This window comes from Ictalurus punctatus, chromosome 11, assembly GCF_001660625.3.
Source record: "Ictalurus punctatus breed USDA103 chromosome 11, Coco_2.0, whole genome shotgun sequence".
Lineage (NCBI taxonomy): Eukaryota > Metazoa > Chordata > Actinopteri > Siluriformes > Ictaluridae > Ictalurus > Ictalurus punctatus.
The window spans coordinates 10,343,229-10,406,198 of NC_030426.2; the positions used below are offsets into that span (position 1 = coordinate 10,343,229).

Below are 62,970 nucleotides of genomic sequence, written 5' to 3' on the forward strand. Positions count from 1 at the left end.
CTTTAGCTCACCTTCAGATGTTTCAAAATGCAGCCGCTAGAGTTTTAACGGGGGCCAGAAAGCGTGAGCATATTTCCCCTGTTCTACGGTCTTTACATTCTCTGCTGTTTGCTGTAGAATTGATTTTAAAGTGCTCTTATTGGTTTTTAAATCTCAAAACGGATTAGCACCCTCATACCTCTCTGACCTACTGATAGATCACTACCCAGTGATAGCTCTTAGGTCTGCCAATCAAAGCCTTTTAGTTGTTCCAAAGTCTAGGTTAAAGTTTAGGGTTGTTCGGGTATTCGCCATAGCCGCTCCTAAACTTTGGAACAGCCTGCCAATTCAAATTAGACCTGCCCCACACTAACCATTTTTAAATCTAAGCTAAACATTTCTATTTGATCTGGCCTACAATTTTTGATGTGATGCTTTACTGTATGTGCTCTGTTATTGTTTCATGTGTGACTTTGTGCATGTCTGATTGTATTTGGTGGTAATTTAGGTTTTATTGTACAGCACATTGGTCTACAGTAGTTGTTTTTAATAGTGCTTTATAAATAACAAATTGATTGATTAAATTTATGACAAGCACTTTTATAAGAAATTATATGTCAAATGGCACTTCCACAGAAGTCAGTGGATATTTAACACCTATTTTTGAGTTATGAAACATACATCAAGTGTTATGAAATATGTATTAAAAGCATAATCTGTCATGACATTACATATTATTCCAAGTAGCATGACACATCACTGCACAACTGTAGTGACAAATTATGACAATGTACAATATCTGCCATGTTTATAACATAGATAAAGTCAGTCTTATAAAACAAAGTTTAAGTATAAAGGATACAGGCTATGATTATTGTTCCTATTCCATCTTCAGATGTTTCATAAAGCATTAATAACAGATATGCATCTGATACATTCTGCTATGTCTAACATACCATCTCACCCACCCATTGCTAATCAATATTTGGGTAACTTTCAGGTTCTGTTTGCTTTATGAGAGATTTACTGTGCACAACTCAGCATTTCTGTGACAATACACAAACACATTCAGTAAACACAAACAGTAAACAAACACATTCACAAAACATTTACCATGTGAAGATTTTGACTATTTTAAATGAGTGCTGGTTGGCAATATCTGAAAATACATTTTTCTTTAGGTTTGCAGACTTCTGGGCAAGAAGCTGAGAGAAGCATTAGCTAATGATTCCTTCTGGTCTTAACTCACATAAAATGAATGGCACTGCACAAACTAAGCAATTTAAAGCCCTGGGCACTGCTGCAGAAGTGTGCGTGTGTGTGTCTGACAGTGATGTTGGGTGCAGAGTCAGATCCCATGGGTTGAGAATGGAGGTGGGGTTTGAAGCAAATATGGGGTGGTGTGGCTTAGATGAATGTGTGTGTGTGTGTGTGTGTGTGTGTGTGTGTGTGTGTGTGTGTGTGTGTGTGTGTGTGTGTGTGTGTGTGTGTGTGTGTGTGTGTGCGCGCAACCTGGAGATGTTACACTGCTTGCTTACTCTGCAGGAGCTCAGGTCTCTCAGTCCTCTCTGTCCTCCCACTGAGTCTCAGCTGACTCCTGTAACAAGGGCTTCTCCTCTTGTTCATCAGTAGCCTTTTGGCATGGCCGAAACAGAGACGAAGACACGGGGGTCACCAAGTAACCTCCTCACATACCAACTTTCAGACAAAGTATGATTAAGAAGGTAAGACTATGCAATCTCTGTGTCTGTGTGCGTGTGCGTGTGTGTGTTTGTGTGTTGCTATGGGTGGGCAATGAGTGTGTCTGGTTGATGACTGATGGAAGCCCTGAATCTCAGGTTACTCAGGAGATATAAGATTACTGCAGGAGAGGTTTAACTGATCCTGGGGCTGCTGGGATCTGATTGTAAGGCAGACCGAAAGGAAGAATAGGAGAGAGAGAGAGAGAGAGAGAGAGAGAGAGAGAGAGAGAGAGACCCATGTTGCCTGGAGCTACAAGCTCATATAGAGACTCTAAGATCAGAGGACAGCCTGGTGAGTATCTCTCCAACTCCATCCTAGTGGAGAGTGTGAAAGTGTGTCTGTGTGTTGGCAAAGTTTTGCAGCCGTTTAGACTGATGACTTGAGTGTTTACTGTAGTTAGCTAGGTCTTGGTGGATTCTCTTTGTGTGTCTGTGCATATTAACATAGTTTGCATAGGTAATAAGTAAGCTTATGAGAGGCTAATTGTATATCATTGTCTATTTAGAGCACTAACAATTTAGCTTGAGAGGTCCATTTTTTTTGGCACTATTACCATAGAAAACATGTCAAATAAAAAACTTATAATGTAATAAATCATGTTTAATATTCTAAAAATATAAGAAAAAGTGATATATTGTGCTGCATGGAAACTTTCAATTAGTGTGCAAAGCTGAATTCGAATGTCTTGGACTCATTGACTTCTCAGACTCTCTGATACCATCAGATTTATAAGATAAAATTTGACGATGTTTAGATTAAAACAAGATAAATATTAAGTATATCCATTCATCAAGAACTGGACAACTATAAGAAACAGAAGCTGATACAGAAACAGAATCCGTTCTTCTTAAAATGTAAATCAAAATTTTTCAAGTTTCATTTTTTCTGGACGAAGAAGCAATCCTTCTGTGTTGATTCTAGAAATTTTATTTAAAAAAGGTATTTCAGGATAGAATGATTTCAAGAGATGACCTAACACCATACAAAGCACTTTCTGTCCTCTACTGTGCTGCAGTGAGTGTGGAGTCAGCAAATAATCCAGATGTGCCCAGTGTAAAACAATGGGTTTATCCTTGTGGTGTATCCAGGGAAACTTTCCTATCCTGTTATGATTGATGTTCTCTAAACTGCACACACACACACATCCTCTGCAGTGGGCTTATATATCATCCCTCAATGCTTTTTTCTAGACAAAGTGCTGCAGAGTAAGGATAGATGCTCATGTCACCTTCCTCTCTGTCTTATCCATGTTAAACCAGGACTTAATAGAAAATTCCAAGTGTCTAAATCACACCTTAAAATTGACTTTGTGTATAATGTACTTATTGTGTCTAATGTATTATATTGAAAACTATGCATATAGAGCTTTCTACTAGAGTATTTTCTTGACCTTGAAATGAGATTTTATACCATTACATTGTAACAACTATACAAATATTTTTTAATGCATTAAAACTGCAGTTGTTCAGCTCAGTGATGAAAGGTACAGAATCCAAGGCTTTTCAGTATGTATATATATATAAAAAAAAATTAAAACATTAAAAAAAAGTACATTCCCAAAAATTTGTAAATTATGACATGTCCATGGAGACATTTGTAACCTCTGGCTTTCAGTAGAAGTTTCTGTTACCACTACATTGCTATTTCAAACTTTTTTAAATTGTAACATATAAATTTGAGTTTAAATGTTACATGGTAGGATTTAACATCCTGTAAGTCTTTGATCATTGCAATGCACACAGATATTGGCAGTCTAAGACAGAAAATCCGCAGTTTGGCAAACAAAAATGTTCACTGGTCAGAGAAGCTGATTGTGCGTAATTTAACACACTCTGACCATACAAGAAAGGTGAAAAACAATCAGTGTCAAAAAGACCAAACATTCAGTAAACATACACTTAGTGGTGGGAATTTTAGTGCACATAAAATGTACTTTTTCATTGTTTTTTATAATAATTACTTATTCTTGATAATTGCAGTTAATATAAAAGGCAACACTTAATTCCAAATGTCAGCAGTAGCACTGGTTAAGGTTTGTGTTTTTAGCTTTCTGATTTCACTCTACTGGTCTGAGTGCTGATCATGCAAATAAGCTAAATCATTCTTGTATCTTTTCTTTAAGAACGAACTGTTTTGGAGCATGTACAATAAACTGGATTTCAACCATCATCTGACTTTGTCATAAATTTTGCCACACAATAGAGGTCACTTTTCTATCATCATTTGCACGTATTCGCTGCTGTCTGTTGTCTTTGGCAAATGTTTAGCATTTGCAAAATTGACTCTGTGCAAGTAAATTTGTTACAAGTTAATAATTAAATAATTAAGTAATAATTAACTTCCCCAGTTTCCCATTTTTCATTGGCGGCCACTACCTGTAATATAACCAGTGAAAAACAGAATGATCATTTTGAAAAAGTAATTTTAAAAGTTTAACTCATTTTTAACAGTACTTAATGATTCTGGAAGTAAAAGGCTAATTGTTTACTTTCTACCACATTTATCTCATTGAAATTCTTCTCTTTTTTGCAGGTATCACTATTTACAATAAGACTCATTAGAGCTATTACCTACGTAAAGTTCTTGTTTTTTTATTATTTACAACATCTGTAATACACCAGGATCTTAAATGTATTTTCCTGATTGCCAAGAGAAGAAATATATAAATGCATGAGCGCTGGAGTCATAACTTATATAACTTTATTTTATTATTATACATGTTTGTTGTCCTGAATGTTGTATCTGTGAAATATTACACCAGCAATCAATGGCCATGCTTTATGCTAACAGCAAAACTATTGTATATTTTGCTGATTTTAAAAGAAAATGCATTGCCACACAAAGCTCCAGTGTCAGTGTAACTCAGTCCTCTGACTACTATAGTGGAAAGGACAGTCCCTGCAGTACACTAATAGGGTCAGTGGAATATCACACAGAGCGAAGGTGAGAGGTGTCAGATGTATTACTGTCCAGTGTTGCCACTTGAGTTGTCATGGTGCCAATTGCTTTTCTCTTTAGCTGCTGTTGGTTTCACGGTGTCAAGTTTAAGAAGGCTAGCTGTTTAAATCCTTTGTTTAGGCTTTGGTTACCTGTCTCCAGTAATCTCCCTGGAAAATAGTTTACTGATAGTTGACTGGAACCTGACATGGTTCTCCACCACATATGTCTTCATATGTCCACTATACTCCAAATGCTCAGTGCCCACTCCTGGAAAAATTTCAACTTACACTAGACATAACTGTGAAGCCTGATTTATTTCACATGTCTTTGACTGTTCTCTCTCTTTTTGCTTTTCTTACTCTGTGTATACTCATGAGGCTTATTTGAATGCATTATTTATGAATGTTGAAGAGTTTTCAAGGAGAGGGCAAACCGAATAAGCTAAGCTGTACAGAATAAAGTCCAACAAAAATCAATTTGAAGCCTGGAAAAGGAACTGTACAAAAGATGAAAGGAACTTGAGCATTGGAAGCTCAGTGATTAAAACGTTGGACTACTGATGGGAAGGTTGTGAGTTCAAATCCCAGCACTGGCAAGCTGCCACTGCTAGGACCTCGAGAAAGGCCCTGAACCCTCAACTGCTCAGTTGTATTAAAAAAAAAGAGAGAGATGAATGTAAGTCGATCTGGATAAAGGTGTCTTTAAATTCTATCCTATAGGAATTCCTATATTTTCTCAGTATACAGAGTCTGGTTAATCTCACTAAGGATGCACAGCTGAATTCAACTATGAAGTCCAATTATGGGCAATGACATCTGTTCTGTATTCTTTGTCTGTGTCTACAGATCAGGTGATGGTGTCTTGGGATTTGTCTCCCTGCTGCAGAACGAGTTAGGACAAGTCTGGATCCTCCTCTAGCTTGCTGCACTCTGCAGTGTACATAGAGCAGGGTGGCCTGTGACCGTGGTTTCCACTCAGCAGTTCATCCTGGGTTAAGCAGCTCAGGTGTGCCCCAGGGAGGGCAGAGAGGCCATGGAGGTTCCTCTGGTAAACTTTGAGAACCTGGAAGATATCGGAATTAACCTGGGAGACCCAAGTGACTCAGGATATCCAGCTTCACCCACTTCAGAGACACCAGAGCAGAACCTGCTGACCCATGGTCTGGATTCACCGACGCATTCACCGCAAAGACATAGGAGGCCAGGAAACACAACAACCTCTCCCACAACACTCACTAAGAAAGGGACCTCAAGTTGCAACAGTCTCATCTCTAACTGGAAGGTACTTATGAACAGTGAAGGCAGTCCCTGTGAGGCTCTCCTAGGCAAGGTGGCTAAAGACTACTGTGATGACTTGTTTGCAGAAAAGCAGAACCTTGAAGAAGGTGACCAAAGAGTAGTCATCAATGTCTCAGGAATGATGTATGAGACAACACTTAAAACTCTGAACCAGTTCCCTGATACTCTCCTTGGGGATCCTAAGAAGAGGATTGACTATTTTGACCCCATGAAGAACGAGTATTTTTTTGACCGCAATCGTCCAAGCTTTGATGGAATCCTGTACTTCTATCAGTCCGGTGGTAAGATCCGCAGACCAGCAAATGTACCATTGGATGTTTTTGCTGATGAGATTGTCTTCTACAGGCTGGGCCATGAAGTGATGGAGCAGTTTAGGCAGGATGAAGGTTTCATCAAAGATCCTGAACCTCAGTTGCCGAAAAGCGAGCTTCACCGTCAGTTCTGGCTCTTATTTGAGTACCCAGAGAGTTCTAGTGCTGCCAGATCTGTGGCTGTAGTGTCTGTTCTTGTCATTACTATCTCCATTTGTATCTTTTGTCTAGAGACTCTTCCAGAATTCCGTGATGACCATGAATTCCCCCATAAAGTTGTTAACTTAACCCATGATGCTAACAGAACACTTCTGTCCCCAAGCCCTCCTCCCAAAAGCCTGGAATCTACCTTTACAGATCCCTTCTTTATGGTAGAAACTATATGTATAATTTGGTTCTGCTTTGAGCTAGGAGTGCGCTTTGTTGTGTGCCCTAGCAAGAGTGAGTTTTTCGGCAACATCATGAATGTGATTGATATTGTTTCCATCATGCCGTACTTCATCACTGTAATCACAGAGCTCATGGCCACTCATGACTCAGCGGCTAATCAGAACATGTCTCTGGCCACTTTACGTGTCATCAGACTTGTGAGAGTATTCAGGATCTTCAAACTCTCCCGTCATTCCAAGGGGCTGCAGATTCTGGGACAAACCCTAAAGGCCAGTATGAGGGAGCTTGGATTGCTCATCTTTTTCCTCTTCATTGGAGTCATCCTTTTCTCCAGTGCCATTTATTTTGCTGAGGTCGATGAACCTGAAACACAATTTGTGAGCATCCCAGAGGGGTTCTGGTGGGCTGTGGTCACCATGACAACAGTTGGCTATGGTGACATGTGCCCAATAACCTTGGGGGGTAAGATGGTGGGAATCCTCTGTGCCATCGCTGGAGTGCTGACAATTGCTCTGCCTGTTCCTGTCATTGTTTCTAACTTCAACTATTTCTACCATCGTGAAACAGAGCAGGCAGAGAAGCGTGTGATGGATGCAGCTGCAGAGGCTGCTGCAAATCAGAATACTGATGAGAAATATGATAGTAACTATTCTCTGGACAAAAGCAATGGGAACTGGCAGACTGAAAAAAATGGCATTCCTTGAAAAATGTTGTGCTGCTAAAACGAGCATTAATAGCGATAAAATGACTGAAAAACAATGTACTTAGAAAATATAATTTTGGATTAACTATTATGTACTTAATGCAACGCATAAATGAACAGTACTTTTGTTGTAAGTGCAGTCATATCAAGAAACTTAGGAAATGATGCAGAGCAGGCTAACGGCTGCTGAAAACACCTCAGAACCATAGCTGTGCTTTTCCCTACAACCTCTTCAGTCAATCTGCCTAGTAAAGTGCCAGTGGGGCAATTACAAAGGCTGATTAAGGACATTTACCCTTTAATGCATTCAAAGCAGCTTATCAGCAGTAGAGAGTAATTAGCACTGAACAAAAAAAGAGTCAAAAATGTAAAGCTGCTTACTAAAATTGCTTCTAAGGAATCTGACTGCACTGAGGACAAAACAGGCTACTAAATTATTAGAAATCGGTGGCCTGTTTTTTTTTTTCTTCCAGAGCCCTTAAAGTGATGATTTTTGCACTCTTCGCCTGCTCTCACAGCTGCACTTTGCTGAACACATTCATGCTGACATAACCTTTGGTACTGCTGCTTGTAGAAAAGGCTTACACCAAACTATCATCCATCTTTCAATGTCTTGATTTGGTTTCTTACTATAGATTGTTATACTGTACTATTTTTGGATGACCCACACTGTCATGGGAGCAGCTGCTATTTGTCCCACATTTATCCAGGAGTTGCTATTCATAACAAGACACATCTAAAATTAGGAGTCTGGTCTTTAGCCTGGAACGAAAAAATTCACATTACAGCAAAGTATCACATCATTTTGATTACATAGTTTTAATTGGGCATGCATCTAGCTAAAGGATGTCTCTAGTTTTTGAGATGTCTCTACTTCTTACAGTAGAGTTACTGCTGGCTTGTGTAAGCCATATAACAATATGTAGTATTTAGTGTAGACTGAAGCGCTATCATTTCATCTACTGTATACACGTAGGGTTTGATATCTATTGAAAATCTCTGCCATTGCAGTACACAGCAATTAGTTGATGGCTTCATTAGTTCCCAAATATGCACTCAGAAAAGTACGGGCCATATGGTGCACACCATGCATGAGGTGATCTCTGTTACAGGCTTATAGAACTACCTCCTGGTTAGAACATGGAAAAACTCTATCTAAAAGATGTTTCTTTAGAAGGCTTTTAGGTGAAAGTGTAGCATCCGTTAACTGTAACCTTACCTTAACTGAGTTGATTAGTCAGTGTTGAGACAGAGAGCATGACAATACTGTGCATGATGTAAAACATACTGTTAAAAAAACAACAACAACAACCAAAGCAACAGAAGCAGAACTGTACTTTTTATCATGTGTTAACCTAAATGATTACTTCTAAGCATTTTAGCATTTCATAGTGCATTACTACACTCAATAATTAAATTATTATTTATATCTAACACATAAGCACACCAGTCAATACCTCTCATGCATATTGGTTCCCAAACTTGTCTTTTTTACAATCTCACATAAATTATCCTCATAATTTGTGGTCCAACATATTAGGCTGTCTATTTACTCACTTTCATTAACCACTTCATCCTGGTTAGAGTCAGGAGCTTATCCTGGGAACACTGGGTGCAAGGCAGGAATACAACCTGGATGGGACACCAGTCCATCTCTGGAGACCATACACATACACATACACACACACATACACATATACATACACACACATGCACACACATACACACACACATACACACACACATACACATACACACACACTCTCACACACACACATACACACACACTCACACACACATACATACACACGCATATACACATACACATACACACACATACACACACACACTTCATGTTCAATAAAACATAAAACATTTGACTGCAGTTAAAGAGTAATTTTAAAACCAACTTTCTGACATACTTTGCAGTAACTAAATGTTTTAAATGTTTTTTTGTCATTACACTCATTTTTGATTAATGAGAGATATTTTATAAATATCTCACAGCTGTTCATTTTAAATAGCATTTTTGAAACCATATTGTAGCATTTATATACGTACATTACAGCAATACTATGCTGCACTTACATGGGAAGTAAATTTCCACAAATAATTGGTAACTAGCCCGAAACACCAATAGCAGATAAAAATAAGTACACTTCATAAAATCTAAATTGAAAAAAAAAAAAGTTAGGCTTTTTTTTAAATGGTTTTCAGTACCATTATATAAAATGCAAAGCCAATCACATGTTTATTTAGTATTATCTCGATATTCGGTGTAAAGTTTGCACGCTGACTTGGTGTCTTGTTTAACAATTTATACTCCATTGCGTCAATGGTAAATGCTATGGCCAAACGTACTGCATGCATAGCATATGTTAGAATATTACATATTCATAAATGCCCTAAGACCATAAGAAGGCTCTTGGAATGCTTACAATCCATTGACAGAGGTGATGCTAGCAACAGTTTATGGCCTTGAATTAATAATAGATTTTAGCATTTCATTAATGGCTGCATGTTTAAAATTGATCATAGAAACATTATATTTTAATCATGATATGAGTGCCTTTTATTAAACACAAATGGAATCAAATGAAAAATATATTATTTTCTTCTATCCTTTTACAAATGATCTATACATTGTCTGCCTGGTGCACAGTTTATGCAGTAATAATGTTATAAAAGTGTAGATGACACTTACTTCATATCAAAACTCATGTACAATTATTGATTGTTTAGAGGTTTCCCTTCAACTATGGCCTCATCACTTCCTTTTCAAGCATTCTGGAGAAAATACATTAGTGTTTGTTGAAAGCATTCACTAGTCTTCCATCCCCAAACATACAATATTAACCACAAACACTGAAATTATAAGTTGGGGTCTGTTAGGAGAAAGACTGTTATTTTGACCAGGCGTGTGAATTTTGAGAAAGCATTAATCTTTAAGTACACATAGTATCTCTGCTGTGTATGTAAAGTAATCTCAAAGAGTTAAGTGTCAGAGTTGGCCATAGCTGCTCTGGGGTAATAGTAAAAAAGAAAGGCTCCTCTGTGGACAGAATACCTGAACCAACATCAGTGGGAAAAAACACATTTTTAAAAAAAATCTTTACACAAAAGACATTTCCTAGCTTGTAAAATTTAAGTCATACTTTTCTTATTTCTGAGTGACATTCTTACTGAGTTCAGCTAAATTCTCCCTTCTCTCACTGGCTTAAATTATCACAGCGAGAGTGAAAAAGAAAACCTTCGTCCGAACTTAGCCAGCAGCTGACATTGCAGTTTTTCCTTCCTGAACCCAGTTTTAATTCGGGTGAAGTGTTTGCCTCCCATACCTCCAGCCACTGAGACTGAGTGACTTTGCTGAGTCAGAACATTTGATCCACGTTTTGCATTACATTTATGACAGCCCTAATGACCTTCAGATGTGACTTTGAAACAATAGGAAAATTCTATAATACTATAAATAGCATAATTCACCATTGTGGTTTGCCTTGAGCACAGAATTAATGCAGCCATCACTGTTCTAAGACAACGAACCATTTTATTACATTACATTAAGTTAGAGTTGCTCATTATAAGGAGCATGAGTCAGTTTGACATTTAGTCATGAGGAATGTGTTACCTGGAGGTGAAAGTGCAGCACAGGTAATAAAATATTGAGCATTGTGACAGCAATGCAACCTAATAGTATGCATATGTTTTGTAAGAGAATGCTGTTGGAGTATTATGGTTATGTAAGATGACTGGTAAGGATTGAGTGGCAGACATTGGAGTAGTGTTATTTCTGCAGAACAGTATATTTGGTGGTTGTATGATTGTTATAGATCATTAGAAAAACCAGTTCAAAAGCCACATTTTTGCAATGTACTTCTTTTTGAAAATGATGTCAAATGAACTCAGAGTGTAAATGATTATTGTTTCCATATAACAAATAAATTACTTGAAAATGAGTGTATGTGACTGTACGAGATCAAATGGCCCTGTGGTGGCCCCTGAGCTGATCCTTTGGCTGTCTGCCTGCTGAAAACTGTGTGCTAAGTTTTATCTCTAGAACCTGACACTGAGCTGATAGCCCCTGTTAAGACTAATTAGGAAAGTGGAGAAAAGAGAAAAAAACACAAGTGCACGTAGTCAGTTTAATACACTACAGCCATGGTCTGTCTCATATACTTAACTGGTCAGGTGTGTCATGAGGTCAGCCACGGAATGAAGACAGACGTGACCATCAACAATTAATGGCCAGCCATTTTGTTCTAGCCTTGCAGTGTGTAGAATGGCCAGATCTTTCTAGTTCTGTAGCTGGAACACCTTACTCTCCTGCTAGGGCTGGGGAAAGACTGATTACATCTACAAGAGCCAGAAAGTGAAAGATACTGACCCTTATAACCCGAGCGTGCTGCAATTTGTCCCTTCACGCAATCCTGATTACTAAGGTAACTGAAGTGTGTATATTCACTGTCCCCTAATTAAACAACCACTTATAATAAATAACCATTACTAATACTAAGACCAAAAGGTTTCTCCTCCGGACACACAAACCATATGTGATGAAGCTGCCGTGCGAACAGTATTGCCTTGTGATGCCAGTGTAATGATTTGCATGTGACATCTACCTGAACTCTGAAGTCAGTGTGTGTGCCTGTGGGCGTTTGAAGGGTGGCCGTCCATCTGTTCTGTTAGCTACAGACCTCCTGAGTGACTACCTCTCCTCTCTCTAACGCTCTCTATTCAAATGTTTTTGCTAGACTTTTTCTGAAATTAATAGACAGTAAAAACAACAAGCCTCTTTTCTTATAAAAACCAAACCTACATATTACTAGATCAACACATTATCAATAGACCAACTTCATATACCTTTTTTTGTACTTTTTTGAACTCTTCACACACCTTAGTAAGTTTTATTTAAGAAAAAAACATTAGAATGTAGTAAGTGGATAAAGAATCTTGTAAGTACTCCTAGTTTGCAGAAATGAGAAACAGGAAGAAAAATAAGGTTATTTTGCAATATGAAGCATTGCTTCATGTTGCTTCACTTAGTAGTTTCCCCTTTCGCTCTCGTCACTCTTTCCCACACCTAGTTTTGTTACACCCAGTTTGTTAATTATTTAGCTGGCGTTTTGGTCTTGCTCAATAATTCAAAATGGTCCCAGACTGATCTAGTGACTTAGTTTCTATTACTAGTCATTATACCTTAGAGAGACTGTGATGGATCCAGTCACATCTTGAAACTGTTGTCATTTTGGGAAAATATATTAAAATGCATTGTTTAAAATGATTATAAACACAAAGAACACAAGTGAAACAGAAACTCTGGTAATAACACCTATGAGTCACAAACATGGCTGAGAAATTATACAATTTGTCTAATCAGTGCACTGTTTACAAAAACCCATGAGCTGTATATTGCATTCAAGGAGGTCTGGGGAATTCCATGACTCATTAAACTACTGCTACCAGTTTATGCACGAGATGGATGAGATAAGACACCATCTATGCTGTGGCCTTTTCCCTGCCAGACTATATCACTCATTCACCATTCGGCGACACTGAGTGTGAAGTGGGAATACACCTTTGATGGGATGCTACTCCATCAGGAAGCACATTTCACACACATTCACACACTCATTCACAAATAGGAGCAATTTAGTATAGCCAATCCACTACCATCTTGTTTTGGGGAGGAGGGAGGAAACCAGAGAATTCAGAGGAAACCCATGCAGACATAGTGAAACTCCACACAGACAGAAACTTCAGCTCAGAATGGACCCTGGAGCTGTGAAGTGGCACTACTGTGCTGCCCTACAGGGTGTATTTGTACAGTATACAGAAAATGGGCTATTTTAATCAGTACATTTTTATTATTTTAATGTGATTAGTATACCCAAGCACAGTAGTAGTCAGTCAACAAGACAAGCAGTTTTAAATAGCACCATTTATGGATGTTTGATGTTTACATTACTGTATCTACTATTATATTACAATATGAATCAAAAACAGTATTTCGTTGCTTACAGGACTCTGAATTCCAGCTGGTGATAATGAAGACAGCTGACATTCTGGTCTCTCCCTGTAATATGCAATTCCTAAACACGGAAGTCAATTTGTTGCGGCTATCAATCTGTCTGAAGTGCTGTCACACGGACACTACTGCTGTTGGAAATGTTGAGTAAACGCAGTGACTCACGCTTCTGTCAATTACTTTAGATGTCCTTTGAGCGGCCCCTAGTGGCCACGCTAGAACACTGTTAACTGTAAATTTAATTTCAGTTATAGTTGTCAAGTGTAGGATCTAGTGTCTATACAGTATATACACACTGTGTGCATCTAAATCAGATGAATAATGTTTTATACTTGTTAGAAATCATAAAGCTTGTTATAATTTTGGCTCCATACATACACACATAAAGAATATTTTTTTCAACTTTCCTTTAGCAGACAGCTGCAAGTAAAATTGTGATGACTTTTGAAAATGACATTTTGACAATATAGAGCAGCAGAACCATAATTAAGAGAGACAGAGGTCAGCTGTTACTAATGTAATGACTCTATGTGGTGTTAAACTGCTTTAACAAAAACTCCCTGCCTCACAGGCAGCAAATAAGGACAACATAATGTAGCGTTTATTTAAAAAATTTAAAAATATATAAATAAATAAATAAATAAATAAATAAATAAATAATCCCATAGGTCTATACAAGTGATGAAATGTAAAACATCTATTCGGCATTATAAAAAATAGGCCTGATTATATTGTTTTCAAATGAATTTCAAACAACATAATTTTAATCAAGGTTTGAAATAAAAAATATGTCCATTTCTCAAAGAATTTTATGTATGATTCTTCACATGGTGGGTTTACAGATTGCCCAGTCTGCATTTAAGTCAGTGATTTAAAGAGGATACAAAACTACAGATGGAGAGGCTGAAGCTATGTTATTTCTATCTATTGTCTTAAGTGCCTTACCATGTACAGCATGGCCGATAAGTGGAAACCTAAGAAGTTCATCAAGATCCTATGGAGTAGGCATGTAATCTAACCCAGTAGACCTGCATTTGGCCGCCTACACTCCTGTTCCAACATGGATCAAGTGCACAAACCTATTAATTTGTTATTTCCTTCAGAAACACACTCTTGTTAAAAAATAGAGAGCTCTTTAAAAGGTCCTTAGCTAAAAAAGGCTTCTTTCTGTATAAAAATCTATTACTGTTTCACAAATGACAGTTGTTTTGTTTAGTGATGAGTTTACAGAAATTGTTTTGATTTATTAATTCTCAGTATTTCTGCCGTTTCAGGCCTTGGAGAGAAGAATCAAATTGAGCCAAAAGACTATTACGCAAACCTTACGTTTAAAAGAAAATCACGAGGTTAGGTTTCAGTTTTGATTTCATCTTAACAAGTGAGCTAGTATGAGACTGGAAGACAGCACTGATCAGATAGGAGACTGACTACGTTTATTCATATGCTACTTGGATAAGAAGTCAGCTGACAACATGCGTTCGTCAGAAGTAGAGAAAGAAGTGCAAAAAGACAAAGGCTGTAAACATAACCATAAATGCGCAGCCTATTTACTGGTTTATAGAACCTGCCTCAACCACGAAACAGCTTCCTCTAAAATGCACGCTTACTTCCTCATACGCTGGCAGTAGCATATAGTCAACAACTGCAGTAAAAAGTCCCTTATCACCTGACTGGATTGCTGTTTACGGGTTGCTGTCTACCTGAGCGCGTGCGTTACCTGGGCTCTCGCGCCATGGGATTGGCTGTTAACGTCACGGGGCTGGAATAATAGGAGATATGCCCTTACTTGTACATGGTGCCGTCCTTAAAACAACCTGCCCATCGCTGACATAAGCTAGGTAATATTATAAACGTTGATGTTATGCGCTGCTAGTGAAGACTGGTGAAAAGGTAAGAACAACCTCAACGTCGACTCTCTTTATAATTAAATTCTTCACCTATACGAACCGAAACTTTCAGTAGAAGTCAATATATACAAGAGAGACGGGTGCACTTGAACGTGTATGTTGCTTCAAAAAAATAAGCCCGGATCTGTCGTATGTTAGAATATGAGAAAACGTTTACTGAAGTGTTGGAAACTGTCCAGTAAGGGCATTCAAATCGTTTCTAAATTCTACTGAATTATGATCAAAATGATTGCGCTTCCAAAAGTAATATGCGCCTATTACTCTTTGTTTCTTTTCAGCTAAGATTACATATGGTAACCATGGAGCAGAATGCACAGCCCAGGCCCCAGGTGCTCCAGGTGGGAGCCAAAGACAGCAAACGCCTCCTGGAGGTGTATGTAAAGAGAAGCCTGAGTCTTAACGATGGCTCATACCATCCAACTCGAATAGAAAGGAGACCATGCAAGTGGATCACCGCTGCAGAGCGAGATACAAGAGAGCGTAAACATTCCAGCGATATCTCCCTCCACCTTAAATACTCAGGCTCAGAGAAGGACCCCGGTGAAGACGAGGCATTCTCAGAACCGGAAACAGAGAGAAAGGCCCAGGTAGGATGTGAAACCACTGACAGCAGAAACGATGGATCCCATGCATCTTGTACTTCTGATGGGAAGCACCAGATGTTTGTACATTTTGATAAAGATCATGGTAGACAACCACATATACCTTCTCTTCATCCTATGCCTTCAGCCTCAGAGGAGACTCTTACTAAAGAGAAAGGATTTTCAGAACCACTAACAGTAAGTGAAACCTCTGAAAAATCTAAACGAGGGAAGAAAAGCTCTCTCACCAGAAAGGATGGCTCTTCTGCATCTCAGAGTTCTGATGGAAAACACCGGAAATGGTTTTCACCTTTTGATAAAGACAAGCGGGATGGTAGGCTATCTAACATAGCCTTAAAACTAGAGTTAGAAGACTTCAAGATTGAAGACTCTCTACTGCCTGCTCAACCTCAGATAGAGCATTTAACAGAGGTAAAGAAGACCAAAGAGGGAAAGAAGATTAAGAAGCCTTCAATATGGAAGAGTGTTCTGGGATGGTTCTCCAGAGGGAACAGTGATAAACAGGATGAACAAGATGATGAGGGGAAATCTGAAGAAACACTTCCTACTACGGAACCTGCAACTCCTCCAATTACCTGCTTGCCCATCTCTACTAGCGATGGCATCATCCTGCGCCACAAGGCCCCTAAGAGAAGACGATCGCAGAAGAGGGTCTCGTTAAAGAGACGCAGCGGAGACATGGGCCTAGATAAGACAAATGCGCGGCCACTTACTTTAGATCTATCCACTGAAGCCCACAATTCCCAGGTCCAATGTAAGTATACTACATACATTTTAGGTTATACAATTAAGCAAATTCAAAGACTATTTCAGAAGAGCATTACAGAGTAGCTCCCTGTAAGTCCTTACAGGGAAGAACCTTGTAAAATACTGATGGCAGTTGTAACATTTACATCAGTTACATCAAAACAAATATAACACATCTAAACCCTTAATATACATTCAGATACTTGCATAATTTTTGCCACATTTCCAACTCAGTTTACATAAATAATTGCTAGCTCAAATATTTACATACATACTTGCATTACAAACAACATTACATATCAAGTCTTTAATAATATCTCTACAAATATGCTTAAGAGTAGTCGTCCCATCACTAACACCAAATACATCAACCTGCAGTTTTTTTAATGAAGTGATTCACAATATATGTTGTCCATCATAACAGTTTTTACCTATTGTGCAAATTTCCTGTTTCAAATTCCCAATGACATATTTGGAAATTTCCCTTTTATTCATTTTTGCAGCAATTGAAGAGGTAGAGGCTACTACTTCCTATTATGAAAAAATGTCAGAAGAGCTGGAGAAGATTGTGAATGAGGTGAAAAACAGTCCCACAGAAGAAAACAAAACGTTCACTGATTCAGTTCAGCCTACAGACACAAATGCCTTATCCAGTGAGTATTGCATAGTCCACAGTTATGCTGTGTATGCAAAATATTAAATGACCCGACCTGTAAATCTTAGTATTTCTGCCTCTATCCATGCAGGGTCTCAAGAGGAAGTTATTAAAAGAATTATTGATTTGATAAAACAGGAAGGTGATATTATAAATGATAAGGTGAGGGTTTTCTCTCTTATTCTTATTCAAAAATTCTTATGCAAAGAATTAAAGCATGACTGAACTTTTTTTTTAAAGCATGGAAGCAACCTCTTAAATATCTTCCCTACAGGTAAAGGAAAATACTATCATTAGCTCTTACTTCAACACAATCACCTATGGCTCCTTCCAGCAATTGGCAGACCAGTATGTAAATTCTGAAGTCCTACAACAGTCAACACAGCCACCTGTGGTAGCGCCAGAGCTGGTCAAGTTTGCCTTCACACTTGACTTCACAGCAAGAGTGGCTGGTCTCTCTCGCCACGCTCCTGGACATATCCTCGGTTTTGGGAACCAGTACCTCAAGGAACGTTTTACTTACATGTCCGAGAGTCACCCTCACGTCATAACGACAGAGAAACAGATGCCATTAAAGAAGAGTTCAGACAGGGTGGTCTGAGTGGTGAGTCAAACATTTTCTAAAGTTTATCTTCAAATCAGTTCAGCTCAACTTCAATCATATATATTCTGCTAGCTTTATATGCACTCAATCGAATATATACATTGATCATTGATTCGTAGTTAGATCAGTAACTAGTAGTAACATGATTAATGGATTAAAGTGACAATAGAAAATGTAATTTTTTTTTCTTTCATCATCAGATTTGGAGACCATGCAGAAGGCAAGATATCATAACCCAGCTTCTGAACTTGATAGACCAAAATATTAGATGAAAGCTGCACAGCCTACAGCCAGACTATATGACTGTATATTATTAGAGGGTTTTTTTTTTTTGTTAATCAGCAGACTGTCATTGCACATAATTTGTCTGTTTATGTCAAGTTCAGCATCCATAGAATTCAGCATGTGTAAGAGACAAATGGTTCTGATCAAGCTAATCAGGCAAGAAAATGCACTGAATAGAATACAGTAAAAGTGCCCTACTGTAGACAAGGTCATTTGACCTTTAAGCAACACTGTGACATATGACCTTATGAATTGTTTGTGATTCGTTTTATTTTTATTAGTATAAAAAAAAATCAACTATTTATAATCTATGTTTAATAGAACTTAAGCTCATGGAGATGATTTCCTATATGCTGTAAACATGTATGCAGGCATACACAATGTAATTTAAATGACTACAAATATAAATAAAATATACATTTATTTTTGCAACTTTCTTCTAGAAAATGTGATCATTTCCCAGTGATGAATTCTCTGAATTTGGTTCTTGACATAGAAGCAGTTAGACATTATGCAGATAAATGAAGAATAGTCCAAAGCTAGAAAAAGTGGGGAAACTGACGGCACATGGATTGTATCTGTAAAGTCTGAACAAAATATCATAACAGAATAAGATTTCTGTTGCTGAATGTCTGAAAACAGTGAGTCTATGGCTGCTACATAGGTGCTTAGAGGACTTATCTGTTCGACAAGTCTCATCTGGGTCAGAAACAATTCAAGCAACAACACAAACACAACATATTCCTGACACATTATACCATTCAGCTGAAGCCTGTGGCACAGTCACACTGAACTCTAATTGAGACATTTAAATAATAATTATAATCCTAGAACATTGAATACACCAATAAATCACATTTATGACCTGAATAAAAGGTTTGGCCCACACACACACATACACACACTGCATCTACCTGGCTGCAGCCACAGAGTTCAGGGTCCACTACAGGTCTAGTGGCCAGTGTCTGATAGGTCAGAAGATGTTGATTAATTTTCTATAACAGCAACTCTGACAGCAGTGCTGGGCTCAAGGCAAATAACTCATTTGTATTAACACATTAGTTGTAATGCATTGTCTACAGAAGTCCAGAAAAGCTATGAGGTTTTTTTTTTTTCTGTACCATTATCTCAAGATCACAACTTATTTTTTTCATGATAAAGATTACTTCCTGAGTTCACATTGCAGTAGTATGCAAGCATTACATTATTGTGGTGAGTGGCATACTATCATATATTAGTGGTATGGCAATTTTGGTTCACTCCAGTGTCCACAACAGCACAGTTACAAATTTATGAGTCACTTTCTCATGTAACTGACATTAATTTGGAAATTCTCTAGCGCTGACAAACATACAGCTATTTCCTCTTGTGTTAGTCCCTGATGAAAGTAAAAATGGATGCAACATGATGGACAGAATGCATGCTGAATCACGTATTTTGACATCATGAGAAAAATAAGTCAGGATAATGGCACATAAAATTATAAATAACTCATGGCCTTTCTGGACTTCCATAATTATCTTTTCTATATAACAACTAATTTACAGGTACATTTATTGAAGATTCTCACATAATTGCCTTCGAGTGTTTACCAAAGAAAACGTATATAGTTGCTGACAGATGCTATAAAAGAATGTTTCACTTAGTAAGGTCTGGTCTGCTAATTTAATTGGACAAATGGCATTCCAAGAGTGTTGACATTTCATTGTTTGCATCACTCTGTTTGTCTGTGTTTTTAAAATAAAATTCCAATTCTAGCAATAGTTTGTTACATTTACTATGGGCTGTCAATCAGTCTGTGCATTGGCATGGTAACACTCAACACTCCATCAAGCTGTGACATCTTTGGGAACTATTTTCATTGATGGAGCAAAAATAAACAAAATATTTGGTCATTCGGTCTGAAATGTCAGTTACTCAATGTTAATTTCTTGTTTATAGAACTGTTGTTTAAAATAAATATCACGAGCAAGAGTGCTGATGTACTGAATATCAGCGTATGGTGTGTGGACACCTGACCATTACATATGTGGGCCTTCTCACATGATTTTGGAAGCACACAATTGTCCTGAATACCTTTTATGCCGTAGCATTAAGATTTTGGATCTAAGGGGATCTAAAGGGCCTAGCCCAAACCTGTTCCAGCATGACAATGCCCTAACACAATGTAAGCTCTATAAAGACATGGTTTGCCAAGGGTGGAGTAGAACAGATGCAATTGTCCTGCACGAAGCCCTCAACCCTACTGACAACTTCTGGGACATTTAACATCCGCACGTGATCTCAGTAATGTTCTTGTGGCAGAATGGGCAAATCCCCACAGCCACGCTTCAAAATCTAGTGGAAAGTTTTGCCAGAAGAGTGGTGTTATAACAGCAAAAAGGCAATCAATTCCAAGCCCCCTGGTACTGGAATGGGATGTTCAACAAGAACGTGTGTGATTCGTCTGGTGTACACATACATTTAGCCAATATAGTGTATATTACCTACGCCTTTCCGATGCTCACAGACGTGTTGATGTTCAGTACAACAGCCCTCTTGCTCATGTGATATTGCTTTATTGTGTTAGGAGACTCTAGCGGAGTGCTTCGTAACTGTCTTTGTATAAAGTTTGTATAGTTTTCCAGGACATGGAAATCTTCAGGGCACAAAATATTGTGCTTTGTGGTTTCTCAGGAACATGACTTATTTGAGTCGTCATATCACTCTACCATCGATAATTTCCCATATTACAGCACAGCTACTCATGACTGTTTATAGGCTACTTGTTCGAGCAGGTCGTCGGGCCAGGACGCTCGCACAGGGTGGTTTTCATACCTGCATGTGCCGTGAGGGGGCGCTGTGATGTGCATGAAGCACATGAGAATTTACTGAGCTACACCATGAAAATACGGGCTAGTTCACTACATTAAAAACAAATAGAAAGCAATACGGGCATAACCTTGCTGTGAAACGTGTTGGGGGTAAATAAACCATGCGTGATCAATAGAAACAAAGTCAAGTCGAAAACGAAAACATTTTAGAATTGTTTGAAAACATCACAACTCATCTGTATTCCGCAGTTTGAACGACTTTGGTACAGTAGCACACTAATGTGACATGTTAATGTTTAAACCCAAAATTACACAAATCACCAAGAGACTGATGCTTTAGTATTTATTTACATCACCTTATCTGTGTCTTTACTGGGAGCCCGACAGAAGGAAAAGAAAGTAAAGTGTCCCGGCCATATCAAAACCTCATGATTGTAGTTTTCTTTAATCCTCCTATTATGTTGGGGAAAAATTTTAATCCATAATGATATGAGTTAAAATGTCGATAGAAATTCCACAGATTAAATAGACACAAAAACAGCAAAGAACAACTTAAAACAGTAAACCTTTATTATGGCTTGTCCAAGACAAGCCATAAGAAGGAATATTTGCATACAACTTCATGACCCTAAATGAGGAAAAGTCAAACAACTTCAAAGAGATAAAAAGTTTAACCAGTATTTCAGACATCTCGCATGTGGAAATGGGTCAAATTGTCCCATAACAGGAGGGTTAAATAAAGCCATTATACAGTAAAGTGGTCATATTTCCAAGAACTTGTTCATTTTGTTTATTTATACTAACTGTTCAGTGAAAGAGGTTATCACAGGAGATTTTATTCCCCACTAGACTGAGAAACTGACAGATTGAAGATTTTTAAACAGATAGATTTATTTATTTATTTAATCAGTGTGTTTTTCCATCTGTTTCTGGCACGAGCTGTTTTACGGTTTTTAAATGGGCTACACTTTCGGAGCACGAACTCGTTTATAAAATATAGAAAGTACTGGATGCAACGAGGGGAAATGGTTTACATTTTCGTTATATTTATAACAGTGATTATGTTTTTAACGTGGCACTAAAGTAAGAAAAGGAGAATAAAGTCATAATATTTTGAGAATAAAGTCAAAATTACACCATGGTAAACTTCTATTTCTCTTTTTTGTGTTTATTTTCGAATAAATAAAACACAAATTACAGTGTATTAAAAATAAATTCAGTTGTACTTTTTCTGTCCATTCCAGAGCAAGAAAATACACATTTAGTCATATTTTTGTGCTTATATCTTGCGAAATAGAAGAGCGAATCTCGAATCTGCGAAGTTTACCGCAGTGTAATTTTGACTTTATTCTCGTAATCTTGTTGTTTTTTTTTACGTGGCACTAAAACTCAGTCATTATTAAACCCACGGGAGAAACGTCACAAGGTCTCGTCAAAAGGTTTCCGGGTACACAGCTGAACATGCCTTTCCACCAACCAATCAGCGTTCCCTCGATGCATAATCACCATAGACATGCACAACGCTTCACAACTCAAATACACATTAATGCAGACCTACAGTACAAAAGCAAAGAAACAGGCTTTATCCCATAACCAATTTAAAAAATGATCAAGTTCATATTTTAAATACGCAAACCATTCGAGTGAACGAGTGTGAATGTTTTTTTTTAGGTGCGAGTTGAACTTCTCATTTCGATAAATAAGGCCTTGTAGAAACAGCAGGCAGTAAGAACCTCTTGGGTATAAATGTACACAAATCTATAAGTGTATGGATATATTGAATAGAAATGTAAACCAGTCATTCATCACGTTCAAAGGTTTAGACCAATTTTCCATTTTTTATTATTTTTAAAGGAAAACAAGAAAGATTAATCAAATAGACCAAAGCCCATGTCTTCATCAGACTCTTCAGATTCTTCTTTCTTCTCTTCCTTTTTCTCTTCCGCTAAAGAAAAATAAGTTATTTATTTTAACAAGATTGCACTGCAAAAAAAGAAAGTTACACTTGCATAATGATGGGAAAGTCTGTAAATCATAAAAGTAGGAAGATTAGTGGCTTACCTGCAGGTGCTGCTGCAGCTGCAGGAGCCCCAGCACCAGGAGCAGCAGCAGAGACTGCCACAGCACCACCTGCTGGCACGGAGGCTAACTTGGCGAGGCCTAAAGAAACGTGAGCTCATTACTATTTATGGCTCAGAGATATTGGAGCATTCACTTCACACTCTTAATAAGAAACTGCTTCCAAAATTATATAAAAATAATAAAATACAATTTTTTAAATAATAATAATAATAATAATAATAATAAATAATACCACACCTGCATTCATGACTTCATTGATGTCCTTGCCATTTAATTCACTAATGACCTATTAAGTTAAACAACCATCAATACAAGAGAACTGCATTCAAAAAGTAAGTATTCAGAATACAAAGCAGGTTCACAACACACTTCCATTATCACTCAGAACCACATGATTTCAACATGCAAAAAATACTTATAAATGTCTGGAAGGTACAGATTTTTAAAGGGGGACGTGGGGATACCTTATTGAGACGTTCGTCTTCGGCCTCGATTCCTACACTCCCCAGGATGTTCTTGATATCCTTGGCGGAGGGGCTGGTGTTGCCACCCAGCACAGCTAATAGGTAAGCGGCCACGTAACGCATTCTGGAAAAAATAATGCAGACTTCTCATTACAAACGGGAACAAAAAAAAGCAGTTGTTTCAAGGACATCTGTTTTAGCTTAAAAAAAATTATATCTTAATCATGATGGCCTCTTAAAACATACTTATACATCATAAATAGCTTTTCTGTTCAGTGCTCTGGCTCAGTGGGCACAATTACACTCTTTTAAACACAAACACAAAACATATCTGATCTTAATGTTGCACAGTTCAGAAAATCTCCAGAAATGCTGATAGCCTAACTGGTCCTTTGTGGTATTAACATTGAAGTTGCTGAATAATGTTTATATATATATATATATATATATATATATATATATATATATATATATATATATATATATATATATAAATAAATAAATAAATAAATAAATAAATAAATAAATAAATAACCAAATGTTATCTTGACTGCATGTTTATTAAAATACATTTTCTACATTAAACCAGTCTTCAGAAACCTGACACTTTTTTAAAAAACAATCATTAAAAATGGGATTTAACAGGCCAAGTTAATGCCGAAATAAAATAAAATAAATAAATAACCCAACAAATGCCCACGGTTTAATTTGGACAACAGAATATCTGTATTGATAATTTCAAACAAAACAGTTCTGAATTTTTATACTTCTTATAGTACAGCAATTTGGCAATGATTAAAATTTGTTAATTTATTAATGAGCGATTTTCCATGCTTTTTCACCATTTATAGTTACGTTTAAAGTTGTGGAACATTCCTGAAACTAGTTCCTGTTAGAACAGTCACTTAGTCACCTCTACTTTTGCTATTTCTATTTTTTAGTTAAACAAACAAAACAAAAACAAAACAAGACACTGGAGACTCCTTCCTTAAATGTTGACAGAATCACCAACATATTCTCTGTTAAATAAATTGATCTGTTTAGTATTAGGTTTGGATTATGTGGAGCATTCACTCTACAAGCCCCTGTGTCTGTGTATGAGCGGTGAATATAAAACGAGTAACACATTAGAACAAGCGCATTAACACCAGACATGAACTTTACCACCATGTGTGGAAGAACCTTTAGTCACATTTCCCTAAGCTCTCGAATTCACTTCTCCATCACATCCACAACATTCAAGATTCCTCTCTTCTGCATAGTCTCTGTGATTTGGTTACAGAATACTTAATCATAATGTGTTTTATGCATAATATTTTATATATTGTGTTTTGTATTTCGAATTGACCTTGGGTGTCGTGAAAGGCGCTTTAAAAATTTATTATCATCATCATCATCATCATCATTATTATTATTATTATTATTATTATTAACAACACACCTGGGGAAACAGTCTGCTATACGGCTGCTGTAACAACCGCTGACCAATCAGAATCGAGAATTATATGGTGACGCTTTGTGGTACAAAACAAGAGCAACTCAGTCCACACAATGTTGTGCTTACCCATTAATTACTTGATAAAAATGTTAATAATAATAATAATAATAATAATAATAATAATAATAATAATAATAATAATAGCACCATCTTAGAAGCGTGCTCCTCCTGGCGGTGAAGCTAACCTACTTAGCTCGCTGGCTAAGCTCGGCCTGTCTTTATTTAGCTAGGACCTTGTATGGACATTACACAACGCCACGCGGACTACCTTCTAAACTAACGTTAGACAGCTCAAACTAATGATACATATTTACACTGATAGTTCTGAATACTAGATATTTCATTTTAATAACATTAGGGGTTTGTTTCCGAACCAATTAACTGTAATGCTCTGTAAGGCTTAGCAACAAAATGGAGTAGAGCACGGCATGGCTCGAGACGAGCTGTCAACAAGATAACTAACAACAGCAACACGAAGTGGACCATCTTTCTGGAATTAAAGGCAAAAATACACTGCTTTCGTTGTAATGTGTTAATCTAGTTACTGTTAGTGATTGTATTTAAATAAAAACGAGAGTTGTATGCTAAAAATATCTTACTTTAAGTCTATGAAAGACACGAAACGTTGGACACGCTGCAGTTTCCGGATAGAGAAGAAAGAACACAGTGAAATCCGGTCGGTATGAAGTGGCGTTCAGAAAGCTGATTGGCTCCACGGAGTGTTTCGTCAAAGCCTCAGCTTGTGATTGGTCAGAACATTGTTTGACAAAAAATTATCAAATCCTGTATGTGAGAGCAGTTACCTACTAAACGAAATAATTTAGTTTTTTTTTTTGCTCTGCATTTAAAAAAATAATAATAATAATGTGCATATTACAATATAGCAAACAATGCAAGAGGGGAAAAATTTAAAAATATAGGGAAAAATCAACTAAAAAAAACCTATAGGGGTATCACATAAATGAAGAGAGAAGATTATTATTATTTCTAAGCCTGTAAGTCAGCATAGCCATTGCTGTAAAACACCTGAGCAGTCAATTGTTCCTTTTTTTGCCATCATTTGATTACATGTATGTAATATTTGTACCTAGAAATGTGTCATAATTGGTCCTGTTTAAAAATGAGCAATTCCAACAAAACACACTGCACATGAAGTTGATAAAGATTTATTAATTTATGGCAATTACAGATCACATTTTCAGCAAGTATAAATGACTTGAGTCATGTCTACTAAAAGGAACAAACACACGTAAATTATTTTCCCATTTTTATGACGACATGTACTGGCTACATGTACATATACAATACGGGTGAAAGACTGAATAATAAACTATTCACAGTTCAAGTAGTTCCTCCTCGTTCTCTTGCATGAAGAGGTAGGATACAGAATCAAGTATAAACTCCAAAATCTTCTTCCAGTTGGTAACATACCAAATTTTATAGGCTGCCTCCAAGAGTACAAACAGGAAGAAAATCGCAAGGAAAGCCAGAAATATCCGATCCAGGTGATGCATCAGCTTCTCCTTGAATGTGCGCTGTTCCCAGGGTAGGCCAGCTCGGGCCTCGGAATAGCGGCCAAAGTGCAGCAGAGCCTCCTCTTCACTGATCACTTCCTGCGCCTCCATCTCCCTCTCCTCATCAGTTTCATGACGATCAGCCATTTTAATTACTGCTGCAGAATGTCTAGGAGAAATGGAAAGATTAGCTAGAGGAACAAAATCTTTTCTTCAGACCCCAATCTTCTGTTATGTCCTTTTTCAGCCACCTCAAGACACTGTAGGTATATTAAGACAACCAAATCTTCTGTTCGCTGTTCTTCTTACAATCCCAAGAATGCAATTCTTCAATGAAAGATCATGTTCGATTGAACATAAATCAGCTGATCAACTGGACAGTGCAGTCTCATCTGTCTAGGAAAGAAAAGGCTGGTGCTTAAGACACCTCATAAAGAGGATCAGAGACTTAGTGGCTCTCAGCAGTTTCAAATCCAACATGTAGGATAGACAGATGACAAACAAGGCTCTGACAGCAATGGCTTGTGGATCTGAGAGCTAGCAGCTGAAGGGTCTCTAAGTGCTCAAGATGTCTGCTCCAAGCTGTTCAAAGTGGCATTCAGCAAGGAATCAAGTTGTTCCCGTGTTCATTATGCTTTGCTATTTCCACAGAAAATGTTTCCATGTCAAGTTTATGCCATTGCTATAGCAAGCAAATTAGTTTTTCTACTTAAAATTTTAGTTGGGTTTTCAATTAATTGAAATCATTCAATTCATTGACTCACTCATTTTAATTAATGCAAATATATATTAAGCTGCTTTCTGTGACTATTAAACAAAATTACCATTGACAGGGAAGGTAAATAATTTCACATAAGCCCTTACTCTTTGTGCAAACCACCTCTAAACTCTACAAAGGAGATTAGCCCTACAGAACAGCAGAGAAAACCAAAAGGGATTGGCTCAAATATTAGGATTATTGCGCAGTCAACCTTCTAAAATGCCAGAGATTATTTATATACACAGAAAGCATATTTAAGACACAACCCAAACTGTAAAAGTACCACTCGTACAAGACCATATTTTCTCATCAAATCATTTTATTTCTTTGCACGTATGTTCAGATTTTGACTCTTTCTTCACATAGGCTTAGGAGGAGCTCTTGGGGCAGCACCCTGCAAATAAAAATAAGATTAGTGTGGAAAAGTTTGATAAACATTTTATTCACACAAAAATTGCATATACTTTGAATAGTTGTTTGTTATTCTTGATTATTACTATATAATGAAACTATGCCATTTTATACATTTAAATATGCATGCAGTTTTTGTTTAAAAGTGTACAGATGTTATTGAGCCCATCAGATGCTTACACTAGGCCTAAAGCGTGGAGGTGGTGTCCGGTCCTTACGGGCCTCCCGAGAACGGTTCCTCACCACCTTACTGTGAATGGCACAGCTCACGCAATAATGCAGTTTCACATAGAGCTTGGGCAGTACATAGGCTACGTAAAGGAAAGAACAGAACAATTGCAGTTACACATCAATTATTGACATACAAATCAAGAAGTAAATGCAATGACATTGCTGGAAAGATTACAACCTTCACATATTTTAGCCAATTTAATTTACCATTAAGAATAAATGCATAATATCTAATGGGTAAACAATAAATAGATAAAGCAGGTAAATGGATTAGACTTTAAACCTACAGTCAAATACGCTAGCCTCCGAGATGTCCCTCACGGCTGCAGCCTCGACAATGTTCCTTATCACAAACTTCTTGATGGCCTTGTCTTTGGGTACACAGCGGGCGCAGTTAGTGCAGCGGATAGGCTGGACATGTCCACGGCCCTTCTTGGCGCGTCCGTTATTCCTTCTCTTCTTAGTCTATTTTTTAAAAAGGAGCAGATATAAAAGATCAGTAGTGAAAAATGGAAAAGTGAGTGTCTCGCAGTAACAAAACTAGTGCTCACGTGATATTTTAATGCTCTCGAAATTGTGTGCACTGGTTAAGGTTGTGAATGATGTTGCTAAATATTCCACACGCACATCTCAATGATAGTCAGAGTCAAAATAATGGCATGCAGGGATCTACTGCCAACATGTACATTAATACCAGTGTTTGGGAGTAGCAAAAAGTAGTGTCGCTACAAACCAAACTACATTTTACAGTCTGTACAGGATTTTTGCAGTTTTCTCGTTATTGCCGCGGCCAAAAATGCTCGATTTTGTTGCGGCTTTTTACCATATTTGCGATGCGACTTGCAGAGTTTTGTGCTTTTTTGCGGAAAACTACTTCAATTAACGAAATCGTAATTGCACAAAATTGCTTTAAACGGTCTGTCACTGTGATGTTTGTTGGTAAACGAGACCTTTTAGCTGTACTCATGTTTGACACACCTGAATCGAATAGAGCTTTGGACAAACGCGCGTTTTTATGTCACATGACACATCTTGCCCCAAATCTGTGGAAAATCAGCAGTAATTTTGAAAAATTGTGAACTCCTCCAAATATTGATGTTGCATTAATTTCTGCAACTGCAAAATTCTGGAGGGACTGATTTTAGTAGCATAACAGTAGCTGAGATATTTTCAAAACAACATAGCTTCTCCAGTAAAGAGCTAATTATTTCTTCCAAGTAGCAGTTTGCCTTTTCAATCATCCATAGTAATATTAATCAGTGTTTGAGTACGAAAGACTCACAGCAACATATATACATCTGCCTATAACCTTTGCAAATAGGAAATGAAAACATTGCAGAAATCCAAAAACGTTCAAAGAAATTTAAAGACAGAAAGGTGGGCAGCGAGTTTCTGTTGTTGATAACCCCACAAACAGCTAGGTAATCGGGAGTGATAGCATTAGATGTAAGTTTATGTTGAATTAATGCATTGAATTATCAATTGTTTCAATACAGCATGACAGCTGACCTCAGTTACGGATTAACACCTAGCCAATATAAAATAAGTAAAGATGACCAGCATTATCGAAGCAATGCTTTTAATACAATATTACATGGATTGCCATACTGTTTTTCCTCAGTTTGACAAAGTAGCTTTAGTGCTGATACTTTTTATTAGAAGCTTGTGTTGTAATTTAATTATTTGAAACTATTAGTATCTAACATTTGTAGCTTGCCCAATACAGCTAACGTGTTACATGGCCTCCCTGTCTCACATTAACTAATCATCACAGTAACTCATGCTAGCCATATCCTAATAAAACTATGCCCACATGACAACCAAAAGGAGTTGGCCAATTAATAGTTTAAGTTATAGCAGCTAGATAATATGTTTAACAAATACAACGCGGGTTCGCTCGAGCCCACAGCCATAACCCACTACAGGCGCCACACTGAGGCCTGCTGTTAGCATGAGGAGTGGCGCATGGTGTTAGCCAGCCGCACTCATTCCTCCACTCAATATACACCGCGCACAGCAGCTATTATTTATATCGGGTTTATCCAGAACATTAGCACAACAACAACGCTTCATCGCCGAACACTTTCTCTACCACAACACCGAGATATTTAACGTTTATCTGAATTCGTAGACATGTCCAACACGTTTCAGTACTCACCATCTTGGAAAGGAGGCAGGAAAGAGGACCGGAAGAGGCGGACCGGAACTGTAATAACGTTCTTCCTCCGCTACAAGAAAAATGATCCGGTGTATTTTATAATCAGAACTGTAATAACGATTTTAAAAAAGCATATATTAAGTGACACGAATATGTGTTTGAAAGTGGTATTTTTGTCAATTGGAGCCAATAGTCTTGTAACATCGATTCTGAGCTAGAACTAATTCATGGCGGAAGAATATCGTGCTGTGCTCGTCGTGATGTGATGAGTCCAGAATGCTTTGTTTGTGAATGAAGCATTATTAGAGGTCTAGGATCTGCAACCCTAGAAATTAAATGTTACATTGAAACAAACATTAACCGGTTTACAGGCATTAAGTAGTTATTTTAACTTCATGGTTTTATGAAGCCTAATTTATTAAATCGACAAATGTTTTATTAATAGAATGTGAATGGAAATGTTGATCACTAAATAATTTCTATCACTTATCCATTGTTCGGTAAAACTTTGTCATATTCTTTTTTGTCCAGCCTGTGCTTCTTCCCTAATCTTGTATTTGCTGATTTGTGTAAAAAAAAAAAAAATTCTCGCCATCACTACCCTGGTTTATTATTATTATGAAGATGAAGATGAGTGAATATTATTATAGATTGTATATTATATATTATAGATGTTATTAATACATGTTGCTGGTTTTTAAAGTATCAATAGCTTTAAACCACTTGCTCAAGACAAGGAGGCATGATTTGTGATTCGTTCTGTCCCACCATACGTTTACATTTGTAGTTACATTTTTACATTTACGTTTGCCTGTTTTCCAGGAGTTAGGCTCATTCAAATTATTGCCTCATTCATATTATCACAAGTTATGCAGAACTGTATGTGATCAGTCACAAAGCAAATATTTAAATAAATAAATAAATAAATAAGTCCATACATTTTCTGTACTGCTTAGGGTTGTAGGGAGCCTGGAGCCTATCCCAGGAGACTTGGGGGACAAGACATGTCGGGACACACTGGATGGGGTGGCAGCCCTTCGCAGGACATAATTGCACACACACACACACACACACACACACACACACACACACACACACACACAAATATATAAATAAATAAAATCAAATACTAAAATATTACAGTTGCTAAAATGTCTGAACATGTATGTACAGTAGAAATGTGAACATAAACAAAAGTCACAAAATGTTACAAAGTCAGTGTATCAAACAGAAAACTTTACAATATATTACTAGCTAACAAATATGGGACTCCTACAACCAGTGGATGTTGAAATCATCATTACTTTGATTCCAGAATTAAAATATGTTAAAATATATGTTTCCATTTCACTGCATCTGAACATGAGGCTGGGACAAATGAAAATCTCATAACTTTTTTCATTATTTCACGTTGCTTATTGGTAAATTGGTATCAGAAAAGTTTAATTTTCCTGCATAATCTACATTTCATTCAATCCAAGTGTTCCAGCATTAAAAAAGTGTCCAGATCAATGACTTTATATACACTATATAGTATGTGGACACCTGACTGTCATGTCCATATATACTTGTTGAGCATCCCTTTCCAAAACCAAGGGCATTCTGAAGTTGATACTTTGCTATTATAGCAGCCTTCACTCTTCTGGGAAATCTTTTCACTAGATTTTGGAGTGTGGTTATGGGGATTCAACGACAGGTGCATTAGTGAGATCGGACACTGACTTCAGGCAAGAAGACCTGGGGTGCAGTCAGCATTACAGTTGATTGGGACAGTGGTGGCTTAGTGGTTAAGGCACTGGGTGACTGATCAGAAGGTCGGGGGCACTGCCAAGCTGCCACTGTTGGGCCCTTAAGCAAGGCCCTTAACCCTCTCTGCTGCAGGGGCGCCGTATCATGGCTGACCCTGCACTCTGTCCCCAGCTTCCTGACAGCCATTATCATTATCATTATCCCAAAGGTGTTCAGTGGGGGTGGGGTCAGGTCTGGGCCACCCAAGTTCTTCCACACCAACTCTGGCAAACCATGTCTCTTTGGGGCTCGCTTTGTTAACAGGGACATTGTCATGCTGGAACAGGTTTGGGTCTCTTAGTTTCAGTAAAGGGAAATCTTAAATCTACAGCATACAATGACATCCTTTACAATTGTGTTCTTCCCAACTTTTTGACAAAATTTTGGTGAAGGCCCACATATGGGTGTGATAGTCAGGTGTACCAAAACTTTTGGCCATATAGTGTATGTATTCCAGATTCCTCTAGAATAAAAATTATAGAAGAAAAAGGGTCTTCCACCTGGTGTCTCCTTTAGAGGTCCAAAAACATGGAAATAATTCACTGATTGCTGAGTATTCACGTAAACTACCACTGTGTACAGTCTTTTAGGGTTTTGTTTGATTCTTGTTGGTTGAACGATGCAAATTTTAAAGTGTTTAAATTTATTTTAATGCATTATGCATTTCAAATGATACCAGTTGCTCAGTAAATACCAGAGACAGGCCAGGTTTTAGGACCCAGCAGAAACTATTACACTCTTGGCCTGTAGTTGCCTAGTAACATTCAACGGTACCATACAACAGAAGTATTGGGTAAGGCCTTGTCTGCATGGCGAATTTTAGTTTACTAATCAAATTAGAAATTAAATATTTGTTTCTTCAGTATAGACCTATGTTTCTACTGTAAGTAAAACATTAATTAATATTTATTTACCACTATTTGCACTTTAAACCCATGTATAATTCTTATATATATATATATATATATATATATATATATATATATAAATAATTAACAGACCCAGAGTGTTTCTAGAGGAATAGAGCAGTTATGCCGAAGAAAGGAGGGAAGAAGGGAGGAGGTGGAAAGCAGATGACGGAGGAGGAGAGACTGGTGTTCCTGCAGCAGAAGGCTCAGGCTGAAGATGCCAGTGCCAAAATCAAAGAAGATGTGCTCACACAGTTCCTTAAGGTGTGTGTGTGTGTGTGTGTGTGTGTGTGTGTGTGTGTGTGTGTGTGTGTGTGTGTGTGTGTGTGTGTGTGTGTGTGTGTGCTCATCTGGATAACTACAAAGTTGATACACTCTTGGGCCTATCTTGTTCACCTTATACATGATTCCCCTAGGGTCAATATTTAGGAAATATGGCTTCTTGTTTCATTATGCAGATGATACACAATGCTATCTGTCTTTGAAAAGGAAAGATGCTAACTCCATAGCACCATTGTTAGACTGTCTTGAGGATATCAAAGCCTGGATGGCCTTAACTTTTTAAAGTTTAATGAAGGGAAAACAGAAGTCATGGTATTTGGACCCGGAGATGACCCTAACCCTTATCTGGATTTGGGTGTCATAAAACCATATGTGAAGCCCACTGTGTAAAAAAAATATAAAAAATTTTTTAAAAAATTAAAAAAAAAACCCGGGTGTTGTTATGGACAGTGAATTCAATTTAGTTATATTTGTATAGCACTTTTTACAATAGACATTGTCTCAAAGCAGCTTTACAGAAACATATAAACACAGGATACAGATTTTAAATGTGCAAATTTATCCCAATTGAGCAAGCCAGTGGCGACGGTGGCAAGAAAAAACTCCTTAAGATGACGAGGAAGAAAGCTTTAGAGGAATCAGACTCAGAAGGGAACCCATCCTCATCTGTGTAACAACAGATAGTGTGAAAAAGTTAATTATGATTTTATATGAAGTCTGTTTGGCCTTAGAAGCAGCCGTAGTCCCAGCAGTCTTGAATTGGAGTAGATGAGAGCTCCCAATCAGAGGTAGGACATCCGAAACGGATCAGGCAGGTCCGGAGAGCAGAAAGGACCAGGATCTCTAGTATCTCCATAAAATCGTGTGTGGCTCGACAGAAGGAGAGAGGGAGAGCAGGATAAGTAGATTAATACAGTAATTAAATCTAGTTTTTTTTTCAATTGAGGCAATTATCCAAAGTGAATCCTTTTCTGTCTTTTAACAATATTGAAAGGGTTATGCATGTTTTTTATTTCGACTTGCCTTGACTACTGCAGTGGGCTTTATGTAGGTATTGGCTAAGCCTCTCTAACAAGTTTGCAGATGGTACAAAATGCTGCTGCTCCTCTGTTAACAGGAACCCGCAAGCGAGAACATATTACACCAATATTGGTCTCCCTTCACTGGCTTCCTGTTCATTTTAGAATTGATTTTAATATTTTAGTTCTGGTATTTAAATCGTTAAATGGACTAGCCCCAAGAAATCTGTGTAATTTAATACAACTACATGTTCCATCAAGAGCACTGAGGTCCTCTGAGCAGTTACTTTTGGTCGTCCCTCGAGCAAGGCTGAAAAGTAGGGGTGACCGTGCTTTTGTAGTTGCAGCCCCAAAACTTTGGAATAATTTGCCTTTACATGTCAGGCAGGCCCAGACACTTTCTACTTTTAAATCTTGTCTTAAAACTCATTTTTACTTTTGGCCTTTAACTCAGTATGAGAGCTGTTTTTATGATTTTGTTCTTGTTTTATGTTTTGTTGTATGTGTTTACTGTTTTATTCTCATTATGTTTGTATAGCACTTTGGTAAACACTTGTTGTTTTTAAAAGTGCTTTATAAATAAACTTTGACTTTGACATTCATGATTAATACACAAATACATTTACATATTAACTTTAAATGAGGTCATTTATAAGAATGAATATTTTTAGGTCCACAGACATAATTGTCTATAGCTGGTGCTGTGGGTTTAATGTCATATTCACTGTATTTTGGTAGGATAAACTGCAGAAGGAAGAGCGGAACAGCAAAATGAACCTGCACAAGTTGAACCAGCAGTGGCGTTCGAACCTGCGCCAGACTCGAGCGGCAGAGCTGCGTGAAGATTTCGCAATACTCAGGCAAACTTTCGAGAGAGTTGTGGACTGCAAGAACAACGTCATTAAGGTTGGGAGATTCAGATGTTGTTGATAAAGTGGCATATGTGTTTGAAGGATGTCAAGCTGAGGTGTGTAATGTCTAATGGGTGTGTAAATGTTGCAGTTACTGGTGGGTGATCTGAGTGAAGCGGAGCAGCAGTCAGCAGTGTCTCACAGGGCTCATCTCCAGTGTGTGGATCATCTGCTGGAGGTACAGAAAAGCCGACTGGCAGCGCTAGACTCACACTGGAACACCAGTCTTGAGGAAGTCAGCACTGAGTACAGCAGAGAGAGGTATACAGAAATGTTTTCCATTCACACACATGCTTTTCACTTGGTGTAAGTTGGAATATCAGCGATATAGCACTGGAGTACTGACATCTGATTTAAGCACAAACTTCACACAGAATGTTCATGAATTGTACCTTGGATTCATTCATTCATGACTTAATTCTCAGCTTGGATTTGAACGTAGGGGACTCAGCCTTTGATTTGGACTGCATTTTGTATGTTTGACTGTATGAAAGTAATTATTTCTTCACATTAAATAACTGTACGCAAAGTATACTACTACATTTCACTGAGACATCCAAAGTCTATAACTATTCAAAATACTCAAGTGACTCAACTATAACACTGGTGTGCAGACTGACACACGGAGTATAAAATCGACACTGACATTCATTCTTCCACTGATCTTCAGTGGCAAATCAAGTCAAGTGAATCTTTATTGTCATCACAGCCATATACAGTGTGCAGTTCACAGTGAGATGAAATAACATTTCTCCTGGACCCAAGGTGCAAGATACATATGACATACACAGTGCTGACTGGACATAAATAAAGCGCAACAGGAATGGGATGTATGTAGGGAAGGGGTATGGGAAACATACTTCAAACGTCCATCCAATGCTTTGAGTGAATTATGTTTTTCAGGGAACACATTTTGAAGCGGTATCAGCAGGAGACTGAGTACTTGGAAGCAGCCACCGTTGCCTTAGAACAGCGCTATGCTGGAATAGACAGTGAGGCCAGACAGGACTATCAGAGTTCTCGTGATGACATCAAAAACCGGGTAATGCATTTGCCAGTGGCTTCATTTATGGCAAAACTAGACTACAGAATATAGCTGTGACACCACAAAACATGACAACAGGCCAAAGCCTAACAACATTTAAGACATTTCATTAAAACATGCAGAATTAATTATCTTGATTCAGGTTTGGTCTGTGTTTGTGCAGAACATTGAGGAGAAGCATGCGCTGCGTATCCAGATGGAAGGCACAGTGGAGGAGTTGTGGCAGCAGTTTCAGCATGAACAGGAGAAATACACTGAAGCCACTAAGGATCGACAGATTGCTTTTGATTCGCTCCGTTCCACAGACCAGCGAAATGCTCAGGAAGCAGACCTGCAGATGAGACACATGCAGAAACTGCAGGTCGGAGAATGTAAAATACATCTCTGCAAAACATAATGCAGTTACTTTATGTAATGCAATGAATATATGTACAGCCAGTGTATTTAAATGAGTCTTTATGAAGATTAGGCTACATTATTGGTTTGTGTAACTGCTGCTTATGTCTTCTGTGTGCATGCAGGAAACCATCAATGCTCTGCGCTCTGATCTGAACGCCACTCAGCAGGAGAATGAGGCATTGGCACGTGGCCTTCGGAGAGAATGTGAGGAAGTTACTGAAAAAGTCCAACAGCTCAGAGCTAAGCTCTGCTCTGCCCAGGAAGCTGAAAGAACACGGCTAGTTAATCAGACTACGTACAGCGATAACGCACGTAAAAAACTACAGGATATTATAGGAGAGGTAAACACATTTATTACACACTCACACACTGCTGGTCAGTTTCATGAAGTAAAGCAGACAGATTAAAAAAGTCTCCAGTGTCATTTTAAAAACATACGCTGGATATTTGGCTGATTTTCCACATCCCCTTTGTTTCTCTTCTTCAGGGAGAGAGGTTGTTAAGTCTGGCTGATATATGTCGCAAGCTTGAAACGGAGCAGGAGAAGGTGCTTCCCTTTTACACATCATCTGTAAATGCTGAGGAACTGAGTCAGGAGAAAGAGCATGCTATGGAGGCGATGTCTGAAGAACTTGGACAGGTAATATACACATTTTCATAAATCATCTCTGTTATTATAATGTTATACCTCACACATCACACTCCATCACACACCCACTGACGTCCAAAACACAACCAACTTAAGAGTTTAAACAGTGGAACATTAATATCTAACACTTCAAAAATACTCATTCAAACGCTTGCTTTTTTTAATACTTGTCCCTTCACCTCTCCTTTCTACTGTTAGAAAATGATGGACTATTCGGATCTAGAAAAGTTCTGGCAACGTTACAACAAAGTTCTACTGGAACGTTTGTGTTTAGAACGGGAGAAGAAGGTTCTAGGAGAGGAGAACCAGCAGCTGAGGATTCTTCTCAAGCAATACCTGGATGGAATCTCTGTTAGCGACGAGATCCTACAGCAGCAGAACTCGCTGCTCATGGTGTCCTGCTCATCACTCCAAGCCTCTACAGCTTCAGAAACCCAAGCACACCCACGCAGGACAGTCATAGAGGCAGCTCATGTGGTGCAGCACACGCTGTAGAGATGACACATGTAAGCAGCACACATGCCTAAGCACAACCTGTTGCTCCAAAGACAGAATAAGTCATGCATCATAGATGCCAAATCATGTGAATCATTTTAAAGAGAAAACAGGCACAATTCAAGGAAGTAACACACACGTATATGTTTTAACACATTCTTAAACAATACTTTGCAATTATATTGTATATATCTGACATAAACATGATTATATTTTATACCTGACTTTATAAAAAATACTCAGCAAGAAATAAGATAAATAAGATAAGTAAACTTCATTTTCCCACCCTTATTATTGATTAATCTTTTGATAAATCTGTGATACAAAATAAACACGATAAACAACAGATAAACACCAATGCAACTAGAAAGATGCTACTCCAGACATTTTTTTTCAAGATTTTTCAATTTTTTTTATTTAAATAGTTTATTGTTCCTTTAATGTCCTTTTTATTTCTTCTTGCTCTTCTTGTCTTTGCTCTTCTTCTTGCCTTGAGGTTGTGCACTGGCCTTCTTGTAGAGGTAGAGACCCACCAGTCCCAGTAAAGTGGGAACTAGTGCCAGGCACACAAGAGGAAAGACGTCATTCACCAGCTTCTGCCAGGGCGTCTGCTGCACCAAGGAGATCACCTCCACCTCGAACTCCAGAGTGGAGTCACCTGCAGAGAGGGAAGTGAAAGAATCTAGATGATGAGCAGTGACTTTATTCCCTTGTTTAAGCTCAAAGCAGTTTGGACTCATGGAAGCCACAGTTAAAGTAGTGCAGTGAAATGCTGATTATCTAGATGAACATTATCCTATTAGTGCAGGTATCCTCTTCTCCTGTTTTCTCCACCAACAACACACCAACTCAGTTCCAGAAAATTCTATTCATCCTTTTTTTCTGCTTTTGCACCCATCATCTAATGAATTATAGAGTAAATTATGAAAGCACTCTTTTTTGGTCAATAGCGGCTCTCTACTGATTTTGTGCCATTAACACTCATTTCCGTATTGAGCATAGTTCACAATTAGTACAGTCTTTAGTCTACAGACTTCTCATTCATTCATATCCCCTATATCTTCTGCTACACAGTTGTCCCATGGGGTGTGATCTTCTCCTCAAACCCTCTCATACAGATCATAACCCTGTTGTTACTGTTAGAAGTCATTTCTCAAGTCCCTCGCAGCATCGCACATCTCTTATGTCCCTCACTCGATGGGAAAAGATGCAGAAATATTACTCCATGCCAAATAAGTCAACATGCTGACTATGGTAATGTACAGTAGAGTACAGAGTAAAGTAGAAATGCTTTATACACACTTTGGGAGCATATCTGGGAGTACTTCATACTTTAATACATATTTCAAACATTAATACTCTACAAGTATTAAAGTTTGTCAACTTTTACTTCACTACATTTTCAGAAGCAAATACTGTAGTTTCATTCAATTTCCTGAGAACTTCATCACTTACTGCAGCGTTAATCCTTTATTTATTCATGGCTGGTAATCATTTGAATACTTGGCATAATGTTTGTTGCTCTCACTTCAATATATGACTGAATCATTGTTTTACTGTATTTATCTGAGTGTACTCAATTGTGTTTTGTGATAATATCATGTAAGTTAGACAAAGATTGCAGTGTATATAGTAAATGCAAAGGCAAAATATCTGTTCGCTATCCTCTGAATTCAGTCTGTCACAATTTTCACACATACTGTACACATACACTGCTTCAGTCAGTGAGTTATTGATCTAATTTAGATAGCTGATGGGACTAGTGCCCTCCATGGTTATCACTCATGCTGTGTGAATGGTGTGAGGCTCTCATCCTCTCAGCCTTGAATATCTGGCAAACTTTGAAGTGTTTTTGTCCAAACCTAAGCAAACATAATAGGTCATACCATAGTATGAACAAAGGCACCATCCTGATACAGACAAGAAAAGAGATATTGATTCTTTCAAAATGGAATTTTTCTTCACAGGTGTATTGAAAAAGCAAGATTTTGACAATATATATAAAGCGAAAGAACGTGGTTTGATCAGAGGGATTTTTAAGTTCTTCTTAAATGTTAAGTACATATAATATCAGTTATTTTAATAGTTTTATTGTGTGTTACTTAAATGTATATGTCAGTCATTTATCACTAAGGTATTTTGCTTTTACTTAGTTTACTGTCCTTCTGATTGATCTCCAAAACAAAGTCCTAGCTCTCTGTTGCTATGTAATCTGTTACTAAAGATTGAGCAGACAACAAAACTGCTTGTCGTAGCCTTTTTCTAAATCATGCTGACTCTCATTATGTTACTGAATTTACTTTATGTTTAATGTATTGTGTTTTCCTTAACATAGTCGTTACCAAGCTTTTTTGTGTAATATTGTTCATTTTTACTATTTGTTCTGCTGCTTGAATGACATTATAAGGTGACCGTAAGTCTGATAAAACACTATATAAATAAAAGGAGTCTAAGACAAACATTCGAGGAACCAATGGTATTAAAGGCAGTAGACAGCATTTTGCTTGATCAGTTTTAGAGATCTCTAAAAGCATAGAAACGGCCACCGTGCCTAAAGACATATTTTAAACTCAATATAACAGTACTAATCATTGAGCCTTAAAAACATGTGAGACTTAATAATCAGTGAAATGATCATTTTAGAACAATATACGTGTGTGCATGTCAGCACTGGATGGAAATCAGTCATGCCTAACCTGCATCCTGAAAACCTGTTACTAAAGACTGTATACCACTGTGGAGCTTTGAATAGTTGTTCATGTGTTCTAATATAGAGTAAGTTAGATAGAAAATATGACCAAATTATTAAGAAATTTATTGTCAGGGAAAAAAAATCAATTTGTTATGTAATTACACCAGTTCAGGAAACCATGTGCTGCCATGTTACCTGGGATAGTTGGAGGGTATCCTCTTTTTCCATATGCTAGATGTGCAGGAATGGTGGCCTTGATTTTTTGTCTGAGGACGCAATGGACACAATGAATGTGTTAGAGGTGAGCCAAGAAATACATCATTAAATCACCTTGTGCCAGATTTAGCATAAGATTACATTCCATTTTAATGAAACAATGATTACAAGTACATTTAATCTGTTTTCATATGAAGTAACAAAGAGGTATGAATGATATGAGCTTTTGAAGTACAGCCTATTCGATCACAGGCTTTCACATGACCTGGTGTGCAGATGCAAATTCTAATAACAACTTCAGACATTCCGCATTAAAGCATTTGATACATACCCTTCACAGACACCAACCAGGGCTTGTTCTAGACCTGCGGGATAAATAAGACACATTAATGTTGCCCCAAAACTTATCTTAAGCTATTGTTTCTCATTATTGAATATGGCAACACTTACGAAATTAGCATTAGAACCCTTGTAATCAAAACCCTTATAGTGAAACATTGTTCACTCATTCATTCAGTATCTGCTTTATCCTGGACAGGGTCAGAATGCTGGAACAATGCTGAAAACTGGGCATGAGACAGGGACACACACCTTGAATGGGGCACCAGTCCATTGCAGGGCACTATACACACACATTCACACACTCAATCATAGCTAAGGGCAATTCAGTGTAGCCAACCCACCAATAAGCATGTTTTTGAGAGGTGGGAGTAATGACATGGGAAGTGGGGTTTCTGAGGGTGCTGCAGCAGCACTGACTTCAGGATTTCTTAACCTGCAAATGTTAAAGTTAGATAATAATAATGTAAAGATAAACAGATTTTGAGTATATTCTGAGTTTGTATGTTTGTGGAATGCTGCCGTCAATTTATGGAAATATTTTTTTTTAATTGTTGCAACCATGCAGAGTTTTTACGTTCATGTAGACTATGGGGAAGTGGTGACTCAACGGTTAAGGCTCTGGTTTAATGATTAGAAGGCTGGGGATTCAAGCCGCAGTACTCTTTGTGGGAGGAAGCTAAAGAAGGTTTCCAGGGCAGAGGAAACTCATGAAGACATAGATAGAACATGCAGAGAAAGTCCACACACACCATAACCCAAGCTCAGAATTGAACCAGGAACCCTGGAGCTGTGAGGCAGCAACACTACCCTCTGTACCACTATACCACCCTTAACATGAACATTTTGTATATTTATCAAAATTTGAAAAGAAAGGTGTGCATTTGTTATCGAATATTGAATCTTAAAAAAAGTAGCATGTGATGGCTCAGCAGGGAACTCCTAGGGTTCATTTACTAAAGCTCTTTTCCTTACAACAGGATCGGTCATTGGACATACCTGAGATGACAGTTCGCTTTCCAAGTTCGACCACCAGCGGATCACGGGACAGAGAGGAGTCTATCACCTTTCCGTCCAAAAGCCGACCCTATACACAGTACAGCTTTTATTTAAATTTCTATAAAGGATAAATCACATCAAGATTAAATGATGTAAACCAGAGCACTGGCTGTAAGTAATGTTGACTCTCTATTTTGCACAGTTGTGATGTGTTTGGACTGCTGCCAGACTGAACTGGAGTGCTGACGTGTTGCTCCTCCTCTTGAAGCAGAATCTCCCGCACAAGCAGACCGACCATTCGTCACACACACTGTGCTACTACTAAAAAAAAAAAAAGGATTTCTAGGCCAGGTCACGTTTTCATGCTGACACATCACCATTTCCGTCTATTCTATGGATTTGTCTCTGAGCCCCCGAAAGCACACGTCACCGTTGTACGGCTCAGTGTGGCCAAGGCTCGACTAGCCTACTACTCTCTCATTCATAATCCATACGCTACACTCAAACCCCAGCCGCCTCCTCGAGCTCGAGCTCAGGGTCTCAGAATAATACGAAAATAACCAGTGGTTTTTAGGCTTAATGACTTCAACATCTGGCTTTCATGATGTTACACGGCCATTTTTTAAAAACACACTTAGTAATGCAGTTTGCTCTAAGACCTAAGTCCACTGGGCGGTGCCTATCTGGTTATTTTTTTTTTTTTAAACAATAACAAAAATATTTCCTTTTCTTTCGAAGAAAGCATGCTATCTTACCGTGTAATGGATATGAAGCGTGTCCCCCATCACTGATGTTACTGTGCATGTCTCCGGCTTTGCCTTAAAACAGAAATACATACATAACGGGTATATTTATGTGCATACGTGTAACTGGGAGAAATGCGTTTCACTGGACGTGCTATTGAAAATCAGCCGTTAAAACCAGTGCAGAATTGATGGTTTTGGTACATTACAGGCTGCATTGCATGCTGAAATGAGAGTTATTGATGTATGAACAGGATACCACGTGTCTTTCTGGAGAAACTGTTTACACAAGTCATTATAAGGGGGGGAAAAAAACTTAACGCAACTCACCAGGGTTTCTACCTCTAACTCCGCGACATTTCTCTCCGTCTCACTGTCATCTGCTGCAGTGAATACCAAGCCGGCGAGCAACACTACAAAGATACCGCTCCTCGATAACATTGTATCTCTTTAAACAAAAGAAAATCTTCTAACAATACGAGTGAAGCGGTTTAACTTCCGTGAAAAAAATATTCCTCTCTGCAGGACGCGTCGTGAATAAAAGACGACGGCTTTACACCGAGGAGGAATCAGTCTCTCTCTCTCTCTCTCTCTCTCTCTCTTACACACACACACTTACACACGCGCGCGCGCGCAACTTAAATAGCGTGCGGCTCGATGCCAGTTAAAGCTGATGTGTTATTATAGTGGAATGATAAAAGCACAGCAGAGCCGCGATCTCTGTCCAAACACCTGGCTATCCGGAGCCCCGCCCCCAGCATTCCTCCAGCATCCCAGAAGTCTGTGCACGCCGCGCTGACTGACGCTGTAGTTCCACTTGCTCACAGCAGGTGGCGGTAGAGAAGCGTAGCCTGCTCAGAAGTAAACAAATAAATAAATTACACTGTTTATTTACATGTTTTAGTCATGATTCCGACTGGCGTACTCGGGACGCTATTTTTTCTTAACGTCAGAACACGATTTGTAATATTTCAATACACTCCCATTTGCTGGGTTTAACTCATTAGGTCAGAGGTATATGGGTCGACGTGGCTCAAATGAGCTACTTGCGTTCAGAGCTATGACGCATTTCCGTTTGAAATAGTGCGGCTCATGTGTTTCCTGCAGCATTGTTTGCATTCGTTAGTAGAGTAGGACAGCAACTTGTCTTTCAGGTTTCTCTAATTATTTATATTAAGTATTTATATAAAGATCATTAAGTATGCTCCTGGGCAAAAACAAAACAAGAAAACAAATGGACTAAGCCCAAAATGTTAAATAAATAAATAAATAATAAAAGAGCCAGAATTACTCCTGAACAACAGAACAAATACACTCACGAGACCTCCTGTGCCATCGTTTACTTGTTTACTTTTGCTGCAGTGAACTGTTTGGGGATATTCACTTATATGGTCTTCTTGTAGGCCTATGCAAAAGTAAAATCATGACAATGATTTTCAAATGTTTGATGTAAAATTCAAACTAACACGTGTCTGGATCTACACATTTAAAATAAAGTAAAATAAATAAATAAATAAGCTATCCGCAAGTTTATCCACAAAGCTTATACACATTTAAAGAAATCAGAGGGGGAAACTATCCCATACTAAGTTACTTTATCTATTTGTTTAGCTAATTCTTGCTCATTTCCTGACCATTGATTTTAAAAAGTAAACCATTAAAAAGTTAACCTTTTTTTTCCACTACTTTGATTGGTCGAGCGGCGTTCCACGAGCGTGTATATTTTCTATAACTGCACTGGGACATTTCTCTGTGTGTATCACTCCACTCATCTGTGTTCACCGCATGTAAAGTTCCACTTCATAGATACTATAGTAGTGTTATGGACATCATCAGCGGACATGGCAAATTATACTTTTCATGAATATAACTTTTGAGTTAAAATATGAAAGCTCATCAGATGAAGATGAAAAAGAAAAAGGGACACTTTTTTTTTTTTTTTTTTTTTTTTTTTTTTTTTTTTTTTTTTACCAGAAGCACATTTTAACAGGAATGTACAAATCAGTCTGAGCTGGCTGGCGAGCTATGAATTAAGTGTGTAAACAAAACATTTGGTCATATTGTATCCGAAATGTCACTTATTCAATATTAATTGCTTGTTTATAGAACTATTGTATAAAAGAATATTGCATATTCAGTATAACCGCACCCTTTCAAGTGTGATATTGCTTAATTATATGAGTTTTATATAAAATAGTTTTAGTTTTGACCTTAGTTTACCTTAGTTGTGTATGCATGACAAAGCATACAGTTTCAAACTTTTTTATTTAACTTACTAGAAAGGTGTTTCAATTATTGCTTTTATATGTAGACGATAAATCTTACTGACGTTCATATTTGGGAGCTTTTGCACACACCGACTGTAACATAACACTATTGCGAGTGTAGTGAATGAACTGTGTTTGTGCAGTAAGCCCACTGGGTTGACAATGGGCATGCCAGTATGGTGGGTTGGGGACTCAGACCTGAAATAGAATAGGCACTTTGAATCAAGTTTATTTTTTCTGTCCAGACAGAGTAACAATCAGAAATCAGCTGCAACTGCAAGAAATGTAAGTTTAGCTTAATTTAGCCTACCATTTAAAATACAAATTATATTTCTTTAGACAGTCTAACCTGTAATTTTATCTGTCAAATGAATGTGTGTAAATGTAACAGTAAAAGTACAAAAGTTCATAACAGACAAAAGTTAAAAGAAACCCCAAAAATCTACAGTGCATCCCCAGGTCAACTGGTCACTGTAAACAGTGACAGTGTAAAGTCTCTCCCTGTTAACAGTGGTAGTTTAAAGTGACAAGATCCTGTTTACTAGTACATAATTTAGCACACTTAAATCAGTTCATGAATGTCTTTATAAAATGCATTTATATATATATGTATATATATAATATATACATATATATATATATATATATATATATATATATATATATATATATATATATATATATATATATATATATATATATATATATATATATATATGTATGTTATAAAACACATAATGTTAACCACTAAGCAAATGCTTTAGCACACTTAAATCTGGTCATGACCAGATTTAAGTGTGCTAAAGCATTTGCTTAGTGGTTAACATTATGTGTTTTATAACATACATTTATAAAATATTGCTATTTTATAGACACATTACTGAATATGGCATTACTATATTTACATCACATTGCTATATAAGCATGATCAACATAAATGTATGGTATCAATAGCCTACAAGGTAAGTAGAAAGCCTGGCGGATGTACATCAAGGCAATCAATCATTTAGGCAGTCCTTCAAGCTCTCAAAAAAGAGACAGCAAAGTAAGCAATTATTTAAAATGCTAACAAAAGCAAAAAGCGTCTTCTGAATGCATGACTAGAATAGTAAGCCATGTAGACAGTGGAGATCTCCTCTGAAGCAGGGTTGCTCGATGTATCGCGAGAAAACCCGAATTCTCAGCAGGCCTACAGCGAGATTTCCTCCTACCTCTCCGTATGCGAAATCGGCTGGTGTCATCCCAAAGACAGGTAAGGGAGATGTGAGAGCATTTAAATTCCCTCCTAATGAACATATTTCTAATCGTTGACCGCAGAGCTTGTGCACCGAGAAAAGCGTTTTGTTTTTTTTTTGGTTTTTTTTATTTGAAAGGCTGTAGAGAAAGACGAGCCGCGCGTGAGGGGCGTTTCAGCACCTCGAGCTCCGGATAGCGCCTCAATGTCGGTGAATGAATGAATACACTGACCTGCTCTTCGCCATTGCGGCTTCCTTTCCTATCTTTCTTTTTTTAAGCATCGTTTTATACCATGGATTAAACTTGCTGTTGAGTTTGTTTCTCTTGGTTTTGGCCAGATAATGTTGCGTCAAGTGGAGCATGTAGACGTGCTCGTGCTATTGATGTAAAACATGACGGTAGGCTTTTCTCTGGAGCCTGTGATAAAGCTACAAGCCCACGCCGACATGACAGGATGCCTCATTAGCCCGGTGTTTGCATTTTGTTTATCTGGTAAAGCAGGAATGGCGGCCTAAATATAGACTATATGCGTCACGCGGTTATGTAGGCTTTACATTGCATTAATATTGAGGTCATATTGATGTCTGCTTGTGTCACGCGCGAAAATAGCATTTGTACCTAAAGCGCGTAGGTCAGAAGCAGTTAATTAATTCAGATAGGCTGTGTGGTCCATCATCTTGGAGCCTAGATACAGCCGAAGATGCTGTTTATTGTCGATCATATAATCTCTTGGTTGCGTTAAAGGTGTGGAAAAGCTTCTTTTTTTTTGGCCTGGTTGAAAACAGGAGAGGGTGGAGGTGTAGATCAGCACCACAGCCTGCTGCTTATATTGCATATTAATCATTATCAAATATTAATCACTGATATTCATCACGACACGATGCATATATTAGTCACATCTGTTAATCAGTGGAGCAGTTAGGGCACAGGGTGATAGTTACAAGTTGGATGCTTCTTCCGGGTCTGTGTTAGTCAGTTTGTGATTTTAATCTTTATGTCTTATAGGCTACTGAGGCGAGGATGGTGTTATTTATTTATTTATTTATTTATTTATTTTTGACTAGTTTTACATGGCAGAGACCCAGTGTTGTGAATTAACATCTACAGTTCACATATAAACCATCCACTTTTACACTTCAAATCCAGATGGACTTCATTAGGTGTAAATTCAATCATACAGTTGTAACCAATAGTGTATCAGACTGGATGGCTGTTAACCCACTCTTAGAAAAATGGATTTTCAATGGTTCTTTGGATGTTTATCAGTTCTAACTTTCTAAGAAGTTCTACATGGAACATTTTCTGAAAAGGGAAACCTGTGTGTGGGGTTCAGCATAGGATGCAAGATTTGAACCTCCAACCCCTGGAGGTGTGAGGCATACATTCTAACCACTAAGACACCATTCACCCCCCTGTTTTCAGTATATCAGTTTAATATGTGTAATAACATCGGATAGCTTTTCTGCTTCACAGCTCTAGGGTACCTGGTTCAATCCTGAGTTTGGGTTACTCTCTGTGCAGAGTTCTGTATTTTCTTACCTTGTCTGTGAGTTTAGCCAGGTTTCCTTCCACCTCTCGAAACAACTTGTTAGGTGGCTAGGCTGCACTAAATTTCCCCCTAGTTGTGACTGAATGTGTGAAATGGTGTGTGTGTGTGTGTGTGTGTGTGTGTGTGTGTGTGTGTGTGTGTGTGTGTGTGTGATGGCTTCCCATTCATAGTGTTTTCCTACCTCATGCCCAGGCTCTAGATCCACCAGGATAAAGCCGTTACCGATGATTGAATGAATGTTTAATAGCAGGTCAGCTATTAAGATGGTTATGAGGGGATGCATACAAATACAATGAGTACGAACTCAATGTGTGGGCCTATTGCACATAAGACAATAAAGTTATCTTGAATGGTATGATCTATGAAGGATTCAGTCTTTTACATAGCTATGTGTGAACAAAGTAGATGAAGAGAATACTGAACAGATTGGAGTACAGCCTGAAGGAATGCCAAAATCACATACAATTTTTATGTGTTGTGTTCCTGGAAATTCAGTTTAAGTCTGTACAGCATTCTTTGTTTTCTTATTCTTAACTATAATAACATAAAAACCTTATGTTTTTATAAAAACCTTTCAGTGTTTTACCTCACTTCACACCCACACGTGTTTCAGATTGCTGGTCTGAAGAAGCTCACTACTGAATCATGGGGAATATTTTTGGTAATCTTCTGAAGAGTCTCATAGGAAAGAAGGAGATGAGGATTCTGATGGTTGGATTGGATGCTGCTGGTAAAACAACCATCCTGTACAAACTCAAGCTGGGGGAGATTGTTACCACCATCCCAACCATTGGTAAGAGCATATTGTTAGTTTATTCATTCATTACAATTTAGTACTAGTCAGTAAAGTCAAAAAAAGCTGTTGTGTCAGTTTTGTAAAATTTTTTTGTACGGCATGGTCGAATGTAATTAAACACATTTACCTATTGTGAACAAAAAAGTGACAAAAAGGTCAAAAAAGATTGCGTCCACCAACAATCCAAAGCACATAAATTAATTAATTAATGAGTTATACACTTTCATATCAGGATTCTTTCTACAGTTTCCATGGTCCTAAAAATTGTTTCCCTTCCTACTCCATCTTCTCATCTTCCCTATCTATCATTCTAATAACAGGTGACCTTCACCCCTTCCTCTCTCCAACACTTTTTCCATAATACAGCCAATTAGTAAACAATAATTTATAGTATAATGCAGCACTAAAACATACGAAAGCTGACACTGAATATAAAAAAGACACAGGTGAAAAACCTACAGGAGGATTTGTGCAAAGTAAGTTTTCTAGATGATCATGTTTTGCAGTATTGACATCTTATCAATTTTTAGCCAAAATCTTTGTAGCCCATGGATCATTGTTAGACTTACAGTATGTCACAAAAGTGAGTACACCCCTCGCATTTTTGTAAATATTTGATTATATCTTTTAATGTGACAACACTGAAGAAATGACACTTTGCTACAATGTAAAGTAGAGAGTGTACAGCTTGTGCAACAGTGCAGATTTGCTGCCCCCTCAAAATAACTCAACACGCAGCCATTAATGTCTAAACCGCTGGCAACAAAAGTGAGTACACCCCTAAGTGAAAATGTCCAAATTGAGCCCAATTAGCCATTTTCCCTCCCCGGTGTCATGTGACTTAGTGTTACAAGGTCTCAGGTGTGAATGGGGAGCAGGTGTGTTAAATTTGATGTCATCGCTCTCACACTCCCTCATACTGGTCACTGGAAGTTCAACATGGCAGATCATGGCAAAGAACTCTCTGAGGGTCTGAAAAAAAGATTTGTTGCTCTACATAAAGATGGTCTAGGCTATAAGAAGATTGCCAAGACCTTGACACTGAGCTGCAGCACGGTGGCCAAGACCATACAGCGGTTTAACAGGACAGGTTCCACTCAGGACAGGCCTCGCCATGGTCGACCAAAGAAGTTGAGTGCACATGCTCAGCGTCATATCCAGAGGTTGTCTTTGGGAAATAGATGTATGAGTGCTGCCAGCACTGCTGCAGAGGTTGAAGGGGTGGGGGGTCAGACTGTCACTACTTTACATTGTAGCAAAGTGTCATTTCTTCAGTGTTGTCACATGAAAAGATATAATCAAATATTTACAAAAATGTGAGGGGTGTGCTCACTTTTGTGACATACTATAGATATGATATTTGTAACATTCAGGATACTGCAAATTTTTTAAGAAACTAGGAACAGTATAGCAGATAGTATACAATATAGTAGACTGTATGTAATTATTCAATAAAATTCAAGAATTCAAAAGGCCCCAAAATATTACATTTTGTGTTTTTGCCAGGTTTTAATGTGGAGACAGTGGAGTATAAGAACATCAGCTTCACTGTGTGGGACGTTGGTGGCCAAGATAAGATCCGACCTCTCTGGAGACACTACTTCCAAAACACACAGGGTAAATCCACCAACCAGTCCTCCAAAAACACACACACACACACACACACAGACATACACACACACAAACACTTCTAGTGTAGTTCTTTCTTGATGAACTCTGCTGTCATGTGAAAAAATCAGTACACCCCATGGAAATAGTTGGCTTTTTTGACATATTTGGACAAGCAAATATTGGATTATCTTTGAAACAGTGCCTATTAATAAAGTTGATTTGCAACTGTTGATGTCAACAACAAAGTAACATTCTATAATTAATTTCCTACAGCAATAACAACAATAACAGGGTTCAGGAAAAGCTTTAATATTGTTTAAAAAAAAGTAATAATAATAAAGATTTAATAATAACAATAATAAACATTTATGAAAAGATGGATAAACATTATAATAAAAAAGGTCAGTAACATTTTAATTATTGCATTTTTTTTCTTGCAGTGCATGTATAACACAGGATTTTAAAAAACAGTCTCTAAAATTCTATGAACACAATACACTAAGTAAAAAGGGCCTTATATTAGTCCAATTTTTTTTAAAAATCTTCAGATATTTGATTTTGCCATAATCTACTATTTGTACCTTTTACTTGAGAATAATGAATTAGGCAATTTAGTTTTGATTATATACCCAATTTAGATAGCCTTTAATATTATTTATTTGTTTGCTTAAATTATATGTTCTTATGCATTTATTATGTCATATATTTTCTGCCAGCATGCTTCTGAAGCTTTGTTAATTGCAGAGATGTTGCTTTTGTTTGCAATAAAGATTTTATACTTGTTGTATAATTTCATTATAAGTCATTTAGATGGAGTGGAAAAAGCAGCTCTCTCACTGACTGCATTATCACTATATCTTCACTCGAATGCTAGGGCTGCTTGTATACCGTGCATGCACGCGCATGAGTCTCGATTGGAAAATTCCGGTTTTAATTATTAGACATAATTTGCACGTTGAATTTCATGGTTGGAACACACCGAGGCAGGATTGGCCTGTTACATTAAATAATGTGAGGCTATTTCAAATAAACCCCAGCTTTTATTTGCTCACTTTGTGGACTACCCCCCGGGATACAAGTGCATACAGGTTTTTAATTATAAACATATATTAACAAAGAACTTACTAGGTAAACACACACAAGGCAACTAGAATGGCAAAAAAACATGAAACACAGGAACACACATAGGTGGCATACCTAAAAGACTGAACGAATGGAAAGCAATGAACTAAAATTGAAGGAGGAAACAAAACCAAAACAATAACAACAGCACATCAAGACCTGAGAACAAAACTTGACATGCAAACAACACTTGATGCGTTGGGAACCAAGAGGGGGAATTCCTTACACTGAATATTATCTGCTTGCAGGTCTGATCTTCGTGGTGGACAGTAACGATCGAGAGCGAGTGAATGAAGCCAGAGAGGAGCTGATGAGGATGTTGGCAGAAGATGAGCTGCGTGATGCTGTTCTCCTCGTTTTCGCCAATAAACAGGTTCACCCTCTTTCCCTCCATCATCCCTACCTGGAATCGATTATTTCTAGGACAAATGCATCTAATAACCATCTAAAATCCAAAATTAGCCGTATATACTTTTGTTTAATTATTTATTCCGGGTAACCTTTGTTCTCAATGTAACACTGTGCTGTCTCTTCACCTTGTAACCTCAGGACCTGCCTAATGCAATGAATGCAGCTGAGATCACAGATAAGTTGGGCCTCCACTCGCTGCGTCATCGCAACTGGTACATCCAGGCCACCTGCGCAACCAGTGGCGACGGCCTGTATGAAGGCCTTGACTGGTTGGCCAATCAGCTAAAGAATAAGAAGTGAGGGGGTCTCAGGCAGGTGTGGAGGGCTTATTTAGGGCAAGGGGTGGGGTCACTTGGGGTTATCGTATTATTTGGTTTGGTTTGGTTTGTTTACGTTTGATTTTTTTGCAAATGTGTGGTTATTAGAGCCTTCAGATGGTCTGTGTAAATGGGCTCCTCATACATGTTCACACATCAAAATATATATGGACACATACACGTGTGCACCTCGACGAACACATGAGCACACAAACATTAACGTCTCTGCTCTTTGGTGGTTTCTCTGTCTTCAATGTCAAATGGACCTCAAATCGCATGTATACAGTCAAGTATACAGTATAATAAAGCATCCCAGAATAGTCATTATCTCTCCATGCACTGTTTTTCCGAACTTTGGTTTATCTGTATTGGAATTTTTCACACAAAGATAAATGTTTTCTCTAAAATATATGTTTCAATTAGATTTTCAATGGCGTATATTCATTAAGATCGTAATGCGGTTTGTCTCATCTCTCTCTCTCTCTCTCTCTCTCTCTCTCACACACACACACACACACACACACACTCACACACACTAACAGCTCTCTCCTTCTCCTGCTGGTCAGTAACTGTGTTAGTCAGAGTTGAGTGTGCTGTGTAAACATGCTTCCCACTGTGTCCTCCTGCATGACTTGGAGAGTCTTGTGGTAGTCTCAGTAGACAGAAGATTGCATGAATATGTGTTGTAGAGTTATAGAGCTGCTCAGTGTTGCATGCTGCTTTGTTGTGATGTTGTGTTAGAAAGCTGGTATCATGAATGGCTGATCATTTAGATGTAAACAATGGAAAATTCAGATGAGTGGAGTAGCAGAAATCATGAAAGGTTGTGAAAAATAGTCACACAAGTAACACAGTACACATGCTATGGTTAGCTACTTTGCAGTTAAGCTGGTAGAAAGTGACAGAGATCAGAATCTTACATGAGTAGAGTGTTGGGCAAAATAAACAGTAATGTAACATTGTTGTGTTATTTGTTCCCATCATGCTTTTGTCTGCATGACATGCATGCTGCTTAGATAGATATATAGATGGATGGATGGATGGATGGATGGTCGAATAGATAGATAGATAGATAGATAGATAGATAGATAGATAGATAGATAGATAGATAGATAGATAGAAACATAGATAGATACATAGATAGATAGACAGATAGGTATGTATGTAGGTAGGTAGGTAGATAGATAGATAGATAGATAGATAGATAGATAGACAGATAGATAGATAGATAGGTAGGTTCAGAATGTTCCTGTTGTTGTCCCGGTTGCTGCATATTTGTTCATTCATTTAAAATTTATATTGTTATTGAAAATGTATTTTTATGTATGTATTGTCTCTTTGCCAGGTGATTTTATATGAAAATCCACATTTGCTTTTAGTGCTGTGAGAAGTTGGATAATGTTAACAAATAATAGAGGAAACTATGTGCACACACACACACACACACACACACACACACACACACACACACACACACACACACACAGGTACACGTGTCTGTGTTTTGAGACAAACCTCATTACGTTACGTTTCTTGATATTTCCCTGTGTTAGCTGTAAGTATTTTATTTGCAATACACAATGTGAGGATTTGTAACATATCACTCCCATTGAATGTGAATTCTGTGTTATTATTTATTTGCTAATACTGTGTCAATGAACTGTGTATCCATTGTATTTATTTGAACATTGTCTTCAAGTAGCAACAGAAGGATTCTTTGAATATTTATGCTTCAGGGTTGTTTTTCCTCAATGTTGGGTCAATTGGTTTTCATACAGCACGTAATCATTTCATACAGTGCTGAAACTTTATGTAAAATAAAGATATCGTGTTTACCAAGGCATCTGGCCAAATAGTAGTGCATGGTATTTTGATAGCAGATCTTACATTAGGCTACAGATGCTGGACTAATGTACATTTTGCTATAACACTCAGTCTACATTACTGTAACATAAACGCTGCTGTTCTGACCTGAAATCTTAAGCTATCCTACAAATAACATTCATAGTACTAATGCCACTGTGAGTCATGTGCACATCTTCAAATCCTGAGATTCTTAATAAACAGCTGTCAGACCAATAAAATCTGTTGATGGTGAGGATTTAATCTGAACTCTGAACTGACTACAGTGCAAATCTTTCACAACTATAGGTCTACCATATTCTTTCACTATATTATAACACAAATAACCTCCTCACACTCACACACTTTTTAATACAGACGCTTTTACAGCATTTCTATATCTATACATATATTATACTGCTGGTGCTTTACAGTACTGTGTAACTGAAGATGTTCCAGATAAGTGGAAATAAAGTCATAGTACAAGCAAAGCATGGCTGTTCATCCACAAAGACATTACGGTCTTAGTACCATTTACACAAAGCATCTAAAAGACTAATTCTACATTAGATCATGTGTCTGTGCTATCCACACATATTGTAATGAATGATTCACATCCTATGTATCCAGTTATGTTTTGTGGCCTTATATGCTGTATAAAAATAAAAAATAAAAAAAAAGAATAAATACCCATATAAGTTATTGATTTTAGTGAGTTACTGAATCATTTTTTTCTGTGGATGGAAAGTAATTGGGAATAAAACTAAGCTGTGAGTTTTAATAAAGTTTAATAAAAAAAAAAAAATCTTAATGTTGAAATGGTTTTTGTGCTTATAGGTGCACCAGACATAAGTTTTGGAAAGTAATTTATAATTTTTTTATCTGTTTTTTTTTTTTTTTTTTTTTTTTAATTTTACTGTTTTGATTACAAAAGTTTTTTGTTATTTTAATGATTTATAGCATGCCGTTGAAATTAAGTGGGAATTTGAAAATTCTCTGAGAAAAAAATGCATATAAACTGTGGGTCAAATAGTCCATGTGTGCTACATTGACTGTACTTTGAACCCCAATTGAACTCGTAAAATGAACTTTTGCCATCCAGTTGTGCCCACAATAAAAGCAAACACTTTTCCATGCCCTTCTTCTGGACAATCAGTATTTTCCAATACCACAAGCCTACATAAGGAGAATATTACTCGTTTATCTTATTTGTGATTCATTTTAAAGTATTTTGTGAAGGAAATCTCACAATCTTATACTTTTTTTTTGTTATTGGTGAGAGGTCTGATAGTATAAAGGATTTTTCTTCGTTTAAGCCTGAGGAGGGAGCCAAATTCCCACAAGGAAATGACTGCATTACTGCTGGGTATGACTGACATTTAATAAAACAACAAAGTAAACTTAATAAACATGGAGATTCAGATTTGGATTTGTATCCCCACTACTTTATCAAAATGCATACATTGCACTTATCATTTGTTCCTTCTAGATTCTAGTGCATATTTACCCATTCCACACACTATGTGAACTTAAATTATTTAAAGCTAGGATCATATTTGTATTAACTTACAGCCACTTCCCTAGAAAAATCCTTCAATAAACATTAAAGATAAAGAGAGAAAGAGGTACATGCTGAGCCTTGAGCTATTTCCTGGTGAGATATTAACTTATTGGGAACATACTTTAATGTCCAAGATTTTCACTCCTTACCTGTCAGTGAACTTTTGAATTTGTCACTTGTTTTGTGTATTTTTTTTTTTTCAGGCAGAAAATAACCTTTTTTTTTTGTTTTTTGTTTTTTGTTGTTGTTGTTTTTTTTTTTGCTCTTCACTGTTGTTGGCCAAAAGTGAGTAATCATGATTTGTTTATTATGTATAGTTTGTCACTTTGTTAGTAGAGTAGTCAGTAAGATGTTTTCAATGTTGAGCTATTCGTCATGCATGAAATAAAATGTTGACACTTCTAGAGATGTTAACTGATTTCTTTTAATAAAGAAGTGAGTCATCTTAGATGTCAACGTGTGTGTGTGTGTGTGTGTGTGTGTGTGTGTGTGTGTGTGTGTGTGTGTGTGTGTGTCTTGTTTTCAATCAGTGCTTTACTAAAAACTGGTGCTGCAGGAAATGTCAGTGTTTATGAACCTGTTTATCCACTTTTGCACTCACATGGCTCCTGTTTAAAAGGAGCTCAAGCAGCATCTTAACAAAAGGACAATTATTGTGTTGTGTGTGTACCCAGTTACCAAAGCAATAATGACCCAAAGTTTAAACTACAAAATGCTGCTGATGACGAATCGTCAGTACTTGCAAACATGCATTTTAAGAAAAAGTTTTTTGAAAAACACATTTGAGGGGAAAACAGTTATGTAATGCAAACAAAGAAATGTGGTTTATGGGTTACTGGAGTGTGACAAAGTATAGTAATTTGTTTATGTTACACATAAGTATATAATGAGCTTTATTTTTCATTTTTATTTATTTTTCTAGGGAAAATGTAAAATCCTAAAGTGAGTAGTACATTTCAATCTCTAGCTTTTTACACCGCTGAAAGCTACACAACAATCCTGGAAGAGTTTAATAACTACTTAAAGTACACTGAAGTGTTTTTATTAATTAAAAAGAACAAAATTAATTGAAAGAATCTCATTTTTACAGTTTGATTAATGGGTAATGAGGTTCAAATTAAATATACTCTGTGGCTGTGACTCCGTGGCCATAGATAGATTTGCATCACTGGGCACAGTTTTGCACTCTTTGTGTAAAGCATGTTAGTATGACATGTAATGTGCTGCAGTATACAGTATGTTTTTTGGGGGGGTTTTGTAGAAAATACAAAAATATTCAATAACAATGAAGGTAAATACTTTTTTCCCCCCTTTTTACGTAAGATAATGGAACCCGTAGATTCTGGGTTCTTTTGAAATAAATGTGAAATTAATTCAACATTTGCATTTATTTATTGAAAGAAGATTAAAGATTTTGTCAGAGTAATTGATGAAGAGCCCAAATGGTCATGTTCAAGTGACTGAAGCTTTAGTAAAACTAACAACGGACCAAACAATCTGATTTTCATACACTCTGGAAGAAAATGTACATTATTTCTATGATTACGTGATTTTTTTTGGAGAGAGAAAAAATCTTACAGAAAGAGATAGAATTGTATCACACATAATGTGTGGGAAGAAGTTCTACATCACCGAGTTTCTCAAAGAAAAAGTCATTCATTGGAAAAGAGTCCTGAATATTAAGTTAATGGTGACATTATGGGCAAAATGTCCCAGCATGTGTGTGTGTGTGTGTGTGTGTGCATGTGTGTGTACTTGCAAATATTAAATGCTGATCAAATAAAATAGACCATGTCTCTGTTTGTTGAATAGGGGACCAAACTCTTCAACAATGTATTAATTCATTAATATTAATTCATTTTTTTTTTAATCTACAGCATTTAAACTAGAAACTGCCTGAGTGTGCTAAATGTCTTGGACATTGTAAATACTATTGCTAATATGGACCATTCGTTATACTTTGACACTAAGCTGAATGACTTTTGTGTTTGAGTGACGCAGAGCAGACTTTTGACAATGTCTCTGTACAATGTGGCCTTTCTAAAAATCCAGAGCTTTCAGAAAACCAGCGGACAACATGCGCATACAATGACGCTGTTGACTTCCAGCGTTTCCCCCTCAGCTATTACCAATGCTAATCTGTAAAGGCAAGGGGCAGAGCGAGAGAGAGAGAGAGAGAGAGAGACAGAGAGAGAGAAACAGAGAGACAGAGAGAGAGCGAGACAGAGACACAGAGAGAGAAACAGAGAGAGAGAGAGAAAGAGAGAGAGAAATTATTTTTTATATATCTTTATATAACTAATTCCTGCATTCTTCTAACTCTGAACCTGTTTACCGTTTCGACCTCGCTGGTTGCACAGTAATGGAATTTAGACGCTCGCACTTTTGATTGGTTCATTGATCAGCGCATGAGCCAATCAGCGTCCAGAGAATTTTTACACAAAACGCTGTGAACAGGTAGCTCAATTTTAGACGAAAGCTAGCCAAGTGACGGTCACTCTGTCTCTCTACCTGTGCTCGAGGTTGTTTGTTTGTTTGATTGTTTGTTTTTCTGCTGTTGTTTTTCTAGAAGTCACCCTTTTCGCTTCTTTTGAAGAGTTTATCGAGGAGGAAGTACCTCAGCGACAACGCCTGGTTTTACCGCCTGAAGCGCGCCGGCCAAGTCACCGCGTAAGTCAGGGTAGGAGCGGAAAGTACCACACAGCCGAGTATTCAGCCCCTTATGCTCTTATTACTCGGAGATTTTATTAGACGTAAGACCCTGGAGCTGTACAGAGGCTGTCTCTCTCTCTGGGACATGAGTAAGTGATGTTTTTGGAGCGCAGAGTGAGGATGAGGATGAGCGCTTGGGGACTGCAGGTGCTCGCGCTGGGCGTTGCGCTGCCGTGGCTGTGGCTCCCTTCACCTGCACGCGCACAGTCTCCGGATAGCAAACAAGGTGCGTGCATCCTGACACAGATAGCATATATAACCTCACAGTATCGTATACGACACATTTACACATGCCGGTTTATACTTTGATAATGTGTGTGTGTGCTTTGAGAAGGCGTAGGTAAGATTGAGCTGTTTTCAACTTGACTAAATCAATGCTCGCCTCTGACTAATGAAGAAACCAGTTAAACCTGTCTTCTGGCGCGAGTTCCACAACTAATAACAGTCTGTCAAGTGTGTGCGCGCGCGTGTGTGTGTGCATAGTTTTACAATCTGGTGGGGACAAAATGTCCCCTACAAGGATATGAACTGTTTTGACCTGCTTCCAACGAGAGGAAAACCGCCTTTTCACAAAACCAGCTGTTATTTGAAAACTAAAGAGCCTGAAGGTTTCCTTTTATGGTCAATCACAAGGGTAGTAAGACAAACGCGCGCGTGTGTGTGTGTGTGTGTGTGTGTGTGTATTATTAGCAGAAGCAAGAAGGACAAATAATTCATATGGTGAATATCTCTATCCATCAACTGCAATGCAAAACACTGTATTTTTAATGTCACCCTTTTGTTATTAAACACACATTGAAGCAGTGGATGCAAAATGTTTGTTTTTCAATCTGCTTATTGAGCAAAGAGATAGAAGAGGTCAAATGAAGTGAAGTGTCAGGATTTCTGCCAGAGATGTTTGTTGGAAGGTGCGTGATCTTTGGCCCATGATTCGCGTTAATTATGCAAGGTGGAGCGGCACAGGTACTACAACAACAACAGGTGTAGTCCTGCTGATGTCACACACCACGGGTGGCACTGCTGGCACGACAGGTAACAGTCTGGAGTTCCCAAAACACTTGAGTCAATCTGGTTCAAATCCATATCTACTAAATATTGATATGTGGCTGAGGTGGCACCACTGTGACAAAAGTGGTGGGGCAGAAGTTGATGCTTTTAATGATTAATCAAATTTGATCTATTAATGATATTATGTGAAACCAGATATTATGTGCTGCAACAAATACTGCAGACTAAGTATGCAAACTATGTATTTTGCTTTTAGTGTTGGAGCCAGGATCTGATTATAATACAATAACAGGGCATAGCACACCTTTTAATGAACCTCAGAGTAGGGTTTTTTGGGGGGTATTTTTTGCATTTTGCATTTTACTCCTCAGGCAGCCAATAATAGCAACAACAGCAAAAAAAAAAAAAAAAAGAAAGAAAATTAGATGGCACTCATTCTAAAATGACTTCATGATCCACAATAATCTGTTTGTCACTGTAGTAACTGTAGTCTGTTTTGCAAAACATTTTTCCAGCAAGCCTTAGCTTCTTTATTTAAAGAATGTAATTCGAGGAATGCTCCTATAATCCATTCAGAATGCACAATGTTTGCACAATATGTCACTTAAAATATTGAAACTTTAGCGATACTGATTCAGCACACAATTACAAAGCGCCAGTGAACGCCAAAGCATGATTAACCCTTTATCGCTCATAGGAGATCCCTTTTAGGAGAAATGTAGCACCCCCCAAATGAACTGGACATTTTGATTGGTTTTTCACTGAGTCAGACCTGTCTGTTATTGCCTGAAGTGCTGGGTCTCTGCACCAGAGGTTTGAAAAGTGCCAGGTCGAATGCAAGCTCACCCCTGTTACTCCCGCAGCCCTGACATATGTAGAATTATTTTTGGGGTATTCTGCTTAATTTATACTTATTATTATGATATATTTGCCTTTTTGAAAATGTGTGTGTGAAAGAATAGCATTCTAGAGCCATTCTACCTGCATTATCTAACAGTGGTTCTCGAAGTGCGGTCCATGAAGCATAGCCAGGGAGTCTGTGATTCCCAACTGACCATTATCAAAGTTATATTTATTATTGAGTTCTTATGGTAATTAGTCTGTTTGACGGAATTGAATTGAATGAATTTAACTGAAAAAAAGTCACCTATAAATAATATCATCTTGGACATAATGTGTCAGTGGATAGAGCAGGAATAAAAAGCTCTATGGCTGTAATAAATAGACAAAATATTATTGTTTTGGATGTGATTGTTTGGATTGTGTTTAAATGACATTCATGAAATAAATTTGTACTGTGATGTTCTGTGGAATTTATTTTACTGTTGAACGAGCCACTGGCTACAAAAGGTTTGAGACTCATTGTTTTAACACACTCAAGATATTTTGTGCTGGAATTTAGGCAGTTTGGATGTACAAAATATACACTAGAATTAGATAACTTTGACATGATTTCTTAACAGTGTTTTGATGCAAGTCTATTTTTCCTCTGTGAAGTGAAACAATTTCACCTGAGTAGAACATTCGAGAATGAAATGCTCCTCTGAAAAAATCAACTGACAAGAGCTGAGTTTGTATTGCCAACAGCTAGGTGACAAACACGAAGTGTACTGACATGAAACCAGGTAAGGCAGTAAAAATAAAGACCTTTGGTTAATGCTATATAAGAGGCAGCATGTAAGTACTGAAGACAGGAGGACCAAGGACTGTGGGTATAAAAGTGTGTATACAAATGAGATAAGATCTAAAACTGGCAAGAGTTAAATCTCTGGTGCTAAAAGTTACGGGGCAGGAAATGATTTACTTTAAAGAGTCATCTCAATGCTGTGTAATGTATGAAAACAAACTTTAATGGCACAAAACAATTGTTGTTAACGAAGTTGTGAAGGTGCAACCCTTTAGGCAGAACAGCATTTGAGATAGGTTGATAATGTTCCAGTAAAACAGGATCGTGGCCAGGTTTTCTAAGCCCGGTGTTGACAACAGAAGTTGCAGTAGCAGTAAAAACAGTGTCAGAGATGAATAAGAGAATGAATTGACAGATGGGGCAGAGATGTCAGAAAGATATTTTGTGAGAAGTTGTCTGGGGGACAAAGAGCTGATGATGAATAGGATTTAGAGCTTAGGACAGAGAAGAAAAAAAAGAGTGCACCAGCAGCAGTTTCAAAAATTTATCAAGGGATCTTAGGAGCGTATTAGTGTGGTGGAGTAAAAGAATAAATGAGAGGGTGACATGACATATTGAATAATCCTTTTAAAATCTAAGAAAAGCATTCAGTTTTTATAGCAGAACTTTGGAGAATCCTGGTAAGCGGAATGAATTTGTTAATGGTGGTAAAAAAGAGTTTTGGGCTTATGATCGTTTCCCTTAATCAGGCATATGTGGTCTGAAAAGTAAGATCTGTCTTTTGTAGGCACTCAGAATTCGAGACTTTGCTTTCAATGTATCATGAGTAAACAAAGGAAATTAAAGGTTATATACAAATAGTCATCCAGAAACAGAGTAACTGTGGAGGGGATCAAGTCCCACACATGACTGTAAGAATATGTACAGTTAAGTATAGTCATGAACTCAGGTGAGAGAACAGTTGACATGGATATACCACAAGTCAGACTATATCTGCTTACAGAGTTGGCTGATGTGAGTGGTTCATTCCAGACAAAGAGTTTAGAATTGATTTTGCGAAACAATACATGTTGACTTGTATTCAAATTGTATTACATCATGGAAATAACAAAGGCGTGCTATTTTCCTTTAAACCTGGGTTTAGATGTAACTAAATGATAATAAATACACTCTCACAATTAAATCTCTTATAGGTGAAACCATTTTTACAGCTGCCTGTAAATAATCATGAATCATGCTTGTGAATGGTACAAAAGGGGTTTTTAAGTGTTAAAAAGGGTGAACGTTTGTATGCTATCAGCTGCCCATGTTGGAAAAAAACCCAATAGAAACCATCATGGAATTTCTAATGGTTATAATGGAGATAGTATTGATTTTAATGGAAATTGTAATTGTCCCTGTGGATCTCTTCTGTGATGGTTCCTATTGTTTTTTTTTTCAAACATCTTTGAAAATGGGGGGGATCTTAAAGCCATTTAATATAAAATATTTTTATGTTTAAATCATTACGTCCTTTGAAAGATACCCCCAAGGCAAAGTGGTGACGAAGTGTATTGTAAGCAAGTGTTCTTATGCTGTTTTGCCTTGAAGACGTGACTGAACATTTGTCCTGTAGCTGTTATATAAACAGATGTAATCAGTTGCCAGTAGTCATTGTGAACATGGTTGTGAGTCAATGCACTGTGTGTCAGAAACTCCCACTCAGTGTTAATGCCATTCCATTAAGCGTAAGGGAAGACAGCACATACTGTGCAAGCCTCCTCATTTGCCTCTAGACTAAAAGGTCATTGTAAAAATAAAAACAAACAGCCTTTTCACATAACCACATTCAACACTATTACTTTCTCTATTTGTTGTAGGATCCTTGTGCTTGTTTATCTGAATTCACCCAGATGCTTGCTCTTTTCCTAATTTTCTCACATTTTCTCACATATTTTGCATTAATTCCACAAGCGCTTGGCAGAATTAGAATAATGTCCAGGTATGTAGTAAAGTGTGTGGGTGTGTGGGTGGGGGGAGGTCTGGCTGACCCAGCCTAACGGAGATAAACAGGTTTCACGGCACCTGCAGTGCAGCTTGAACACTTTTACATGCACACAGAGTGCAGTTCCAAGTAAATCCGACTGAAATCGGTTGACATTTACTTGGTTGAATTTTTTAACTAATAGAAAAGGTATGTAGCTACAAAATTCAGGAGTGTGGAGTGAAGCCACCTGCAGCTCTCCAGATTTTAAGGGGTTAAATCGGATGGTGTGGTTCTTGTGCATATTTTTCTGTCAGCAGCGAGATATGCAGTCAGAAAAAGA

The 62,970-nt window shown here is 37.6% G+C and overlaps 8 protein-coding genes across 10 annotated transcripts in view; 5 read left to right on the plus strand and 3 right to left on the minus strand.

The window, feature by feature from the left end:
- Positions 1–5,694: 5,694 nt before the first annotated feature.
- LOC108271567 (potassium voltage-gated channel subfamily A member 10) lies at positions 5,695–7,410 on the plus strand. Its single transcript, XM_017479222.3, has one exon. The coding sequence runs from the start codon at positions 5,695–5,697 to the stop codon at positions 7,363–7,365; it is 1,671 nt and encodes a 556-aa protein (XP_017334711.2). The 3' UTR covers positions 7,366–7,410.
- A 7,389-nt stretch (positions 7,411–14,799) lies between these two features.
- LOC108272276 (uncharacterized) lies at positions 14,800–18,621 on the plus strand. Its single transcript, XM_017480594.3, has 6 exons — positions 14,800–15,279; positions 15,575–16,652; positions 17,149–17,298; positions 17,392–17,462; positions 17,575–17,904; positions 18,105–18,621. The coding sequence occupies exons 2-5, from the start codon at positions 15,587–15,589 to the stop codon at positions 17,899–17,901; spliced, it is 1,614 nt and encodes a 537-aa protein (XP_017336083.1). The 5' UTR covers positions 14,800–15,279; positions 15,575–15,586; the 3' UTR covers positions 17,902–17,904; positions 18,105–18,621.
- Positions 18,622–22,823: 4,202 nt separating this feature from the next.
- On the minus strand, positions 22,824–25,691 carry rplp2 (ribosomal protein, large P2). Its single transcript, NM_001200103.1, is given in 5 exon segments — positions 22,824–22,947; positions 23,064–23,162; positions 23,322–23,370; positions 23,549–23,672; positions 25,646–25,691. Coding segments are annotated over 4 exon segments (348 nt in total). The 5' UTR covers position 23,672; positions 25,646–25,691; the 3' UTR covers positions 22,824–22,870.
- Positions 25,692–27,625: 1,934 nt separating this feature from the next.
- On the minus strand, positions 27,626–30,133 carry rps26l (ribosomal protein S26, like). Its single transcript, NM_001200156.1, is given in 4 exon segments — positions 27,626–27,714; positions 27,912–28,042; positions 28,250–28,427; positions 30,121–30,133. Coding segments are annotated over 4 exon segments (348 nt in total). The 5' UTR covers positions 30,124–30,133; the 3' UTR covers positions 27,626–27,678.
- A 2,545-nt stretch (positions 30,134–32,678) lies between these two features.
- ccdc65 (coiled-coil domain containing 65) lies at positions 32,679–39,858 on the plus strand. 2 transcript variants are annotated; one of them, XM_017479924.3, is made up of 9 exons: positions 32,679–32,701; positions 32,908–33,080; positions 34,856–35,023; positions 35,120–35,289; positions 35,932–36,070; positions 36,237–36,434; positions 36,595–36,813; positions 36,960–37,112; positions 37,320–39,858. In XM_017479924.3, exons 2-9 carry the CDS (start codon positions 32,940–32,942, stop codon positions 37,614–37,616), a joined length of 1,485 nt encoding a protein of 494 aa, XP_017335413.1. In that variant the 5' UTR covers positions 32,679–32,701; positions 32,908–32,939; the 3' UTR covers positions 37,617–39,858. The 2 variants fall into 2 exon arrangements, with proteins under 2 accessions (XP_017335413.1, XP_017335414.1); XM_017479925.3 differs by lacking the exon at positions 32,679–32,701 and adding an exon at positions 32,704–32,791.
- Positions 38,024–43,367, minus strand: fkbp11 (FKBP prolyl isomerase 11). Its single transcript, XM_017479928.3, has 6 exons — positions 42,936–43,367; positions 42,618–42,680; positions 41,863–41,950; positions 40,856–40,889; positions 40,504–40,574; positions 38,024–38,274 (listed from the first exon to the last, which is right to left on the minus strand). The coding sequence occupies exons 1-6, from the start codon at positions 43,044–43,046 to the stop codon at positions 38,066–38,068; spliced, it is 576 nt and encodes a 191-aa protein (XP_017335417.1). The 5' UTR covers positions 43,047–43,367; the 3' UTR covers positions 38,024–38,065.
- A 2,616-nt stretch (positions 43,368–45,983) lies between these two features.
- Positions 45,984–53,754, plus strand: arf3b (ADP-ribosylation factor 3b). The gene is made up of 5 exons (XM_017479929.3): positions 45,984–46,124; positions 48,271–48,450; positions 49,960–50,070; positions 51,435–51,559; positions 51,736–53,754. The coding sequence occupies exons 2-5, from the start codon at positions 48,303–48,305 to the stop codon at positions 51,895–51,897; spliced, it is 546 nt and encodes a 181-aa protein (XP_017335418.1). The 5' UTR covers positions 45,984–46,124; positions 48,271–48,302; the 3' UTR covers positions 51,898–53,754.
- A 3,753-nt stretch (positions 53,755–57,507) lies between these two features.
- Positions 57,508–62,970, plus strand: part of erbb3a (erb-b2 receptor tyrosine kinase 3a) — a 27,303-nt gene continuing 21,840 nt past the window's right edge. Inside the window, exons 1-2 of one of the 2 annotated variants that reach the window (XM_053683584.1) lie at positions 57,508–57,774; positions 57,887–58,255. In XM_053683584.1, the coding sequence (XP_053539559.1) occupies positions 58,126–58,255 (130 nt within the window). In that variant the 5' untranslated portion in view covers positions 57,508–57,774; positions 57,887–58,125. The other variant, XM_053683585.1, reaches the window with a different exon arrangement.

Coding starts and splice junctions, on each gene's coding strand:
- ccdc65 (XM_017479924.3), top strand. CDS start 32,940: ATGCCGAAGAAAGGAGGGAAGAAGGGAGGAGGTGGAAAGCAGATGACG. Junction 35,290..35,931: donor ACTGAGTACAGCAGAGAGAG/GTATACAGAAAT, acceptor TATGTTTTTCAG/GGAACACATTTTGAAGCGGT. Junction 36,814..36,959: donor TACAGGATATTATAGGAGAG/GTAAACACATTT, acceptor TCTCTTCTTCAG/GGAGAGAGGTTGTTAAGTCT.
- LOC108271567 (XM_017479222.3), top strand. CDS start 5,695: ATGGAGGTTCCTCTGGTAAACTTTGAGAACCTGGAAGATATCGGAATT.
- fkbp11 (XM_017479928.3), bottom strand. CDS start 43,046: ATGTTATCGAGGAGCGGTATCTTTGTAGTGTTGCTCGCCGGCTTGGTA. Junction 41,951..42,617: donor CGCTTCATATCCATTACACG/GTAAGATAGCAT, acceptor TACTGTGTATAG/GGTCGGCTTTTGGACGGAAA. Junction 40,890..41,862: donor AAAGCGAACTGTCATCTCAG/GTATGTCCAATG, acceptor TTTATCCCGCAG/GTCTAGAACAAGCCCTGGTT.
- LOC108272276 (XM_017480594.3), top strand. CDS start 15,587: ATGGTAACCATGGAGCAGAATGCACAGCCCAGGCCCCAGGTGCTCCAG. Junction 16,653..17,148: donor CCACAATTCCCAGGTCCAAT/GTAAGTATACTA, acceptor TCATTTTTGCAG/CAATTGAAGAGGTAGAGGCT. Junction 17,299..17,391: donor AGACACAAATGCCTTATCCA/GTGAGTATTGCA, acceptor CTATCCATGCAG/GGTCTCAAGAGGAAGTTATT.
- arf3b (XM_017479929.3), top strand. CDS start 48,303: ATGGGGAATATTTTTGGTAATCTTCTGAAGAGTCTCATAGGAAAGAAG. Junction 50,071..51,434: donor CTACTTCCAAAACACACAGG/GTAAATCCACCA, acceptor ATCTGCTTGCAG/GTCTGATCTTCGTGGTGGAC. Junction 51,560..51,735: donor TCGTTTTCGCCAATAAACAG/GTTCACCCTCTT, acceptor TTGTAACCTCAG/GACCTGCCTAATGCAATGAA.